The following is a 72,089-nucleotide window of genomic DNA, read 5'->3' on the forward strand; positions in this document are numbered from 1 at the left end:
CGTCGGCCTCCAGCCTTGCGACCCCTGAGCTGTTTAACATGCGTTCCGTCACTCGCCGCACCGCGAACAGTGTCAGAAGGGCACCCTTGAAAATCTGGACCAACAAAGTTCTCTAGTTATTCAAATGCATTACGCTACAAGATAGAGCTGGATGTGTGTGTGAGTGGAGTTTTAATACTCTGTTATTCTGTGAAGTCAACTTTTTCTAGAAATTAAACTAAACCATAAAAGTTCAAATAAATTTAGTGTTTGCCCATGCAGAATTTTGTGGTTGAAGTAAAAAACAATGTTAAAATTTTAAATATGCATTAAATTTTTTTAAATAAAATAAAATGGCCAAATCAAAATAAATAATTGGCCTGTAGAAATGACCAAGTTCAAATAAATAATTGAATAAACAAAATAAAAAATAGAATAAAATGTAAAAATGGCCTTTAGAAACTGCTCAGTAAAGATAAATAATTGAATAAATAAAATAAAAAAATGGAAAAGTGGCCTTTAGAAACTGCCAACTCAAAATAAATAATTGAGTAAATAAGATTTTAAAAAAATTAATCGAAAAATAGCCTGTAGAACCTTCCAAGTCAAAATAAATAATTGAGTAAATAACTAATAATAATTGATCAATAATTAAAATAGAAAAATAACCTGTAGAAACTGCCAAGTCAAAATAAATAATTGAATAAAGTCAAGATAAATAAATGAATAAATAATTAATAATAACTGATCAATAAATAAAATAGAAAGATAACCTGTAGAAACGGCCAAGTCAAAATAAATAATTGTGTAAATAAAATAAAATAAACATAAAATGTAAAAATGGCCTTTAAAAACTGCTCAGTAAAGATGAATAATTTAATAAATAAAATTAAATGGAAAATAAAATGGAAAAGTTGCCTTTATAAACTGCCAAGTCAAGATAAATAATTGAATAAATAAAATAAAACAAAATAGAAAAATAGCCTGTAGAAACACTGCCAAGTCAAAATAAATAATTGAGTAAATAAAATTACAAATAAAATAAAATGGAAAATGGCCTTTAGAAACTGCTTAGTAAAGATAAATAATTGAATAAAAAAATAAAAAATAAAATAAAATGGAAAAGTGGCCTCTAGAAACTGCTCATTTAATTAATAAATAATTAAATAAAAAAACTAAACAATAAAATAAAATGGAAAAAATGGTCCGCAGAAACGTCCAAGTCAAAATAAATAAGTCGAAATAAATAACTAAATAAAATCAAAATAAATATAAAAAAAATCTAAATAAAATGGAAAACGCCTGTAGAAACTGCCAAGTCACAATAATTAAATAAATAAAAGTTAAAATTAAAATGGAAAAATGGCCTGTAGAAATGGGCAAGTCGAAATAAATAATTAAATAAATAAAATTTAAAAATCAAATGGAAAAATGGCCTGTAGAATATATTTGTAAAAATAAATAATTGAATAAATAAAATTAAATTAAAAAAATCTAACGAAAAAAAATATATATAAATAAATAAATAAAATGGAAAATGGCCAAGTTAAAATAAATAATTGAATAAATAAAATTAAAATCTTTTGGGGAAAAAAATAAATGGAATAAAAATAAAATAAAATGGAAAATGGCCTGCAGAAATGGCCAAGTTAAAAAAAAATTTAATAAATAAAATTAAAAATAAAATCTTTTGGGAAAAAAATAAAATAAAATTGAAAAATGGCCTGTAGAAATGGCCAAGTTAAAATAAATAATTGAATAAATAAAATTTAAATCTTTTGGGGAAAAAAATAAATAAATAAAAATAAAATAAAATAAAATGTAAAATGGCCTGTAGAAATGGCCAAAAAAAAAAATTGAATAAATAAAATTAAAAATAAAATATTTTGGGAAAAAAAATAAAAGAAATAAAAGTAAAATAAAATTGAAAAATGGCCTGTAGAAAAGGGCAAGTCAAAATAAACAACTGAATAAATAAAATTGAAAAAATAATAACGATAATAATAAAAATAAAATAAAATGGAAAAATGGTCTGCAGAAATGGCCAAGTCAAAAAAAAAATTGAATAAATAAAATTTTTAATAAATGGAAAAATGTCCTGTAGAAAGTGCCAAGGCAAAATAAATAATTAAATAAATAAATTTAAAATAAAAAGGAAACATGGCCTGTAGAAACTGCCAAGTCAACATAAATAATTAAATAAATAAAATTTTAAATAAAATGGATAAATAGTGTGTAGAAACTGCTGTCAAAATAAATAATTAAATGATAATAATAAAACAATAAATAAAATGGAAAAATGGCCTGTAAAAATGGCCAAGTCAAAATTTATACAACTAAAAAATAAAATAAAATGGAAAAAATGGCCTACAAAAATAGTCAAAATAAATAATTAAATACAATAAAATAAAAGGCAAAAATCGGTTGTAGAAACTGCAAGTCTAAATAAATATGCAAATAAACGTAAAAACATGCATTAAATATAATAAAATAAAAATAGACAAAAATGTATATGTGTATCCACCTTATTTTTCAATGCAGAGGTAAGCCGTTTTCTGTGAATGTGTATTTATATGTGTTCATAATTAATATAATACATTAACAAACAAGTTTGCAATATCAAACAGCAAAACAAGCTGTTTTGTGCAGCTAAAAATAACTGGAAGCGGATGAGACCGGAAACCAGACACTTTAAATTTACAAACGTCTGCGCCCACTATGGGAAAAATAAAGTGGATACAGAACGCTAAATGAATCTTCACATATACAGGTTTGTCTACCAGAGTCATAAGATTACTGAGCAATAAAAAAACATGGACTTCAAGCGCAATACCAATATAAACAGCACATTCCTTTGCCCAGCTGCTGGCATTACAACACAATTGTGAGAATCGTGAAGCATTTACACTTGACAACACACACGGCTCGACTCCACTAAAGCGTATAAAGAACAGAAGTGCTTGAAAGACAATTTAAACCAATTTGCTTCCCCACAAGTTTTATGATCAGAGCGTTAAGAGGGCAAACAGGGTATCACAGCAGCTATTTCAGGACAGAGAGACGCCCAGGAAGTACGACCAACACCCATGTGTTTATCTGCCTTTGTACAGCACCCAAAACATTTCCCCTCTACCATTCATAACAATCACAGATGACATGACAGGAGTTGTGTCACTGCTCTGATCTAAGGCTTCCTATTGACTGCTTACAACCGAGTAACCAACACACTGAGCTAATGCTATAATTAATGGAGCATAAGTAGATGGCCAAGAGTGGAGGTCACAAAAGGTCACAGTTCATGAAACTTAAATTGAATGGAGGTATTGTGTTTTATGGCACTTAAAAGTAAACATGAATTTCCCAGACTAAAACAGGAGCTTTTGAAGTCTGGTTGTCATGGTTATTGGCTCGGTGACTGTGGTGTGTGCTGGCACTGTCAGATCTGGCCTTCACAAACTCCACACCAGCTGCACTTACACATAGCTTTCTCAGACTAATTAACCCGTTCGCTTTCTGACAAATATGGGACCTGTTGCCATCCGAGGCAATTTAATATAACTGATTATATTTAAAAACTAAAGAAAATGACATTACAAAGTTTGTAAGTGCAAGACGATAGAGTTAAATGATGCATATTGTGATTTTGTTATTGTGCCAGCAAATTATATTAAATTAAATTAAATGTAATCTTTTTATTTATTACAGTATTTGCTACATAAGAAACAACAATTTTGAACAAAACAATATTTGATCAAATTATGTAATTAACAGTAATGTTATATGCTAATAGTAATATAACTGGTAGAAATTATATATAATATTTATCATAGTATAATAATTATAATAAGGTATAATAAATTAAATAACAATAATAACACATTATTATTATTATTATTATTATTATTATTAAATTGATAATAAAATACATAAAATATAAAATGTTTATTATTTTATAATTAAATAAAGAAATTATTATTATTATTATTACTATGAGAGAGAAAATATTTATTATTAAATATGATATATTAGTAGTAGTAGTAGTAGTAATAATTATTATTACTTTAATAATAAAATTTTTTTTAATAATAAAATAAAGAAATTATTATTATTATTACTATGAGAGAGAAAATATTTATTATTAAATATGATATATTAGTAGTAGTAGTAGTAGTAATAATTATTATTACTTTAATAATAATTTTTTTTATAATAAAATACAGAAATTATTATTATTACTAGTATTACCATGAGAGAGAAAAAATATTCATTAAAAAAGATCATAGCAATAATAATAATATTAATAATAATGGTTATTATTATTACATTTATAAAATAAAAATTAAAATGTATTTATTATTTATTTTATAATAAAATACTGAAAATGTTTATTATTATTATTATTACAGAGGGAAATAATATTTATTATTAACCAATTATATATTATTAGTAATATTATATTCATAATATACAACTGGTAGAAATTGTATATTATATTTATCATAATATTATAGTTATTATAAGGTATAATACATTTAATAATAATTATTATTATTTATTATTATTATTGTTGTTATTAAAACATATTGATAAAATGTACAGTTTTTATTCTTTTATAATAAAAAATATTAAACTTCTTATTACTATGATTGAGAAAATTATTATTAAGAAAATATATATTATTAGTAATATTATATTAGTAATATGCAATATACAACTGGTAGAAATTATATATTATATTTATCAAAATATAATAAGGTATAAAAAATCTCATTAAAGTAGTAAAATATTATTATTATGAATTATAAAATATATTATTGAAATTTAAATGTTATGGCAATGGTATTATAATAAAATACTGAAATTATTATTATTACTATGAGGGAGAAAATATTTATTATTAACAAATAACATATTTGTAGTAATATAATATGCAATATACAATTTTTTTTATTAAAAAAAAATAAAAAATGTCATTATTGTGTTGGCAACACCATAAAATATTTAGAAACATACATAAGTCAAAAATTAGACAATATTATTCATGGGTCTAGCCCATGAACAAAAATGTTTTATTATATTATTAACTATTATAACATTATATTAAAGTTATACAATTAATAATATATTATTATTAATATAATATGCAATATAATTTATAGAAATATATATTAAACGTAACGTAATAATTATTAAAAAAGTAATTCTTATATTATATAATATTATTTATTATTATTATTAAATTGGCCACATCCTTTGATGTTTATTTAAAGATCAGGACTTGACATGCAATACAGTGGCATGCATGATGTTAGACATAACTCGAGAGTAGTATTCATGGGCCAGTCCTGTGCCTGCCCAGCCCTCTCTCTCTCTCTCTCTCTCTCTCTCTCTCTCTCTCTCTCTCTATTGGGTCCCCCCTGCGTGAGCTGAAACATCTCAGACCTGCTCAGAGTAGATCCGCCGTACAAGCGTGACAGCAGCAGCAGCAGCAGCACAGCACGTCACTCCAGACGATTCAATACAACACAATCCGCGCAGCCAAGGAAACACACCAAAACTTTGCCCCCCAAATCCCCAGCCCAGACCCTCAGGGTGGGGTAAGAGCCGCAGAGAAGAAGCAGCGCAAACAAAAGCACTCCTCTTGGCTTTAAGAGTAAAAAAAAATACCAGCTGCAATAAAAGTTCAGATACAAACTCGAGACGATAAGCGGAACCGATCGGGGTCTCCACGTTTTCAGGCAAAACTTTTGGAAAGACACTGAACGGAGCAGCGAGCATCAAACTGACGGACTGAAAATGGCAATCACACGGACAATCATTGTATTAGGTGAGTTTACGTTACGTTTGCTGCGTAAATGTTAATTCAATGTAGCCGTTAATAACTAAAAACGTGATATATAGGTTTATATAAATAGTTTATGTAAGTTTTGTTTGGTAATTCAAACAACTCATTTGAATATAAACGGTTCTTGATTTTAGATATTTGAAAATTCTAATTAATTTATCGTTTAAAACCGTAATGTGTGAGCTTCCTATTCAGTTTCCTTTACAGGAATAGAGATAAGACTTTCAGGTCTCACAGAAGTGGCGATTTTTTAGTCAAAAAGTAAACAATATTGTATTAGAAATTAAGTTTTATAAATGTTTGTAATGTTTATGAAGGCTTGGTGTTTTTCAAACTACATAAAAATCCAACAAGGAACGTTTTCTGAACTTTTTAATAAACATTCTGCCAGTACTAATGTTATTACAACATTGGTTCAGAGTTATCTGGTCGTTAATAAGTTATCAAAAGCCAAAAGCGTTCATTTACGTTGTTTATGGAACGTTTTATGAAAACGTTAACGTTTTTTAAAACATTCAGAGAACGTTCAAAAGTAACATTTTCATAATGTTTGCAACATTCTAAATTTAAACTTCACCTTCGAAAAAAGTGAACATTTTAGTGAAACGTTCTTAGAACATATTTTCGTTAGCTGCGTTTTTTTTTTTTTTTTGGGCATTTCAGACTCTTTCTGACAAAATGAACTAATGAAAAATTCATATCTGAATTCACACCAGCTACTAATCTCTTCAGCATTATGTTTATGACTCAAAAATGGTTATCATAAAACATTTTGCTGACAGCAATTGCTATTCATGTAACCGCACCTGTCCGCATGTGCAGCCAGTCAAAAGTTTTTGAACAGTAATATTTTTAATGTTTTAAAGTCTCTTCTGCGCATTTATTTGATCCAAAGCACAGCAAAAACAGTAAAAATTTGAAATATTTTTACTGTTTACAATAACAGTTTTCTGTTTGAATATATTTTAAAATGTAATTTATTCCTGTGAGTTCAAAGCTGAATTTTTTACATAATTACTCCAGTCGCACAATCCTTCAAAAATCATTCTATTAGTATAATGTTACAAAAGCAAATCAGCATATTAGAATGATTTCTGAAGACTGGAGGAATGATGCTGAAAATATAGCTTTGATCACAGGTATAAATTACATTTTGAAATATATTCACATAGAAAACAGTTATTATAAATATTAAAACAATATTTCAGAATTTTACTGCTTTTGCTCTACTTTGGATCAAATAAATGCAGGCTTGGTGAGCAGAAGAGACTTCTTTAAATAACATTAAAAATCTTACTGTTCAAAAACTTTTGACTGGTAGTGTACATGTAGATGTAACAGTGGCAATCCTCCAAAGAGCTCTGGGAAGTGCAGCATCTGTGCCACTCAAGATTTGTCAGCTGCTTTGCTGAAATTACAAACAGCGACACAATTACAGATGAAGTGCGTCTCAACTCAAGAGGGATGTGAGGGAGGACTGTTATTCTTTAATTATCAGTGCGATGCACCTGCTTGTCCAACATCAGCCTGACAGTCATTAGAAAAGGCTGTTTTGTTTAGCCAACCTTGTAAAAAAGAATCATAAGCATTTTTGACTCCATTTGGTCTCAGTCAGCCTTTTCTAAAGGGTCTGATTAATTGTTTGAAATTGCATTCGAGGCTTTCTTGTAGTGAGGATGCTGTAATCTCAGCTTTTCTGAACTTTAAAGGCGATATTTATAAAGGCTCCCTGTGTGAGTTTTGACGGCTTCATTGTGTTGCATAAGGTTTCCTTTATCCTTTACTGTCAAGAAAGCCTCAACACTTAAATCAGGCAAAATAAACCATTTAAAGTATGCTCTGGCAAGGCTCTGGTCTAGATGCAGCCTGACAGGGCCATCTTACACAAGGCTTGGGAAAGTGCAGAACAATGGGTAGGAAAGTGTTCTGTCAACATCCCTGTTCCCAGGGAAGGTGTGGCACTTATTTCCTCTCTCCTCTGCTTCATTCCTCTTGCGCTACATCTCTCTCAGCCAAATGATCCAACTTCTTCTGATAAAAAAGATTATTCACAGAATGAAGCACTGATTTATATTGTTTAACCATGCTTTTTAAAGACCCCAATAAAAAGCGATATGCGTGGGTTTTCTGTCCTGTGTTGAGGTGTTTCCTGCAAGGGAAGTTTGGGTGGGGTATAGCGGGCTCGTCCCTTTTTAAATAGCCAGTGTAGTTTGCATTAAAGCTATGAACTAGAAGCCAGTGATCCAAAAATGTATAAATCACGGTAATTTTATACCACAATAAAATGCAAGTTTGTATTTGCAATTCTGACTTTTTTTCTCAAAACTGCGAGTTTATGTCTCACAGTTCTGAGAAAAAAAAGTCAGAATTGCAAGATATAACCTCGCAATTGCTAGTAATAAAGTCCAGTTTTTAGGGGGGAACAAAGGAATGAAATGTTTTCAGAATTGTGAGTTTATATCTACTTAATAACTCATAATTGTGTGTTATATAATCAGAATTTCCAGATATTAGGTCACACTTCTGAGAAAAAAGTCATAATTTTGAGATATAAACTCACAATTCTGAGAAAAAGTCACAATTTCGAGATATAAACTCGCTATTCTGTGAAAGCCAGAATTGTGACTTTATATCTCACAGTTCTGACTTTATTTCTCAGAATTACAACTTTATTTTAGATTACAGCGTTTATATATTAATTCTGAGGAAAAAAGTCACTTTTGCAAACTCTAAACTTGCAAAAGTCACAATTTTGAGATATAAACACTCAATTCTGAGGAAAAAAAAATACAGAAAATATAAACTCACAATTCTGAGGAAAATTTGGGATATAAAAAGTCAGAATTGTGATTCTATCTTGCAGTTCTGACTTTATTTCTCAGAATTACGACTTTGCCTTGCAATTCTGACTTATAACTCAGAACTGCTTGTTATGAAGTCAGAACTGAGAGATATTAACTCGTATATTAGCAAATCTGAGAAAAAAAGTCATAATTGTAAGATATAAACTCGTAATTAAAAAAAAGTCACAATTTTGAGATACAAACTCACAATTCTGAGAAAAAGTCAGAATTGTGAGTTTATATCTCACAGTTTTGACTTCATTTCTCAGAATTACAACTTTATTTCTCAAAACTGTGACTTAATTTCTCAGATTAGTGAGTTTATATCTCAATTCTGAGGATAAAAGTGACTTTTGCGAGCTCTAAACTTGCAAAAGTCACAATTTTGAGATATAAACTCAATTCTAAGAAAAAATATATATATAAACTCTTAATTCTGAGAAAAAAAGTCAATTTGGGATATAAAAACTCAGAATTGTGAGTTTATCTTGCAGTTCTGACTATTTTTCAGAATTAAGATTTTATTTCTAAGAATTGCGACTTTATAACTCACATATGTGTGTTATGAAGTCGGAACTGAGAGATATAAACTCATTTTGATCATATTTCAACTATTTTGATCCAACTGTCGCAATGTCCTCAAACTATTAGAAACTATTCATGTACTTAAAACTCCAATTATGATTTCATGGGGCCTTAATATGGCACCAAGAAGTAATGTAATTCCTTGCTTAATGTGGGAGCGTCTTATATAGGAAAAGAGAGGGAGAGACTGGCCTCCGTATCTTGAGATTGCAAAGATGGCCCTTCTGTCTGCTTATTATGTATAACGTCTGCAACTGGCACTAACAAGATCTTCAACTCCCTTCTCTAATCCAACCTCTAACCCGGCCTCCCGTCTCTATCTCTACCTTCACTTTATCATGGATACTTTGGACCATTAACAGCCAATCTTTCTTACCAAGACAAAAAAAAAAACACATTCTCCAGCAGATGAGTTGAAATCAGCTCATCATTATTCAAAAAATGTGGCACTTCAGTCTTTGATACTTCACAATCTGAGTATTTAGTCCTCAAAAAGCCTGATACAGTTCTATTCGTATGCCATAATGACATCCGATAGTTTGTGTTATAAGGAATGCGTTTGAGTCAGGCACATAAATGCCTGCTGACCTTGTTCGGCCTCTGTCCAGCCTCTTTCTTCTGTCCGTCTTTCATTCACTGTGTGCATTTTTATATTCACAGTCTCCCTTCTCACCTCAATAGAGAGGGGTTAGTTGTGACTCAGCTCCATAAAGGAGCCCCCAATCCCCATCTTCCCCACCCCCCTTCCATTGGGCCGATAGGCCTGTTCAGTTACCCCTGAATAGGACACCATCATAGGGAGAGGGGGCAAGCTAGGGGCCCAAAGAGGTCCTGCACACAACTGGGGAGGGGGTGGTAGACGGAGAGTGTGCACGTCCTATTCAAAGTAATTAGTACAATACAATATAGTACAACTTTATTAATCCACAAGAGGCAATTAAGGAACAATTTACAACTCCCCCCTTCTAATTATAATAATTTCAAACTAGATTTCCAAGCAATGGAAATCTAGTCTATTTTTTCTAATCAGGATTGTTTTCTTACTACAATCCTGAGAGACACAATGAATGAGCTCAAAGGAGAAAAAGACTATTTTAGCCTATACCTAAATGCACCTTTGATCTGATACCAGTCTTTAGAGTTAAGCTAAGCTTTCGTTATCTGGGATTGCTGAAACGATACCTCTAGGATTTCAGTGAGAGTGTGGGAATCTGTAGGACAGATATAAGAGCGAATCATATGTCTCTGTGAGGGGTTACCCACAAGTATGATGTACACACAGGTGAAATGTCTGCATTTTCTCCAAACGTCTCTACATTGATAGTGTTATGACCAGAAGCCCTGTCAGTGGGTAATAAACAGACTGCAACTGACAGCAGGGTCAACGAGGGTTAATCCTAAACGATGGAACTAATGGAAACCACGGGGTGATAATGAAAGATGCTAAGAGTCAAAACACCAATCTTACACTTTCCATCACTCCAATAAATGTGCATTTTAAACTTAATTTCAATTCAATTCCAATTAATTGAGTTCTTAAAAACAATGGCCAATGGAGTGCAGTGAAAAGCCTTAGTTTGTGTCTTGAGCGTGCTGATTAGCTATATTTTTGGAGACGCAAGGCTAAGTGATAAGACAGTGATTAGACTGAGGGCTAAATGAAAGACAAGACTGAGTCACCAACCAAAATAAACAGCCTCTCATCACTGCCCCCCATCCCAACAGCAACAATGCCCTGTTTCTACAACAACCACTACTGATTATTCTGACATCCCAGTGGGTCAGGATTCACAAGATCTTCATCCTGGGTGGCCAGTTCTGATAAAAAGCATCCGGAACAACGCAAACAGTTGGAATTAATTGTGTAAATGTAGGAGTTAAAGTTATGTATTACATAAATGCTGCATCCCAGTTTGCCTACTTATACTACGTCCTTAAAGTATGTACACTTTTAGTGCAGAAAAAGTATACAGGTTTGGGACATTCTACCATGTCATAGAACTGCGTCTTTAAGGGACCACTCTGTAGAATAGTTAGACACACTGTCCCTACAAACTTGCCTGTCAATCATCCTGTCACAGTAAACATCATCCAAATTTCATTTCATTTAACTTTCTACTGTACTGGAGAGAAAAGAAACCCATGAAAGACTTACTTTATTTAAAAAAAATCCACTATGAGGGCTGCCATTATTTCAATGACGTAAAATGGCTGCACGCAGTGAGCTACTCTCACTACCTATTGCTATTTTTACCGCAACACAACTTAAAATAAAATACTGATACAATGCCACATTGTACGGCTTTTCGTTGTAATTTTCAGTCAAAGGGCAACAAGAAAAGTGAAGAAAAGTCTTTACTGCTTTTCCTAGCGATAAGAAGAGGAGAAAAGAATGGAAAGATGTCTATGGATGAAGAAAACTCCCTAAAGACTTACGTCTTTGTACTCTCTACTTTAGCCCTGATGCCTTTAAGGCTTTTAGTAGACCACAGCTACTGAAAGAGCTCACAAATGGCAGAGACAAGAAACGCTAGATGCCATCCTGGATGCCGCAGCCACTGAAGGAGTTTCTCAGCACGGATTTAATACTCCTTGTAGGAAAAATTGATGGTACTGCATTTGGTTTAAGCCTACACTTACATCCATTGCCACCTGTACACTCTTTCAGTAGCTGTGGTCTACGTATTAGTATTTTATTTACCGAGTTGTGTATTCTGAATTGTGTTGCAGTAAAAATAGCAACAGGTAGTGCCAGTAGCTTACCGAGTGCAACCATTTCACTTCATAATGGCAGCCCACATAGTCCAAAATATGTATAAAATGATGACTTTTTAAATAATGCAAATCTTTCATGGGTTTTCTACTACATACTTCAGTAAGAGACATCATACATGTCATAATACCCAGGGTTTCCTTTAAACCTCTATTTAACTGTAGGTCGCACAGATCTGCTATGTTTGTAGTTTTTAATGCTTTTTATTCATGTTTGAACTGAATCCTTCGCCAAAGCACACACTTTAAAATTCTACATGAAATACTATGATTTGGAATATACTTATTCTAATTTCACATACTATTTAGTATTGGGACGCAGGTAAAGTCTTGAACTGACTGAAAAAAGAAAAAAAAAAAAAAAACAGTTGCTGTGGTGTCTAGAATCAGCCAGCAATGTTTTAAAAGAGATATCTGCTTATATTTGTTTTGTCTTTCTTTTTCTGCACAGGATTTAATTTGTAAAATAATAGCCAAGCATCTTTAACTCTGATAAATGTTGGGTCAGTAGCTAGAAATCTGTCAATTACCAAATATATAATTATGAACTTAAGAGCCGCAAGATAAGGAAAGGCTATTGTTTTAAGCCTCAAGAGACTATGAAGCAGATTTGGACACCATTGTTTTGGCATCTGTGGTTCCGCCCATAACAGTAGGTGTGTTACTTCCTAAGTTATTGTATGGAGTGTCCTGTCCAGCTCACTAAAAACAGACATAAACTCCCACTATGATGTGACTTCAAGACATTATAATAGCAACATGAGGTGCATAAAAACAAAAAATAAAACATAAAATCAAAGATTGACCGAATTCATGAAGCTGGTTGGGAATAGTAACATACTTGGCAATAATAATTAACAACATGTTTGTTTTTCGAAGGTTGTCTGACACCTCAAGAGGAAAGGAAATAGCTCCATGCAGTTGAAGTCAAAAGTATACACCTTGCAGAATTTGCAAAATGTTAATTATTTGACCAAAATAAGAGGGTTCATACAGAATGCATGTTATTTTTATTTAGTATATTGACCTGAATAAGATATTTCTCAAAAAAGACATTTATATAGTCCACAAGAGAAAATAATAGTTGATCCTATTCAAAATACTGCGTTGCTACATGAATGATCCACAGCTGTTTTTTTTTTTGTTTGTTTAGTGATAGTTGTTCATAGATTCCTTGTTTGAAGAAGGAAAAATGTTGCATTAATATATTTGAAGATCAGGGTAAATTTAACTTATTTTGTCTTCTGGGGAACATGTAAGTATCTTCTGTAGCTTTTGATGGGCAGTACTTAATGAAAAAACATATGATATTTAGGGAAAATAAGAAAAATGTACACATCCTCATTCCGTTCAAAAGTTTACACCCCTGGCTCTTGATGCATCGTTTTTCCTTCTGAAGCATCAGTGTGCATTTGAACCTTCAGTAATAGTTGCACATGAGTCCCTCAGTTGTCCTCAGTGCGAAAAGATCTCAAAATCATAACATTGCTGGAAAGAGTTCAAATACACAAAAACGCTTTAATATTCTATAATATTCAAAAGGATTTTACAGCACTGCCACTGTGTATCTAAAATGCTGTGTTATAGCAATTGCACACTTCTGCAAAGCAGTATTTTCTTACATGCTTTCTTAACTGTCTGTTTTCCTTATTCTTCATAGGCGTCCTCCTGCATAGTATGCAGTGCAATGCTAATGATGCAACCTCACCGGGTTCCACTCAATCCCCCTCAGTGGTTCCCACTGCACTAGGTTCCACTAAACCCACCGATCCTCCCACCACAAAACATTCCCCTACAACTATCGTTCTTTCCACACTATTGGATACCACTAAAGCTGCCACTTCACCTGCCCAATTGGAGACCACTAAACCTGCCTTGCCACCGGATTCCATTACACCAGCTGCTCAAACCACCACACCAGCTCAGACTACCACATCTTTGACATCTTCTCAACAAGAAACAACCATGGCTAACCAAGGCCCTAACCCAACCTCACTGACTGTTCCCAGCACAATCCAGACCACAACAATTACACCAACCACTTCCAACGCAAGCCCTGCTACTACAGCCTCCAACAACAGTCCTCAAAATACACCTGACCCTGTCATCACATCCAATCCCAACCAAGGGACCACCAACTCAAATAGACCTACAACCACCATTTCTACAGAAGATAGCACCACCCAACTCAGGTCTACACAAACACCAGCTGTTACCAAAACCTGTGAGTATAGTACAATCATAACTTCAACAACAATTGAAAATTTATAAATAGAAATACAAGAAAATTCTGTTATTATTTACTCACTTTCATGTCATTCCAAACTCGTATGACTTACTTGCTTCCACTGAACACAAAAGCAGCACTTTTGAAGAACAAATAACGGTCACTATATGCATTGAGTCTTCAAAATATATCCTGCTGTGTTCAACGGAAGCAATAAAAAAGATTTCAGAATGGCAAAAGGGTGAGCAAAGGATGACAGAAAGTAATTTTAGTTTGAACTATTAAAAAGTTTCACCTTTTCATGTTATTTTTCAGCTCCAGACTCCAAATCTACAGATTCTCAAAGTGTTGGGACAACAGAAGCACAAACAACTACCACCTCAAACACAGCAAGCCCGATAAATAATAAAGATACTACAATTAGCACCTCTACTCGCCCCCCAAATTTTAATGTAAAATACTAACCTTCATGTTTTTATCTTATATATTGTTTACATTCTTGATGCTGATACTGTACATGATCTTGTTGATTTTCTCTTCTGCAGAATACCTTTGATCTAAGCAGCAGCACTAAGGTGAGTACATGAATGACAATAACAATCTCAAACCCTAAAAATGTCTTATTATTTCTATTGGTTGTTTAACAAAGATTTCCACTGAGATGACAAGAAATACTGTACCATCACTTTTACCCCTATCCCACTCCTACCTTTAAAACACTTCAGTCCTGGAAAGCTCATTTCTGTCCTAAAATTCACTAAAAAGTCAATATCAAGAACCTCTATAAACTCTGAATGTATAAAGACATTATTAACAATATATAAGACATTGTTATTAGGAAGTCTGTTTCTGCCAGTTTTTTTTTTTTTTATATGCTACCAGTCAAAATATTTTGTAAGATTTGTAATGTTTTTTAAAGAAGTGTCTTTTGCTCACCAAGCCTGCATTTATTTGATACAAAGTACAGTGAGAACAGTAAAATTGAAATATTTTTACTATTTAAAATAATTTATTTCTATTTGAATATCTTTGAAAATGTAATTTATTCCTGGGATTTTAAAACTGAATTTTTAGCATAATTACTCCAGACACATTATCCTACATAAATTATTGTAATATTCTGATTTGCTGCTTAAAAAAAACATTTATTATTATTATTATGTTGAAAACAGCTGAGTACAATTTTTTCAGGTTTCTTTGATGAATAGAAAGTTCAGAAGAACAGCGTTTATCTAAAATAGAAATCTTTTGTATCATTATAAATGACTTTATCATCACTTTTGATTAATTTAAAGCATGCTTGCTAAATAAAAGTATTAATTTCTATAATTACTTTATAATTAAAAAAAAAAGAAAAGAAAAAGCATACTGACTTCAAGCTTTCGAATAGTATAATGTATAATATTACAAAAGCTTAAATTTCAGATAAATTATGATTTTTGGATCTTTCTATTGATCAAAGAATCAATAAAAAAAAATTCTTGAACAGCGAAGTAGCATATTAGAATGATTTCTGAAGGATCATATGACACTGAAGACTGGACAAAGGATGCTGAAAATTTAGTTTGAACACAGGAATAAATTTCATTTTTAAATATATTCACATCAAAATCAAATAATAAATAATAAAATATATTCACATCAAATAAATGCAAGCTTGGTGAGCAGAAGAGACTTCTTTAACAACTTTAAAAATTTTACTTTTCAAAGGTAGTGTAAACTAGGAAAGGTTGAAAATGTGAGATATAAACTCGCAACTACGAGATGAAAAGTTACAATTACCTTTTCTATTTTGTATTCCATGAAGGAGAAAAAAAATTATACTGAGTGACAGAACTTTAAGATGTAAACTGAGGAAGACGTCCGAAATCTCATACTTTTTTATCTCACAGTTCAGACTTGCTGTTACCTTTTTATTCATTTTTTTATTTCTTAGCAGAAACAGGCTTCCGTACTAAACAAATTGAGCCAGAAAACAATTTCTTGGTCCTTAAAAATTCGTCAAAACATGCAGTCGAACATGGAGTGCAACCATTATAATTTTTTTTGTTGTTTGCACAGGTGAGCATCGCACAAGAAGCCTGGAAGATGCTGGGTCAGAAAATGAACGGAACTTGCAGGGTGATCTTGAAATTTCAAGACAAACAATTAATTGCAACATTTACAATTGATGGTGAGGGAAATGTCACGGCGTCCAAATAGATTAAAGCCTCATATGGAGGATCCACTGGATTCTTCAGTGCCTGCCATATTATGTTCAGTTATCTTTAATAAGAAAAAAAAATTACTTATTTCCAGAGTAATTCACTTCCTTTTCCATTTACAGCTGACCAAACGATAAATCCAGAAAGCTATAAAATTTCAGAACAGCCCAGTGGAAATACAGACAATAATACAAAGGATCCAAACAATAAAGCAAACACGGACACGATGCCAGACACGCTGATCGCCATCTTGGCTTCTTGTGGTGCTTTGGTGCTCATTCTGTGCTGCTTTGCTGCGTACTGCAGTTATCATCGCAGATCCTACAGGAAGAACCAGGTAATGCTCAATTCTAAACACAAAGATGAATCAGAAATGCTTGCTTTTCTTGATACGGGCCCTACTTTCAATAAATTCATCTAGGAATGATGAATGTTCTGAATGATTCAAGTTAGACTGTTTAACATCCCAACATGTACTTCTACCTTGACAGCAACACCTGACGGAAGAGCTGCAGACGGTGGAGAACGGTTATCATGACAATCCCACACTGGAGGTGATGGAGGTACAGCCGGAGATGCAAGAGAAGAAAACGACATTGAACGGGGAGTTCAACGACAGCTGGATCGTCCCCATAGACAACCTGCTGAAAGAGGACATACCTGATGAAGAAGACACACACTTGTAATGGCATGGAAGGTTGAATGGAAACCTTGCTGCTCTCATAACGGTAGATTGGGATCGGCTAGAAGGTAGATGGGAGAAAGCAGAGATTGACATAAAGACTATCAACACACTATCAAGACAATGGTTTCATTTGGTGCCTGGATGTATATATGCTGTAATTCGGTAGCTGAATGTCAAGTATGTTCTATGAGTATGTTATGAAGTAGCAGAAAAGGTTCAAGTTTTGTGTGTCACTGTGTGTGGGAACAGGGGGAATTGTGTAAATGGAATGTCAATGCACAATCTATGGCCTCCCTTTGTGCCTTAAACTTTTCTCCAGCACACTTAAGATTGCGTTTCAAAACCAATAGTTTGCTAATAAACAATTGAATGAACAAAATATTAAGGTAAATAAATATTAGGTAAAGTAGCACACTTCTAATTTAAAACAGATTCCAATTTTTAGTATTGAATGAAAAAAGAATTTAGATTTGGCTCACCATCTTGGAACTTTTTTCCTCATTGGACTGCATTTTCCAAATGTGAACCTGCCTTAGAATTTGGCCAAAATAAGGCATCGATTTCACTGCCTTTGCATCGAGAACATGCCTTATGATGCTGTATCCATAAGCAATATCAGGGTTAAGTTTCACATTTATCCACATTATACCAGTCAAAAGATTTGACAGATTTTAATGCTTTTAAAGAAGTCTCTTCTGCTCACCCGTCCTGCATTTATTAGATCCGAAGTACAGCCAAAACCATACAATTAAAAAAAAAAAAAAAATGTACAATTTAAAATAACTGCTTTCTATTTGAATGTATTTTAAAACAATTTATTCCTGCAATCAAATCCAAATTTTCAGCATCATTTGTCCAGACTTCAGTGTCACATGGTCTTTCAGAATTCATTGTAAAAGGCTGATTGGCTGTTCAAGAAACATTATTAGAAAGAAAGAAATTATAGAAATTCATACTTTTATTTTAAAGGATGCTTTAAATTGAACAAAAGTGATGATAAAAGTTTTTTTATTTCAGATAAATGCTGTTCTTCTGAGCGTTCTATTCATCAAAGAAACCTGAAAAAAATCTACTCAGCTGTTTTCAACATAATAATAATAGATGTTTTTTTGAGGAGCAAATCAGAATATTAGAATGATTTCTGCGGGATCATGTCACTGTTACATTTTAAAATTACATTTTAAAATATATTACAGTTTTAAATAGTACAAATATTTGAAAATGTTACTGCAGGATTGGTGAACAGAATACTTCTTTAACATGAAAAAACTTTTGACTAGTAGTGCATATTCAGTGATATGGTTTCTGACCAGTGAACTTCCGTTATATATAAAAATCATGTTATTGAAAGAACAGAATTGTTGGAGCATAAATTATATCACTACAGAAATATCCATTGCTTTTCCCATTACTTTTTGATACCCAGAAAGGACTGTGGGAACCTTGTATTATTTCTTAAGAATGTAATTGTTGCGCTTGTATATAATGCTTATTTTTATGCTTCTTATACAAGTTGTTTGTTTGTTTTCTGTTTTAGACAAGATTAACACTCATAGGCACTAAATTACACTTCGACCAATGGATAATTCATCCTGGTAAATTAGACTCTGGGTCAAAAGTATGTGACCCCCATGATTAGCAGAGCACCACTCATGTCTCTGTGTTGGTAATCATGCCAGTATGAAGGTTTTTGGTTTTGTCAACCTGAACCATTTGACACTAAATCCAACACAACTCACTTACATTCTTAAAGTGTAGTTACAGGTATTAAATCATAACGCGTCAATGTCTTTAATCAGAATGTTCAGTTTAGTATTGATCCCCTTTTTCTTTGGGGATGTTTTATTTAATTTCTTTTAATGTTGATTTCACCAAAACATTTTTTTTTTTCAATTATTGTATTTGCATGCACTACACCAATTTTCAATATAAGGGATTCACTGCTGTCTCCGTTTAGCTGTTGTACTTCCACCAAAGTATTAAGGTTGAATTTATAGTTGTATTCTGTATTTGAAGTCAGTTTGCTGCTGTGTGCAAACGACAGGGGTCTGATACACTGGAAGCTGCATCTCCGTCAGATCGGATGGGGATGGCCATGATTTCTAATATAAATAAAAAGTTGTTTTTTTTTAAAAAAAGTGTGTTTTCTTAGGTAGTTGACATAACATGCGGAGTCACTTCATCTTAAATGATAACAAAAGGTTTGGTGACTAAGATTTTCAAATGGTTTTGAAAGAAGTTTATAATATAATTTACAACTTAAAATAACATTTTATACAGTTGAAGTCACAAGTTTACATACACCTTTGATAGATCACAACACAAATGTATGGTTGCTCTCTTGAAGCAAAACACACACAGTTTGCATTTGAGGATCCTCAGATCCTTCACCTTGCAGAATCTGCTAAATGTGGGTGGAGTGCAAACTCTTTGAATTTGATGATTAGTGTAAACTTATTTTGTCTTCTAAGAAACATGCATCTTCTGTAGCTTCTGAAGGGCAGTACTAAATGAAAAATATATATTTATAAATAAGATCTTCATTCTGTTCAAAAGTTTTCACCTCCCACTCTTAATGTATGGTTTTACCTTCTGAAGCATCAGTGAGCGTTTGAACCTTATGTAATAGTTGAGTAGTCCCTAAATCCCTCAGTGTGAAAAGATGGATCTCAAAATCATACGGTCATTGTTGGAAAGGGTTAAAATACACAAAAATTCTGGGAAAAAAAAACATTATGTGGGACCTAAAGGATTTTTATGAAGAACAGCAGGCATTTTTACTGTTCAGGACAAACAAGGGACTCATGAACAACTATCACTAAACAACAACAACAACAAAAACAGCTGTGAATCATTTAGGTAACAACACAGTATTAACAATCAATGTAAACTTTTGAACAGGATCATTTTTATAAACTATAAACTATAATTTTCAGGTCAGAACTAGATTAAAAAAAATAACATGTATTTGGAATCCCTCTAATTTTGCTAAAATAACGCAAACTTCTGATTTAATTGTATATTTTACATGTATTCCTGTGATGGCAAAGATAAATTTTCAGCATCCCCTGCTGAAAAAAACCCAGCTAAAACCAGCCTAGGCTGGTTGGCTGGTCTAAGCTGGTTTAAACTGGTCTCCCAGCCTGGCCAGGCTGGTTTTAGCTGGTGGTTTCCCAGCCTGAACAGCTAAGACCAGCCTCACCAGGCTGGAAAAGTGGCCAGCGTCATTACTCCAGTCTTCAATGTCACATGATCCTTCAGAAATCATTATAATATGCTGATTTGCTGCTCAAGCAATATTACTTCCAAACATTTTTTGAGGAAAACCATTACACTATTTTCAGGATACTTAGATTAGAACATTTTTTTTCCCTTCACGACCCTGGTGAAAAAAACAGCTAAAACCAGCCCAGGCTGGTTGGCTGGTCCTTGCTGGTTTAAGCTGGAAGTAGCTGGTTTTAGGGGAGTCTCGAGTCAACGCTAAGTTTTATAGGTCTACGTTAAAGGAAGACCAAGACGATTTTTAAGAAAACTTGAACAAAATACAATCTTTATTCTTTATGTACATTACATACAATGCAGTTCTTTAATAGGTTCTACACATTCATGAGAGCCACAGTGTAGTGCTGACATCTCAATGCGCCTGGGGGGGCTCGACGAGATGAGGATTTCCAGGAGAGAGAAAAAAGAAAAAGTCACTTCATCTCTGACACTGCAGAAATGTACACCGAAAGCAAGAAAACGTATTTGGCATTAAGTGCGACAAAAAGTCTCCGGTTGTAAGTGTCGTCCATCTCGCGGATCCTCGCGTTTTCATTCCTATTTTTTTTGTTTGTTTGTTTGTTTTGTTTTTTTAACTTTCTTCCTGGCACAAAGACAACGCTAAAGCTACAACAGGCAAAAGTAAGCCCTGGATTCTGAATCATATACATCCTAATTGCTTCCACGCCAGGAAAGAAATAATCTGGGAAATCACAAAGTAGTCAAATTTCTGTTCCACGGTGCGCCGTCAGTGCATCTCCACAGAGCCTAATTACAGCTAATACTGAGTTCGGGGAATTGAGATATGACACTTGGGAGGACACAATCAGCAGGGTGAAGCTTAATGTACTGTCCCAGGTTCTTTGAGCCTTTGGTTTCTGCGTGGGCGAAGCCAAAAAGACAGCAAATTTAAGAGCGATCCAATTACCGGAACATTTTTGTGCAGGGCTAACACTTCCGAATCGTGCACAGAGCCACAAATAACTGCTGTTAAACTAACACTGCACAAATGGAGACCGAGTTAGATGTACAGATGAACTATATGGAAGACTATCCTCCAAAATATTTTCACCTATCCAAGATTGTAAACAACCTGGAAGCTCGTACGGAATGAAGGGCACATATTGACAGCATAGAGTGAGACAGAACGTAAGACATGACATTCAGGGCTCAAGTTCACCAAGAAATAATTAGAATAATATTAATAATATCATTAATAAATAGAAAGGGGTCTCTTCTGACTTCGGGTGGTCCCAATAAGGCTCCTTTGAGTTGGTACCAGCAGTATGAACTAGACTATAATGAGTTCAGACAAAAGCAGCCTCGACCTGAAGTAAACAGCAATCTACACTTCAAAAAATCTGAAATCATCCGCATCTTCAGTTTGTCTAATTGCAGCAAAGTGTTCGCTAAGTGTATAAAGTACAATGTGTTGCCATGAATGATCATGTGCTACTAACACACAGTGGAAAACAGCTCTTGTGTACCTAAATGTGTGCATTACACTTGAAACATGTCACTAGAGCAAATCTTACCTTTTAAGATTATGGATGAGAACTTAATTATGGGTGTTTCATCATTATTAAAAAGTCAAAGAAAGCACTAATATATCATGGCAGCATCCAATAGCAGCAGCAGCAGCAGCAGCAGCAGGTTTAGATGGAAGCCAGTGCTCATTGACAGTGAACAGAATTGATCTCAAGAGGGCGCTCTGATCTTTGCCTACGGCCTCCATCTGTGCTTGTCCATAAAAATGTGATTTAAAACAGCAAGGCATAAAGGAACCCATGCTGATCACAGTTTATAAATCAAAACCACCCCTGATGTAAACTGCTTGAACCTGTATGAAAGGAAATTTAAATGCTAAAACTGAAATTACGCAGACATTTGTTTAAAAAAAAAAAAAAAAAACGAAAATTTGGCAGATATGCAGATATTTAAACCTAATTCTGACACCTTTTTAAAATAAACCCAAAGATAAAAAAGCACAACCCTGGCGCTCCAGAGTAGAAAATTATATTTCAAACATTTTAAATAAGTCTCGGTGATGTTTAAGTGGCATTATTTCTGTGAGAGAAAACACAGTTGGTGGGCACGGCACACCTCGGGTGGAAAATGTAGAAAAATAACTTCTGTTTTGGGTGGGAGGAGTCTGAGAGGTCTAAAGAGGGGTGTGGTCTATTGTGAGAAGGGCGTGGCTACAGGGTGATGAGGTCGACAAGGTTACCCTTGGGCGGGGTCATATTGTCAGGGAAGAAATTGACGAGCGTGTCGAACAGCTGCGTGCGCTGGGCATACGTCTGATCCACATCTGAAAAGCCTGTGATGGAGAGAAGAAAATTATTAAGCATTAACGCACTAATTATTATATTAGAGTAGCTTATGCGTTGATTTTCACAGTTGTAGTAAAAGAACCTGAATGGAGGACAATCATCGCTCACCTAGAGGAATGAAGTCTGAGCTGGATTTGAACAGAGCGGAGGGCAAGAGCTGGAACTACAAGAAACAAACACAAAAGGCACATTTATTTATGGGGATTTGTACAATTTTAGTCTAGCATTCAGGACTCAATTACATGAGACTTTGCTTTAATTTAATTTAAAATTCAAGTAAATGCACAGACTAACTCAATCAACACAGAAGTTCAAAGGTTTGTTAACTAGTTCACTCCAGAATTGATGCTCATGTCTTTTGAAACTAAGGTTTTTGAGGAAAACATTGCAGGATTTTTCTCCATATAGTGGACTTCAATGGTGATCAATGGGTTGAAGGTAAAAATGCATGACTGATTTAGGTAAGCAACATTGCACGTTTCCCCGAATATCAATCCGGCTGCAGTGTGATGCTGATTTCATTCAACAGTAGATCAATAAACAAAAAAATTAAAATTAAGCAACTTACATTTTAAACACAATATTGACTGTTTTTGCTCAATTTCGTATGAAAATAGTTGCAATCAAAGCCACAGTAGAACTGTTTGTGTCTCAGAGCAACACAGCAGTGTTTTGTCACTGAATGAATCCACATTTTTGAACAAGTCAAATGAATCAATGACTACGTTTACATGGACACCAGTAATCTAATTAATGACCTTATTCTGAATAAGACAATAATATGATTAAGCTGTTTACATGAGTTGCTTTTAGAATATTCCTTTCATGTTCCCGTTTTACATGTTATAGTACATAGATCGATTAATGACACACATTACGTCCACACTTCCAAACTTGAAGTGGCTCTGGACATATGCAACAATTTTTTTAGAATGTGTGAGTTAAAATTTGCCGTGGTCGCATTTCTGCTCCAAAGCGTCTGCTCCATACAGCGAGCGTTTCAGAGCCAGTCAGTTTTTAGGGGAAAAAAAAAAAAACACGCAAGTCGAAAAGCCAGTTTAGTTTTACTTTTTTGTTTGTTTGTTTTCATTTTGAAAACCCTGTTATCTTTGCCGTTTACCTCACATTACGCTTTGGAGGCTTTCTTTTATTTATTTTTTATTAATTGATTTGGTTGCTCAGTGTTTGCACGCCCTGTAATAAATTGTTTAGTCGGCATATAACACAGCATGCGATGGAGTCCATGCCTCGTCTTATTAGTTTTTGTTAATAAATGATATAAGCTGGTTTTATTTTATTGTTGTTATGCTGTTTAATTAAAAATAACAAATCCATCTTTTAAAAATTTGTTTTAATCTTAAAATTGATAGGTGTAGCCTATATATGTTAGCAAAACCAAGATCATGAATTCGATAGTAAAATTAAAAAGCATCCTAAGACATTCAAATAGCGGAAATCCCGTTCACAAAATTAAAATCACAAATAATACTAATGAAAAAGAACGGGTTGAATGTTATCTACGTTTCCATAAAACTATAAATTATGATAACAGACAAATCATTTATCAGCAATGAGCATTGATTAATCCCATGTTGTAGCAAAAAATAAATAAATAAATAAAAATGAACCCAAAGTATAAGCACGTGCGACCAACTGAGAGCATTAGCCGCGTTCCAGGCAATCCGTAACCCGTGTTTTTCCAAACTTCTACCCGTGAAAGTGCACTGGAAAGGCAATCAAACCCGTGAATTCCCACCCCTGAACTCGTACTAGATCGACGTACTCCCAGTTCCTATAGTTACATCCCGCGAAACAACAATAAAGCCTCTGGGGTGCTGTGTTTATGCGAGTGGCACACGGTGGAAAATAGATTTTAGGACAATATAAAGTTGCAATGAAATTATTAATAATATAGCTAAAACTAATAAATGATTAGCGTGACTTGCCTGGAACGCTACAAAGACCTGAGTCGTAGTTTGAAGATATGATTTACGAGCTCAAAAACCTGCCTGGAACGCAGCATTAGTGTGTATCCTGTCACAAAATGTGGCGAAAAGTCCTACACAAGGGGAATAGTGTGATTAAGGTGTGTACATGTCTTCCACAATGCGACTAAAATAGGAATACTCCACCTGTCTTAATTCGATTTGTGTTTACTCCGATTATGACTTTAGTCGGATTAAATTAATAAAAAATCTCAGTTTACATGGATGCTTCTTAATCAGAGTATTATCTTAATCGCATTAAAATCGGAATATTGTTGTCCATGTAAACGTACTCAATGATTCTGTAACCCATTCAATAAAAACAGTTACCTCTTTTCTGAATGAATCAGCAGTTTGAACAAATCTGTTGAATGAAGGACTAAATGATTCACTCATTCAAACAGGCATTTGGTTGGTGGCTTGGTTTCATATTTAAAAGTATCACTGCATTTTCCCCAACATTTCTTATTTGCATGATCAAAAAATATTTCAAACATTAATCCTATAAAATATTTATGCATTTGCAATTTTGCAGTGTAAATGCATTTATGGCACCTCGACTTCATCAAACAGTCTGCGTAAATACATCTAATGCCACTTCAGATGCAGCTTCTGTTTCTTCTGCAGTTGATACTGATTTCATTTGAAAGGTAAGAATTAATTTTTTTTAACTTTTTTTAACAAAATTAATTAAAACAATGTAAGATTTTGATGTAAAAAAAAAAAGACACATTTAATAAGGTTAGGCGAAAAATTACCATTTATAAACCTAATGGGAAATGACATCTGTTTTGTTATATACAGCAACTCCTTATCACTTAATTGTTCCTTCTACCTTTTTCCAGTCACAGAGCACTTTATTATGAGAGTTGTTTAAGTGAGAGAACATCTGTAATTTAGTCCAGATTTTTTAGAGGTCACGCGTGACCAAAGTGACTACGCAATGTGTGAAGTCGAGCATTTGTGGTTTAAAAGTATATAAATTACACTATAATATAATATACAAATTATTTAAAAGTTAAGTTAAAAAGCAAAAACATTTTTACTGTTGTTAAGTTAAAAAGTCTGAACATTTTAGTTACAATTAATAATATAATATAATATAATATATAAAATACAAAAATTATTTAAAAGTTACGTTAAAAAGCATAAACATTTTTTACTGTAGAAACCTGGAGTTAAAATAAAAATAAAATAATATAATATAATATAATATAATAAGGTTTTAAAAGTTAGGTTAAAAAGCAAAACTTTTTTTTATTGTAGAAACCTGGAGTTAAAATAATATAATATAATATATAGAGAGCTGTTTAAGTGAGAGAACATCTGTAACTTAGTCTTAGATTGGGGGAACTGTAATGTTTAATAATTTTTTTAATTATGTAAATAAAAGTTTTTTGCATTGAAAAAATACGGATTAATTTGTATATAGAAAGAAAATCAGAGTTTGCAAAAATCGGTATCGGCAATTTGGACCTGCTGCATTGAAGTCCACTATATGAAAAAAATCCTGGAATGTTTTAATTAAAAACCTTAATTTTTTTTCGACCAAAGAAAGTAAGACAAAACATCCTGGATGACACGGGGGTCAAATTCTCAGGAAATTTTAATTTCTGGAGTGAACTAAACCTTTAATCATTAAATGTAACCTTTTTTTAATGAGAGTCCTGACCTCTTTTGTCTCATCGGGGTCGCTGTGGTCCACGGTAAGAGACAGATCATTCTGTAGATATTTCAGTGCATTCAAGGGCTCAGTCTGAGCCTTCTCCTCAAACCTGCAAACACACACAAGACAGTAATCAAAATGAGGAGAGATTTGTATTTCAAGGTACACTACTATTGCATTAAGTAAGCAAATATGGCCAACAGATGGCACTATGTGAGCAGAAATTGCTTGCACCAATGGAAAACTACTACTGTAATTTAATCACTAACTGCAGTGCTGCATGACACTGCAATTACATAACAATACATCTGGGCCCTAGTGGTTTACATTGAGATCACAGCAAGATCATGTTCTTCGTGTTAACATTCAACACAAACTATTTAACATGGAACAGATATCTAAACATTCTCCTAGCTCCTTTTGGAAACGGAAGGATCTGACGTTTTTCTTTGGCATTAGACAGACAGAGACCAGACTACCTAATTAAGTAAACATTATTCTTGAGCGCAATTTCCTAATCAACATCTGTGAAGTCAGAGTAATCAGTGTGCAGTCAGTAACCAGGTTTTTTGTATGCATTTGAAAGCATATTTGTACCTGTATTTGCGAATGAGGTATTTGCAGTGTCGAAGCAGATATTCTTTGGAAGGGCGGCACAGCTTTAGGGACCAGAAATCATCCAATCTCATTTTGGGAGAGCTGGACTTTCCTGGGTTTCCACCGAAAAGGTAATGCACCTGTGTAGTATATCATCACATCAATCCCCTGCTAATTGCTTTGATTAATCAGTACAGCAATTAAGGAAATTAGTGTTTTATCAGCTCAAGCTGTCAAAGTGCCTGAGGTAAATATAATTCATATTTAAATGTCTCTACAGGTCACAACCTTCTCATTTGAAAGCTGTTGCATCTGGTAATTTGCAATCATTTTGGGTTACAGAATCATTATCAGCCTTTAAAAAAAAAAAAAAAGTAAAGATACACAATAGACCAGATACCTCTGAATTTTGAATAATCTGGTAAACATTAAGACTTATTAAGACTTCAACAGCCTAATATTATATAAACACTACATTATTACTATTAATATAAAAATAGAAACATTGTAATAATTTTATATTAACAATTTTATAATATTACATTAATATTATATATTACAATACATATAAAAAATTACAAGATTATAAGAGTTAAAATGATCACAAATAATATAATATAATACAATACAATATGATATAATATAATATAGAAATTTAAAAGTCAAAAGTATTCATATTTTTTATGTAGAAATCTGGAGTTAAAATTAACACAATTAAAATTACAATATAATATAATATAATATAATACAATATAATATATTTTAAAAGTTACGTATAAATAATTTTTACTGTAGAAACCTAGAGTTAAAATTAACACAATTAATATAATATAATATAATATATTGTAATATAAAATTAGAAATTACTTAAAAGTTAAGTTAAAGTCTAAATTTTTTTACTGTTAATAAGTTAAAAAGTCTAATCATTTTAGTTAAAATTAATAATATAATAACATAAAAATGATTTAACATGTATAAACATTTAAAAAGGAATTTAAAAAGTATAAACATTTTTTACTGTAGAAACCTGGAGATAAAATTAATATAATATTAGAAATGATTTAAACGTTAAGTTAAAAAGTCTAAACATTTTAGTTAAAATTAATAATATAATATAATATAATATAATATAATATACAAATTATTTCAAAGTTACCTTAAAAGTAAAAACATTTTTACTGTAGAAATCCAGAGTTAACACAATGAATATAACATAATATAATAGAATATATTATTAGAAATTATTTAAAAGTTAAGTCTAAACATTTTTACTGTTTTTAGGTTAAAAAGTCTAACTAAAATGTTAATATAATATAATATAATATAATAATAGAAAATTTATTTAAAAAGTATAAACTTTTTTTACTGTAGAAACCTGGAGTTACAATTAATATAATATAATATAATATAAGAAATTATTTAAAAGTTAAGTTAAAAGTCTAAACATTTCAGTTAAAATTAATAATATAATATAATGTAAAAAAAATGTAAAGTTCTGTTAAAATTAATATAATATAATATAATATAATATAATATAATATAATATAATATAATATAATATAATATAATATAATATAATATAATATAATATAAAAAGGATTTAAAAAGTATAAACATTTTTTTACTGTAGAAACCTGGAGTTACAATTAATATAATATAATATAATATAATATAATATAATAAAAATTATGGATTATTGGGTTGAAACCTACAAACTTCAAGTGATCAGGTCAGATCATTAAACCAGCCATTCCTAAACCACACCACCACATAAACGCTCAATTCATATTTACCATGGGTGTGGAAGTAAAATCATCTACATTACCTTGTGCAACTCGTCATAGACCAGCTGATGAGCAAAACGAGGACAAGGTTCCTCTTCCTGCAGGGCCTTAGTGGGGTTCTCCTTCACCGCCTGGTCATTCTTATAAACACATGACCTGCACAAAAAACCCAGCATTAGTCTTTCATACTCAACTGTGCACACTGTCCCAGACAAGTGTACACACACCCACCCACCCAAATCAATTCAAATAAACAAAATGACACAAACCAGTGCGCCAGACCCAAATGAAACAACGATTTTTCAGACGCTGTAAGCCAACTGCTTCAATTAGCGTACAGAACAAAGGGTTCTTCTCCCCCAGTTTAAGTGCAAAGCACATTTAACACACACACACGCATGCAGACACATGCAGTCAGACCCACACGCAAGCAGAGAACGTTCTGTTCCTGTTTGATGGTCACCAACTCCCTTTCTGAAGGTCAGGCATGCTTTTGAAATACAACTTTCGCCCTGGTTTTATCGAATATATGTGAATGCACACGCAAGCAGAGAACAATTTATTCAAGGTGTTTTTGTAGGATGCATTTACTCTCATCAATGCACTGAAAAGAGAACACACAGTCCAGGAAAGGAAAGAACATCTTTTTTCATCATAATTGAAGATTGTCTTCCTTTCAAGAGGTGTATGACAATTTAAAATCTCAGGAATTAGGCTCCTGAGGCATTCTGTGGATTACTGATGCAGGCGGTCCTCTGGGCCACATGAACACTAGGTCTAGTGTAGTTATTAGCATTCAATGTGCATTGGTGTACAGCGTGTCCGAGAACTCACGCACCAGTTGTTGCGTGCAATGTCGTAGATCCAGAAGGAGTTGCGTACATTTTCCTCGCGCTTGTCTTTGTCTTTGCTGAGTCCTGATAGAACGTGGATCTCATTGAGCTCCGGGTCGATGGTGGCACGCTGAGTGAATCCCGTCATCGGTACTGCAACACAAACACAGACGGACTTAGATCCTTAAGAAAAATCAAAAAGATTGTCACTTGGTGTAATCGTGTGTAGATAACATGAAAATCACCTCTATTTTTCTTATGGTTTTAGCCAAACTTTTGTAGCAAGGGTACAAAACGAACTTTTTTGGGAGTAAATTTATCATATTTGCATTGTTTTGTATTTTTAAATCAATCAGCTATGAAGTTATGAAGTGCATTTATTAAACATTTGGGATCAGTGAGATTTTCCTGTTTTTTAATGAAGCTTTTCTGCTCATCAAGGCTGCATTTATTTGATTAAAAATACAGACAAAAGCTGTAATATTGTGAAATATTATTGCAATTTAAAATAGTGGTTTTCTATTTTCATATACTTTAAAACAGAATTTCTTCCTGTGATGCAAAGCTGAATTTTCAGCATCATTACTCCAGTTTTCAGTGCCACATGATGCTTCGGAAATCATTCTAATATTTTGATTTATTATCAATGTTGAAAACAGTTTTTAAATGTTTTTTTTAGGATTATTTGATGATTAAAACATTAAAAAGAACATTTATTTGTATATACATTTTTATTCCTTCTTTTTGTTTTGAAAGAAATTAATGCTTTTATTCCTCAAGGATGTGTTGAAGTGATACAAAGTGACAGTAAAGACTTTATTATATTGTTAGAAAAGATTTTTATTTTGAATAAATGCTGTTCTTTTTATTTTTTATTAATTCAAAGAATCCTGAAAAAAGTATCACAGGTTCCATAAATTATTAAGTGGCACAACTTTTTCCAACATTGATAATAAATCAGCATATTAGAATTAATTCTGAAGGAAAATTCAGCTTTGCATCACAGTAATAAACCAAATTTTAAAGTATATTAAAATATAAAACTGTTATTTTAAATTTCAATAATATTTCATAATATTACTATTATATTTTCAGTATTTTTGATCAGATAAATGGACCTTTGAGAAGCATAAGAGACTTATTTAAAAAAAAAAAAACATTAAAAATCGCATTAATCCCAAACATTCGATTGGCAGTGTGCATTAATACGTGTAATATTAAATATTTTTAAGCATTAATGTTTAATAATGTTTAAAATATTTAATTCAATACTACATTAATAACACACAAATATTAAATCATGAAACTACAATATTATTATTATTATTATTATTATTATTATTATTGAATTATACATTTTTAAATTATATTAAAATAACATCATAATATATATGTGCTAATCACATCTATTTTTCCTATATTCGCATTATTTTGTTCTGTTATGAAATTATTATGACTAAAGATATAATATTAAATATTATTAAACTAATGTTTTGAAACATTTGATTAATACTATATTAATATACTAACAAAAATATTACATTTTTAATTGCAATTAAATATTGCATTAGCAAGTAAATTTACAGAATTTACCTATTTAATTTGATTTTTTGTTAATTGTATATTTATTGTTGATTTTTACATTCAAGTTTTGCATTGTTCCTTTAATACCATATAACTGAACTGATACTGAATAAAAATATTAATACCATGTTTTAATCACTGCTCATGAAAAGGCACTGTTCACGTTTTAGTCATTTTATTGTGCTTGTCTTTTTTGTTTGTTTGTTGAATTTGCTTAATTATTTAAAAAAAATCATTTAACTTTAAATTTTATGTATTATTTAATTTTATTTTATTTCAGTTTTTGTAATTTTAGTACTTTCAATATAACTTATTTTATCAAGTTAAACATGTCTAATTTCATTTTGGTTTTTAAATTAATATTTATTATAATAGTTTACATTATAATATTATTATTATTATTATTATTATTATTATTATTATTGAAATAACATAATATAATAACATTATAAATAAAACAACTGTGTAATTCACAGATGATCCAGGTGTTTTTCAATTAAGTTGATATCAATTCTCTTCAAGTTTACCCCAAATATAAGGTCATTTTAATTAATTTACTTAGTATTTCATCTAAGTAAGTAGTTGTGAAATAGGCAGGATAATGTCCCAGGACAGCTTTAGATTATTTCAATCTCCTGATTGGTTTTAGGACAGTTACGGTATGAAACTACATAATAAATTCTATTTTTGGGTGAACTGTACCTTTAAGGTCTGGTTGTGACCATACTGTTCAGGCTCACGGTAAATTGTGTTTTGTTCAGTCTTATTTTTGTCCCTCTCTGCTGCCTTCTAGCTTGTTCTCTTTCTGTCACCCCCTGTCCTCGTCGCACACACATCTCGCTCTAACGCGATAACAGAGAACACAGAGGTCTTTTTATATTCTCTCATTGCGTCAAGTCGCCCATTGAGATTTTACACAATCTGTTTATGGGAACAGGAAGTGTGTCACAGGCCTGTGTCTGCACAGTCTCTCTCAGGCTTCACAGAGCTCTCACACTCGTTCACCTTCTGCGTCTCTCTTCTCTGTGAGCCGGCTGTTCGATTTAGTATCTTCCGCCGAGCTTGATACAATATCTTGCCATCATTACTGATTATAGAGAAAGTGAAGAAAAATTTTGGGGGGATATTATGTGGGTGTGCAGACATAATGACCTGTCTGCTCACCAAATTCTTCCCCATGCTGATCACAGACGTTTTTACAAAGTCTGCTTTGTTGTAAGTCTTGATTGTGCGTGCGAGTTTCATTTGTATGCATGTGTAGCTAACCAAACGAGTGTTTGTTAGGTGAGCTAAATGACCACAAGTGCGTGGGCATGAAGTATTTTCGAAGAACTCATTCAGTTCTTCAGAAGCCAATCGAACTACTGAGAACTTCAAATTGGTCATGTTTAATGTTGACTAGTGCGAGAGACACTGTGAAGACAGGTGTTTCAGGGTTATTTTAATATCATTTATATACTATTATAGCATTTACTAGTATTTTGATTGAGCTTCTATTTTTTTATACTTTTGATACTTCTTAATTTTTGTTCATGTTTTAGTTATTGTGTGCTTGTCATTTATTTTTTTATATTTTAAATTGGTATAAATATTGCATTTGCAACTGAATTTACAGAATACACATATTTAGTTTTATATTTTCATCAATTTTACATTTATTGTTGAGTAATCAAAACGAGTGTGTTAGGTGAGCTTGCTAATCATAATTTTTTTACTTTCGATACTTCGTTTTAATTTTTGTTCATGTTTTATTCACTTTGTTGTGCGCTTTTGTCATTTTTTACATTTTGTAAAAATATTTTATATTGCTATAAACTGCATTAGCAAGTGAATTTACAGAATATTATTTTATATTTTTATTACTTTTATATCAGCAGTTCTGTACATTAACGGCTAAAATATTTAATATATTAATACAAAACTAAGGAAAAAAAAAATAAAAAAAAAATAATTATATATAATTTTTCATTAATTAATATTATAATTAATAATTTTTCATTAATTAATATTATAATTAAAATTAATTCACAGATGATCCAAATGATTTTACTTCGAATTTAAATTTTTGTTTATGCTTTAATAATTTTGCTTTGTGCTTTTGTCATTTATTTTTTTTAATATTTTTGTATTAATATGAAACTAAAGAAATGATAATTATTATTATTATTTGTATAAATAATATTAGTAGTAGTAGTAGTAATAAATTAGATTTCTAAAAAATTATTAAAATAATATTATAAATGAAATAACAGCATAATTGATTTTATTTCACAGTTGATTTTATTTTTATACTTATACTTATTTTAATTTTTGTTCATGCTTTAGTAATTTTGCTCTGTGCATTTGTAATTTTTTATATATTTTATATTACTATAAATATTGAATTAGCAAGTGAATTTACTGAATATGCCTATTTAATGTAATATTTTTTATTAATTTTATATGTGTTAATTAATTTTATATTGATCCAGGTTATTTTTATGTGTTTTTGATACTTGTCATTTTGATTTTTGTTCTTGCATAATAAAAAAAAAAATGTATTTACATTTTATATTTTATTCATTTAAAAAAATTTATTTTAGTTGCCAACATCTCTAATTTAATTTAAGTTTTTCATCTAATATTTATATTTACTTTATTTCAGCTTTATTCTGAAAATAATTTATTATAGTTAATAGTTTTCGTTTCAGTTAATAACAACACTGTGTTTCAGCAAACTGTTACTTTAAGAAATCATGGGTAAAAAAAAAGCCTGTGCCATATGCAGTGACTAGAATATCATGAAGACTTGGGATAGTAAGCAACCACCTAGCAATACTCTTAGTAACCACCTTAAACACCCTAGCAAACTAAGAGACTAGCATTTTCTCAAGAGAAAAAAAAATACAGTTTTACGTAACCCGAGTCATCCAAGGCTACAAATGTTTAATCTTCCAGAGAAGACTTTAAATATTAAAACGTATACTTCACGCCGAGTCTTTAGAGGAGTATATCTTGATGAGAAGCAGAATATGTGTTCTTTGTAGAGCAGCGTGTTGTAACCGCAAAAACCTTGTCTCCCTGCTCAGGAAATTGCTGCAATATTCACCCATCATCAGGACAATCCTCACAAGAAGCATTCATCACTATCAGCCAGACCAGCAGATCTGTGTATATCAGTATCAGGAAGACAGATGATGTCAAGCTGACTTAGCTGTTGAACAGTAAGACTGCAATAGATCACATGTTTGCCTGTGCTGCACGTAACTGCCCGCAACAGTGACATAATCCCCACCTGATTCAACTCTATTTCTGAACATGATGTCACCTTCATGCTCAAGATTCCTGCGCTCTCCTTTTAAGGAGCGTCTTCTCAGGACATGGCTTTGTAGGAGTTTTTGTTACAATGCAACAAAAAAATAAAATCGCTGTTGACAACGTACCCATGCCTGAGTCCTTCTTGGTGCCGTCTGAGATGATCTCCACGTGGTCACCATCGACGTCGTAACTGAAGAAATCATTCAAGTAAGTTTTGGACCTCTGACCTCCGAAGACGTACAGGCAGCGATTTCTCTACAAAAAATAAATAAATAAATAATCTAATCAAATTTGTTGTTAAAACCACCAATAAATTCAGCAATTATCTCCCAAAAATGAAAGCCACCTCATGATTTACTCACTCTCAAGCTATCCTAGGTGTATATGACTTTCTTCTTTCAGACGAATACAATCAGAGTTCTATTTAAAAATGTCCTGGTTGTTCTATGCTTTAATAATGGCGGTGAATGGGTGTTGATATTTTGAAGTCCAATAAAGTGCATCCATCCATCATAAAAAGTTTATTTTCGTAATTTCTATCTTACGCTAACTTTCGTAGTGCATTCACAAGAGAGTGGCGTTCTAGCGAACGACGTAGATGCAGAGTAAGCTCCGGTGAGAATATGCTAGTCTTGCTAGAGCCAAGTTTTGTTTACAGCAAAGGAAAACCAGTCTCCTCTTGGCTTATATTGAAATCCACTGACAATTTTCTTTACAAATCCTCGTTTTGTACTTCTCATTTGTTACCAGCGTTTTGTTTTGCCCTCTCCACTGCGCTTCCGTGTTCGTCACTTCTCACCGGAGCTTACGCTATACCTACGTCATCCGTTGAAACTGCACTTTTTCTTGAATGCACGTACGACAGTTGGCATGAACTAAAGATTATGGTTTATAAACTTTTAAAAATAGATATTTTTCGTATACAAACGCATCGCTTCGCTTCAGGAGGCCTTTATTAATGGCTGGGAGCTGAGTGGAGCACTTTTTATGATGGATGGATGCACTTTTTTGGGCTTAAAAATCTCAACGCCCATTCACTGCCATTATAAAGCTTGGGAGAGCCAGGACATTTTAAAATATAACTCAAGATTGTATTCGTCTGAAAGAAGAAAGTCCTATACACCTAGGATGGCTTGAGGGCGAGTAAATCATGGGGTAACTTTCATTTTCAGGTGAACTACGCCTTTAAAACCATTTTTGTAATACATTTTTTTATATTCTATATATATATTAGAGGTGTAACGATTCACAAAATTCATGATACGGTTCGGTACGGTATGACAGTGATGTTACGGTTCAGTACGTTTTCGATACAGCAAAAACAATGGTATGCCAAAGAGATTTCCCAAATGTTTAGACTTTTTTTATCTATTAAAACTAACATCATATTCTTTTATTTTTCTACTTCGAACAATGCAGTGTGCATCTCAGATCAGCGGCAGAAGTCGTATTTCATTTATCATTTTTCATTTACGTGAGGAGAGTGAGTCGACCTGACAAGTGAGGTAAGGAAAGACAACAAGTTGGCGAAAGATTTAGTTTCAAAACGAAATACAAAAGCGCCTGCTTTAAAAATATTTTAGATTTGGAAGGCCTTTTGACTTGTGCCGTTTGTCTAAGATGATTTTGGAAGCTTTTTTCAACATTCGTTTCTTTAATTATTTGGTTGCACCATGTTTGCTGATTTTCAGTGTTTTATGTCTAAACTTTGTGTAATTTCTTATTTTATATTAGGCCTATATAATGGTGTATTCGTTTTGTTAATAAATTAAACATTCTATGTCTAATATAAGTGAGAAATTGACGCCGAATTCGAAAGTGAAAGTAAAATGCGCACAAGCATTTACAAGCTATTTAAAAATAAAAGTGAACTAGCCCACCATCATAATGTGTCTTGTTGAGCACAGTTGCATTGAGAACATTATACTTCACACACTTTAAGCTCTTTTTTTTCCAAATTTATAGGACTAGTCCAACGAGTCGAATCGCTTGGTATGTAATGCGTATGGAACCGAAAGCCTCGTACTGAACGGTTCAATACATATACACATATATATCATATATATAATTAATTATATTACACTTCAACTAAATAAATAATACGGAGTAATATAAAATTTGATATGCCCAGCCCTAATTCACCCCAATTAGGCCACAAATGGATCCATCAAAAATTTGAGGTCAACATACAAAACATCTGAGTTGAAGCTCAGAGCGTTTTATGGGGTCATTACTAAGGATACGGACCGTGTGAAAGAGCATGCAGTGTCCGATGCGGGACTGGATGTCCTCTGGCCCAGCGTTACACGAGTCTTCTCTGAGCAGACTCCAGCTGCCAGCTTGACAGTGATACGCATAAAGCCCGCTGAACTGAGGCTCTGACGTCCTGCCGTCGTCCACGCTGCCGTTACACGTCAGAATCCGACCACCAAAAGTGTAGATCATGTGCTTCTCAGAGTCCATGCACATCTGAGAGAGAAAAACACAGATGTTTTGTACAAATACCTGAGAGATACTGAACTGCTCATCAGAAAACCTGTACAAGGGAGACTCCTGGTGGTATGGTATGGTGGTTGTGTAATTTCAAATGCGTACCTGGTGGTCGAACACGAGTTTGGGGCCTCCATCAGCGGACGTGTCTTCGCTTAGGAGAGCCCACGTGTTGGCGTCAATGTCATAGCAGTAGAAGTCACTCTTCAGTGACTTGCTGTTTCTGACGGAGGAATCCAGGTAACGGCCAAGCGTGTAGATCTGCCTCCGCTGAGAGTCGATGCACATCTTGTGACACGACCGAGCACTGGGACCGTTCTAAAAAAATATATCACAACCTTTATAGTTTTTGCCTCAATTATCCACCTTATTCTTCAACGTGGAAGTAAGCCTATGGGCAAGACTTCCAATCCAGATCATTAGCCGCTATAGGGAAATAACGAGAAGAATAATAACATGCAGTAAACGGTAAAACTGTTTGCACTACAAACCATAATTAAAGTTGTTCATAATTAAGGTAATACATTAAAATAATATGGTAAGACACAACAATTTGCAAAATCAATCAGCAAAACAGGCCGTTTTGTACAACTAAATGAGACCAGAAGCCAGATCAAATTTACAAAGGGCCATGCCTGATCTTACGGGAAAACTAAGGTGTATAAATCAAGGTACAAGGTACCAGGACACAATAATGGGTGTTTTCGAGGAAGAACTAATCGATGGATTATGCAAAATTTTTTGAGATTAACGTTATCAAATCTTTGCGCATGTAAACTAGATAAATAAATGATATATTGTTAAAATAAAATAAAAATAATCTTTTTCTTTATTTCATAATATTTTTATTTTATTATTTTAAAATAATATGAAAAATAAAAAATTTAAAATGTAATTTATTTTTTATTTTTCATATTATTTTTATAACTTAATTATACATCGTTAAAAATAAAAAACTAACAAAAATATTTATTTTTCAGATTATTTATTTTTCAGATTATTTTTATTTTACTTATTTTATCATTTTAAAATAAAAATAAAATAAAATATTATTTAAAACAATAAATTAAAAATAAAATAATAGTATTATTTTTCATATTTTAAAATAAAAATAGTTATGAAAAATAAAGTTAAAATTTAAAATATTTTATTTGTAAAATTTTATGACAAATATACATTGTTGAAATAAAATAAAAACACTTTAATTTTTATTTTTCATATTTTTATTTTATTTCTTATTTTATTATTTTCAAATAATATAAAATAAAATAATATTAAAAACAAATTAAAAGAAACAAATTAAATAAAAATGTTATTTTAAAAAAATAATAATTATTAATAATAATAAATATTTTATTTTCCAGATTTTTATAACTTAATTATACATCGTTGAAATTAAAATAAAATAAAAATACTTCATTATTTCATTTTATTTTATTTATTATTTTATTATTTTTAAATAAAATAAAAAATTAAATAAAAATAATATTAAAATAAAAGAAAATGCATTGGATGGACATAAATTCTAATGAAAAACCTCCACACATTTACAAACATTTCTTTAGTATTCTATGTAGTCTGTAGCTGTTTGTGAGTGCTGTTCACTTTTGTGAGATCATTCATTCAGATGTGCCCACTCCTAAAACATGTGGTTAGCTACGTCACATATTTGTCAGGCAGGCCCTTCCTGCATTAATGGGCAGTTCTTAGTCTATATTGTAGAGCGTACCAGATTTAAGTGACCAAAGAGATCTCCATTATAACTTCCATCAGCACCACATATTTTCCATTACAATAATTTCATTCTCTTCCTCATTCACAAACTGGCACAACTATGAGTCAAAAATCCCCATCTAAATAACCTACATATAAAAGAGTCCACTCAGTGAAGTATGTGAAACTCAATGACATGATGGAAAGATCTAGGGAATTTTTTGTGCCATTTAGCTGAGTCATAATAAAAAAAAAATTCCTCTTTCAGTTTCTTTCTTACCTCTTTCTCCGTATCCCTGGAGATACAAGCCCATTGGTTCTCCTTCACACTGTACGCCCAGAAATCAGCCAAGTCCTGCGTTCCATCCCAGCCACCAAACAGATACACGGTTTCTGTCGAATAAAGACATGGATACAAAAGAGCGTGAGTGGGTGAGCCATTTTACACCTTTGTATGAATTCAATACAAAATCGAAGGATAAAAACTGTTATGGTGTTTTTAAAGCTGTTATAAATCATCATATTCTAGAAAGGCAGCTGTGTGCTGAGGTTGAAAGGCTGATGTCTCCATGGTGATAAGCAGAGACAGTTGTTCAAGCAATTGAGCGTCAGCCGAGCTGTAGAGCGGGTTACTCGAGGTCAGTCAGAACGCAGAGGGCCACATGAGGGCTGCAGGATCGATTGTTCCTCTAACAACAAGCTCACAAATTCACACGCACATTTAAAACAGCCCTTAACTCCCAACAGCGGGACTAAATGCAGTCTTCGCATGCATTCCACTACAAGCAAGACAGAACAAGCTAAATAGTAGCACGATAACCACCCGATCAAAAACTATGCAAATCAACCATGTGACACCAAACGTACCTGTCTGAACATCAATGACCATCTGATGACCTCCTCTCATGCCCGGCCTGTTATCATCACCATCACCTAATCAGAAAAAATGAGAGAGAACAGAAGTGAATCAGGAACAAGACACGCAGTGAATATCAATACAGCCCTTAAGTCACTTAATACAGCAGACACAGATTCCCTGGAGTCCAGCGTTCAGATTCTGGGCTGCTGTCGTACCTTTGTTACATTTGGGGATGATCTGACTCCAGCGTGGCTTATAATCCTGCTGGCTGATGTACTGATTAAACAAACCATCTGGAAGAGACCAGATAAAGAGTCAAGTGTGCACTTTAATTTGCTAATGCATGCTCCCTGAGCGGGAAACAATCCAAGTGTACATTAAGTTCTAATTACCGTAAACTTACACTGTGACCAATGAGGAGAACATGTAATAACATGAAACACGACTGCGAACAATGTGCAAAATACTTTCTCCAGAAAGTCCACAAAACCTAAAGTATTATGGGTATATTTGTAGCAATAGCCAACAATACACTGTATGGGTCAGAATTATGCCAAAAACATTAGGATATTAAGTAAAGATCATGTTCCATGAAAATATTTTGTAAACTTCCTACCACAATTATATACAACTTACTTTTTAATTAGTAATATGCATTGCTAACAACTTCATCTAAACAACTTTAAAGGCGATTTTCTCAATATTTAAATTTTTTTGCACCCTCAGATTATAGATTTTCAAATAGTTGCATCTTGGACAAATATTGTCCTATCCTAACAAACCATACATCAATCGAATTCTTCTGTTTTTCACCTGTTGAGTTGATTAAAACAACTGTTCCCAATGAATCAGGGTAATAAGGATGCTTTAGAACAGCTTGGACTAGTTGGAATGGTATAGAACTTTGGATTTTTCCATAGACTGTGACAGTTTGCAAAGGGTATGAATAATTTTGGACATGCCACCTTTTGTTCAAATGTAAATAAAAGCTGAGAAATATCGTCTTATTATCTTTTGGGAGAAGCCTGTGTCATTTCTGGTCAAAAAAAAACTTGCTGGTTGAATAAAAGTAACTTTAAGTCAGAATTTGCCAGGGGTATGAATAATTTCGGGCTTGACTGTATGTAGAAGCTGATTCCTTCTAAAAATCTTAAAACACAGTGTTGGTTCTTGACTAGACTGTCAGTGCAACATTGAATCAACCAATGGCTCAAGCCTCAGGTGTGACTATTTGCTTTGTCTGTACAGTCGATTTAAGTGTTTGCAATGATTTTTGCAGCAACGTGACTTCAAGAATAGTCAGTTAACAACAAGTCAATTCACTCTAAGATCTTACTCACAATGCCTCTGAGAAGTTATTTCAGTCATACGCGACTAACTCCTATATACTTGAATCGGGTAGACTTATATCTCTGAAATCGTTTGCACATTTTTGACCAATTAAACCTGACATCAGATGTATCATAAACTTTGTTTCTTAAGCTAAAATTGCACAAAAATTAAACAAAGATTTTGACGAAAAAAAAAAAACTATCTATAAGGATTAGCGACTGGTTCTTTTAACTTTTAATTTCACTAGAGAGACCATATCGAGTGTTACACTTTCATTTGTTGTAATACCTACGGGACTGTTTTTTTGTGTAATATTATCTCAAGTGATTAACTGTTAATAAGAGTTCTGGCGAAATGAGTAAAAGAGGCACTAGAAACGACTAAAAAAACCAACAGAGCACAGAGACTAAAAAACTCCAGTGATTAAAAAAAAGCTGTCAATGAGAACCACACTGCTACTGGTCACATTAAAGGTCTACTTCACCCCAAAATAAAATTTACTGCATGATTTGCTCAACCTCAAGCCATCCTAGGTGTATATGACTTTCTTCTTTCAGCGAATACAAACGGAGTTATATTCAAAAATGTCCTGGATCTTCCAAGCTTTACAATGAATAACTTTATTGAAGTCCAATGAAGTTATTCCATCCATCATAAAAAGCGCTCCACACGGCTCCAGGGGGATAATAAAGGCCTTTTGAAGTGATTAGATGCATTTGTGTAGAAAAAATATCTATATTTAAGACTTCATAAACCACAACCTCAAGCTTCTAATAAATATCGTTCACCTGTTCACGAGAGACCAGCGATCTAGAACCAACTTTTGTTTAAAGGAAAAGAAAACTAGTCTCCTCTTGGCTTATATTGAAATCATCCATCATTTTTCTTGATCGGTTTTTTGTTTCACTCTGTCCATTGTGTTTCCACATTTGTCACAGCATTTGCCTGCGTCCCACAACATCTGCTGAAATCTCGTATACAAATGTACGACAGTTAGAGATTCTAGTTTATGAAGTTTTAAATATCTATATTTTTGCTACACAAACACATTGCTTCACTTCAGAAGGCCAGGTGGAGTACTTTTTATGATGGATGAATGCACTTTATTCGACTCCAAAATATCAACAGCCATTCGCTGCCATTATAAAGCTTGGAAGAACCAGGACATTTTTTAATATAACTCTGTTTTTATCTGAAAGAAGAAAGTCATATACACCTAGGATAGCTTGAGGGTGAGTAAATCATGGAGTATTATTCATTTTTGAGTGAACTACACATTTAACAATTTTCAAACCAAAATACTCAAAGGTTTATTTTTTTTAATTCAAACAATATTTATAGCCATTTCTTGCTAAAAAAAAAGGTTTTGCGGGCGTGCATTCTACAGGTTGAATCACCAGGTGAACTTTTAAGTTGCACATTACTGTCATATTACCAACATTGTAATGGAAACTACAGCTCTCAACTGTGTTTGTGTGAAATCACCCACAAGTTTGTGTCAAAAAGCAGCATGCTGGTAATTTTTCTTTAACTTCTATCATTATGACTCACTGTGCTACTTAAAATGCTAAAACACCTGGGTCATTTAAAATAAAAATCCATAGTTCCTCATTTTTGCACCCCTCAGTTTGTACAGCAGGCAAATATTAGTTCAAATGGGATTACATAAAAAACAAGTTTTGCAAAGCAGTAAATAATCACTATTCAAATACTGAGAGTATTAGGAACTAAAGCTTTGAGTCATTTCTTTTTGAAGTACAATCTGCTGTATTGTGCTGTAAGGTTGCAAGTTCATCAAAACCTCTCTAACAGTGAGAGCAGTGTATTATAGAAACCTAACACTTCTTACACACTAAAAATCAGGTCTAGTCTGCGTCAAGTGAAACAGACTGTTTAAGTGGAGATCATCTTTATGTGACATAAAATGTCAACAAGGATGTAACACGATTTTAATCCAGAACCATTCTGTTGCCTACAGTGCACCAACATGCCCACATTCCCTATTTAATGAATGTGGCACAGATCCATATGATGAAACACAGGGTGAGGTACCTCTCACGGCTTTGTCTATAAGCTCCTCGCAGGCGTCAAAGTCTCCTCTGAGGACCAGCCGCTCATGGAGATGCGTGAGCATGGGGTGCTCGAGAGCGATCCGCGTTTTCTTCTGCAGGGACTCGAAGGCTTCTGTGTAGTTGTGCTGCCGGAAGTGTTTCAGGCACAAGCGGATGGCCTCCTGTTCACGGTACTGCCAGGAAAAAAAACAAACCACTTTAGCTGTAACGTGCCATCGATCCGTGTTTAATATTGCGTGAAACTGCCTGTGCAAATGAAGTGCGAGTGTTATAAAAACATGAATGTTTTTCTTACTGGAACATTCTGGCAATTCAAAAACTATTGATGGTTATGACGTACAATGACAATGACGCAGTTTACCAAAATAAAGCTTTAATTCACATGCGGTGTGATTTATGTGGGATTATCTTTAAAGGATTAGTTCACTCAAGAATTAAAACTTCCTGGTAATTTGCTCACCCCTATTGTCATCCAATATGTTCATATCTTTTTTTTGCTTCAGTCGAAAAGCAATAAAGGTTTTTGAGAAAAACATTCAAGAATGGAGACCAATGGGTTAAAGGTCCAAATTGCAGATTCAATCCAGCTTCAAAGGGCTCTACACGACCCCAGCCCAGAAATGTACATACTTTTTAACCACAAATGCTTGTCTTCTGCGCCTATGACTTCATGCATCAAGTAGACACACTGGAAGGGTTACGCATGACTTAGGCAGACGTACTGACTCAGTGTTTACAAAGCAAACATGCAAAGAAAGTCAAACACCCTTTACAAAAAAGGTAAAACAATGTCGGAGAATTTTGAAGATGGAGGAGAAAATTAAAAGTTTTTCACCGATTATGAACCGAAGTACACAGACAAGAACTAACCGTGCAAGACCTTTCCAATGTGATGACGTAATGCGTGAGGTTGTAGATGCACATCGCAGAGCATTTGTGGTTAAAAAAAATATATAATTTTTTTTATTTATTTTTATATGTTAAGTTTTTCTTGATAACACTCTTATTCCTCATGTAAAGCCCTTTGAACCTGCACTGAAACTGTAGTTTGGACCTTCAAATCGTTGGCCACCATTAAAGTCCACTATATGGAGAAAAATCCTGGAATGTTTTCCTCAAAAACCTTAATTTCTTTTCGACTTAAGAAAGACATGAAGATCTTGGATGACATTGGGGTGAGTAAATAATCAGGAATCTTAAAAAATCCTTTAAGCAGTGGGTGGTCCTAAAATAGTTCTTTGGATTTGGGGGTAAAATAAGAACCAGGGTTCATACAGATACTGTAAAACGAAACTTCAGGACTTTCAAGGACTTTTCAAGCACTACCTTTTGGATTTTTAAGGACTTCAATCACTTATCAAATAATGTATTATCTTTCAAGTTCTAAAAAAGATAAATTAAAATATACTTGTTTTTCTAAATATACTAACCTTTTTTTTATTTCGTTTTAATAACTGTACTGCCTTAATGGTTTGATGTTTTCTACTGTTTAAGAAAAAAAAAAAGAGATAATTTGAAACAATTAATTTGCCATAAATGCTCCGAAGTCCCACACCGAATTAAATGATTCGAACACCTGCACCAAAGTCCTGATCTGAATCAAATGATTCATGATCCACGCTTTGAAGTCCCGGTCTGAATAATGATTCGCGAACCACCATTTCAAATATGACTTTGTGTATCGCAAACCATTCATTCAGATAGGGACTTCAAATATTATCGAATCATTTAACTGAAATGAATGATCGAAGTCATAAGTTTGAATCAGTTGGAGCGGTTCCAGCATAAATGACTCACTCAATTGATTCGGTTCATCTATTCCCCTTTTTGCGTCTTCAGCCATCTTTACATGACTACTGGCTTAGCCTGCTAGTTTTGAAATTAACTGAAATAAGCGAAAAAGGTGCGATGTTTTTTGAATTAGGTGAATTTTGTCTGAAAAGATATGTGCTTATTGAAAATTGAACACTTATTTCAAAGACACATTGTCTTTCAATAATTCAAGCACTTTTCAAGTACCTCTTCAGGAATATTGCTATTTTCAAGGGCTTTTCCAGGCCTTAAATTTCAAAGAGTCCAATTCAAGTACTTCAAGCACTTTGTACGAACCCTGTATGAACTTAACATTTCATTATGAGATTCATTCTCAAAGATCACCTCTGGTGCAGGTGGATGTTTGGACACAACTCACCTTACTGTACCAGTTAAGGCAGGGCTGGACCACGTCTGGATCTTCTATGCCGTGTAACTCAATATACCAGATGCTGAAGTTAAAGCTGGGCCCCCATGACATCAGAGGCACTGTACATTACCAAACACAGACAGAGAGGACAAGAAAGGACATTTACACATATGCTGATCTCAAATTCTCGATTCTCAAAAGACAAGGTCAGCATGCAACATTACAAGAGAAAAATCTAGTCTAAAAGAGTTCAGCACTTGCACAAGCACTTGTTTGTTCCATCAAAGACTTGCAGAGTCATTCAATCACTCACTCAACTCATTGTCTTCCTCTAAAACCATGTGATGACTGATCTTTCCCCTAAATGTGTCACCACATGAGTTCACCAGGTCTTTAGTTCGCTCTTTCTGTAAACACTCACCTATTTTAATGAACCTGCAGGGAAACATCTGCTCATCAATCTTGTGCTTTAGTGTGAATGTCTCCTTGTTGAAGTCATTCTTAAGGCCACTAGGATTAGATAAGGAAGACAGTCAATGACCTCATCACATCACAAGAAGCCATTTCCCCAAACATTACTCACTTCTCAAGAACACTAATAGCGGTTTTATAAATGTTTCTGTTCAGGTGCTCTATTATTAAGTTAATATATTCAGTCACCTGCTCTTAAGTTGGTGTAAAAGCTATGGGTCTGTAAAGCTTATCTGACAAAGATTATCCTGTAAGTAGACTGCAATAACAAACTAACATTCCCCCTCAAGTCTCTCTCACCTAGACAAGAGTTCCGTCATGTTTTCTTCACTCATGCCTCCGAACACCTTAAACTTCTTCAGGTTGCACACGTGGGTTTTCTCATATTTGCCATAAGTGATGCTCAGAACTATAGCTGGTCTCTCCAGTTTTAAGATCAAGTACTGAGTGAAGAAAAGAAAAAAAAAAAAAGTGTTACACCAAAGCAAACATGAAATGTTTTAGCTATAGTGTTCCATCAGATCAAACTTTATGGTGATCAAAACACACACAACAGCAAATCTAAAGCCATTTCTAATATCATGTGTGACCCTGGACCACAAAACCATTCATAAGGGACAATTTTTGGAAAGATTTATCATCTGAAAGCTTTCCATAAGCTTCTTCTATTGACGCATGGTTTGTTACTATTTGAAAATCTAGAATCTGAGGGTGCAAAGAAATCTAAATATTAAGAAAATGGCCTTTAAAGTTGTCCAAATTAAGTTCTTAGCAATGCATATTACAAATCAAAAATTAAGTTTTTATGGAACATGATTTTTACTTAATATCCTAATGACTTTTGACATAAAAAAATCATTTTGACCCATACAATGTATATTTTGGATATTGCTACAAATATACCCATGCTACTTTTGTGGTCCAGGGTCACATTTGCACTTGTGCATGCTTAAACAGTCGCAACAGATTTGACAATGTTTAGTAATAAAAGCATCAATGTGATTTGAATACTACAACAGGGTGAAGACATTAAGTAAGTAATTGCTTAGATTTTGGTTAGTTCCACCTTAAAACTAGCATATACTCTCAAAAATAAAGGTGCATTATCACAGTGATGCCAGAGAAGAACCATTTTTGGTTCCACAAAGAACTATTCAGTCAAATGTTCTTTAAAGAACCATCTCTCTCTGACCTTTTTATAATCTGAAGAACCTTCTTTCGCCACAAAGAACCTTTTGTGAAACAGAAAGGTTCTTCAATGTTGAAAGGTTCTTTATGGAACCATTTAGACAAAAAAGGTTCTTCTATGGCATCGTGTGGCACCTTTTTTTAAGTGTACATTACAATTTTTTTATTTTAAATCAATTAATACTTTTATTCAGCAAGGACAAATCAAATTAATCCAAAGCACAAGTAAGCACATATACATTAAAACCAACATTTATTTAGACACCTTCAACATTTCTCACAGTTTAGAAAATGGTAATAAAATATGACAAAAACTCAAGAATTAAACTGTGTCAGAACAAATTAATCTTGACAATGTCCGATAACTTTGATAGAAAGGGAAATAATGAATTACAATTGTGACAATCCCTGCACTTTCGTTTTGGGAGCGTGGTAATTGGTTGCCCCGCCTACGACTTAACCTGATGAGCGATTCATTGGCTGCACCTGACACTGGTTGGGGCGCTTCTTCTAAAAGAGACTGATAGACTGTTAGTGTGGGGACTTGGGTTTAAGGCTTTGTTTGAGTTTTTCCCTCTGATTTGTTTGTTTGGCCTAGGTTTTGCTTTGTCTTTGGTTTTGATTTTATTCCTTGTTTTGCTTATGTTTTACTTTGTACATATTTTGACACATGTTCATTCAGACACCCTACATTACGCACAGACGAAACTGAGGCCTACAGAAACATTGTTTTATCTTAATATTTTTCTATGTCTGGCATTAACTTGTGATTTAATTAAATTTTTTTCCTTTGAGTTTAGTTATGGTCATGTGTGTCCCTTTTTGTTGCTTCCCTTTGAGCCAGGGGTTGTTACAAAATCAACCAAAAATTCAGACATCTGTTAGTATGACAATATTTACACAACTATAAATACTTTGTTGACCAATTACTAAGCGATGCTTATTTTTGTTCAGCCTGTCTTCACTCAAGCATGGTCAGGTCAAAGTGACCAAATTTTACTAGTAGCCTACTGTATGAAGAATTTTCGGGTATAATATGTCGCAGTTTACTTTATTTTGCTATCCTCACTAATTAAATGAACTATAGTGCACACACTAGTAAAAAAAAAAAAAAATCTAAAACTATATCTGGTGTTTGAATAATTTTTGGTTTGACTATATAATGTTACAGAATATTTCTATTTCAAATAAATTCTGTACTCAATGTACCATGGTTTCTGCTAAAATTAAACAGTCAAAGTCTGTCCTGATTACCAAATCAGTGTATTCAAATTAATTTTAGAGGATTACGTAACACTGGAGTAAATTACATTAAAATATACTTAACTAGACATTTTAAATTGCAATATTATTTAAATAAAAATACAATTTTAACTGTATGTGTGATCAAAAATGTAGCCTTGATGAGAATAAAAAAAAAACTTCTTTCAAGAAAGCGGTGAAACTTTACAATAAAGTTCATTAGTTAACATTAGTTAACATAAACTAAGAATGAACACCACGTCGACAGCATTTATTAATCTTCATGTTAATTTCAGCATTTACTAATGCCTTATTAAAATCACAAGTTGTGTTTGTTAACATTAGTTAATGTACTGTGAACTAACATGAACAATGAACAGCTGTATTTTATTAACTAACATTAACAAAGATTAATGAACAGTGTAATAAATGTATTGTTCATTGTTCGTCATGTTAGATAATACATTAACTAATGATAACAAATTACACCTTATTGTAAAAGTGTTATCGAGAAATCTTACCAACCCCAAACATTAGTCTGCACAAAATGTGGAAAATCAGGGCAACAAGTTGTATAAACCACTTTTCTGGTATTTTTCCTCTTTGACAGTATCTAAAATCCCTCATTGTTTTCTTATTAATGCATTAAGGTATCTCAAGTGAACATTACAGAACACATGGAAGTTCACTCTTGTGTTTTTGGTGCCTATAAGGAAACACATGATCAAAATGACCAAAGACTGCAAGTGACAACACCCACTTCAAATGCAGGTGGACAGGAGTGGCTCTATTACTCATGGTGCCCTCATGAAAACAATTCAATCAACTGTAGACATCTATGACAGGACATCCCGCAATCACAGCTTGTAAAGCATTGCTCGGAACAAACGCAACTTGCTTAGAGACCCTAAAAATGAATGGGCTACTGTCATCGGAGACGGGAAGGGTGAGGAAAATGTTTCACGCAGACTGACTGTGATATTCCATCCACCACCACTGATTGCCACTTGCACTAAGAGCTTGGTCAAAAAAATAGGGGTTTTACAACATTCAAAGGATTTAACCCACAGATGAAATAATATTGAACTTCCTGTGATGATTTACGGCATGTAGAGAGGTCATTTCTGCGAAAGAGATCGGATGATGACGGGAACTAATAGTTCTCATCTCTGCAGATTTTTGGAAGGACACGAGTGAGACAACACATGGCTTTCAGTTTGGGCTAAAGGTTGAAAGTTGAGGGCGCGTGCTACTGTACCGCCAACACGCACTTTCGATTTCCTTATTGCTTAACCACAAGTCTGTCTGCGCTGCAATGGTCCTTGCCACAAAGCTGGCACTGAAAAGAGGCTTCCTCTTTCCAAAAGAAGATGAAAGGAAGGGACAGTGTCAATGAATGAAAATTTCAACATAACCAGTCATACTAAAATCAACAGCTTTCAACACTGAAACACACACCTCTAAAGCCAAATACAGATACCAATACTTCCAAAGTCACAGAGACCTTTCAAATTTCCCTTTTTAAATGCTATTATTACATGTTTTACTTCTACATTGTATTGTAGCATGTACATTGTATTGTATGCACTTGAGTGTTAGAAATGCATTTAATATTGAAATTATTATTAAGAACTATCTTAATAATCTATCATGTAATTAGTGAGAATTAAGTCCGTCTGCAGAGTGTTTGCAAAACAAAGATAAAAGACTCATTTTAGAATTACTGCTAAACTATTATGGGTCTTATTATTCTCAACTAGTCTCTAATTTTTGTCTTCTGTTTTATTTATTTTTTTAACATTTTAGTCAGTTTGCTGTTTTTATTATTATTTTTTAAATATTTTTTACATAGTTCTTATAAAGTTGTATTTTATTTTAAGCTTCAGTTAGTGTTTATTTTAGTTTTTTATGGTTTTAGTGTTTATTTTTTAGTTTTGGTTAAAGGGACTGTTCACCCCAAAATTAAACTTCTGTTATTAATTACTTACATTCATGAGAGTACCACAATGCATGGACTATTTTAACAATGTCCTGTCTATTGAGGCTTAGAAAGCTCTCGGATTTAATAAAAAAATCTTAATTTGTGTCCCGAAGATGAACAAAAGTCTTACGACATGAGTGTGAGTAATTGATTTTTGTGCGAACTATCCCTTTAACAATAATAACCTTGATAGAAGAAATCATTTCCAGCTCAGGTCAACACTCAAAGGCATGAGCGGAATTTACCTGTGGAGGGTAGTTGCTCTCAGATGACCACCTGGAAGACTGATCGTTAGGTTTGTCCACTAAAATATTCCTGCAAACAAACAAAAAGAGAAACAGTTTACAAACCCCCCACTTTTTCTTGCATGCTTAATGGAAAATTGTGCTAATCTTCCATAATATTATGCTGTCACCATGAAAGCACAAGTATCCATTGCTTTTATGACATTTCAGTGGTGATTGATGTTTAAAAACGAATGCATTACTTGTTTATACAGTTCTGCTTGCTAGATATAGTTTATAAAGCATGTAAGCTTGATGAGCAAAAACTAAATTGCATGGATGTCACAACAATATATGCTTCACCACTGACTAATGCATGAATGTCTAAAGCACATTTACCTCTAGCTGTCACGTCTAAAACAAGGATTACAAGGAAAGGATGCAAATTAGTAATATATGAGCATTTTACATGACACTTGCATGGATATTATGGGTTAGACCGCAATATCCAACCAGCTCTTTGGCTATGTTTCAAAACTCAGTGAGAGACCGCGTTGCATAGTGCGACTAGATAGGAAGCTCACTTGTTTCAAAACTCTGCTACTTTATACAAATGCCACTGTGTTAAATACATTTTGCCATAATATTGTAGATTAACAGTGACAGAAAGGGATAAAAATAGTCTGCGACTCTCAGTGTCATATTCCAACAGTTAAGCATTAGCCACCATAGGATCTTTACGCATTTATGTATTTTAAAACAGTACATGTAGTCTACTTAATCTGCATTTTGATCAGATATTTTTCAATAAAGATGAACACATAGTGTTTCAGCGATCTGCGGTTTGTTTACTTTCATAAGAACAGTTCACTATAGTAAACTAGGCGTTTAGCTAACCGGCTAACTTGCATACTGCATTTCTGATTTATATTTTAAGACTAAATAAACACAACGCAGAAAGACACCTGTCGGGTTCTTAAAAGAGCGTCATGGACTGTATACAACATACAAAATTAAAAACATAAGGTGCATTTCAGCCGTGTTATGTCTATAAACTCATACGAGCTGCTTCATACTAGCGTATCCTAGCATGCTAACACGACTGTCCGGACATTTCCACACATTTATCGCAGTTTCCGCACTTTTGCACATCCAAATGTACATTAACATCTAAACCTAAACAATTCGCTTGCTGTGTTCTGTAGTTTATACATTTGGGCTGATTTATGTAACGTTATATGTAACGTTACTCGTCTGCTACAGCCCGGCCCGCTTGTTAGATTAAGCCACGGGTTTGATTAATATTATTGAGTTATAAACTGTGTATGCATATTTAAGAGCATATGTAGAGTCTTAACGTGAAGGTTTAATGTGCGTTACTCACTCAGGTAAATATGTAGAGGAGTACGAGCTCCATTTATAAACACTGTAGGAGAGCACTCTGCTGTCTGGAGCCACCGCCATCTTGATGCACGAACGACACACACACACACACACACACACGGTTATTAATGCATACATTTTCACACTCATTTACACACACACACACACACACACACACACACACACACAGGGCAGACACACAGTCTTAAAGTGGAACAGGACTACAGTGTGGTTCTTGGGAATAATAATACATAGGCTGCATGCATACGTACATACATTTCAGTATTAAAACTATTATAATTAGACAATGTTGTGAAACTATAATATCACATAGCATGCCTTTTGCAATGTGCATTGCAAATTTGATGACATCCACAGTAGCGGAGTTTATGTAAATATTTTAAAAGAAAATATAAATAAAAGTCTCTTTTGTTGGTAAATAAGAATTCTTTTCTGTTTATGTTTAACTTTAAATCACTTTAAAGGGTTTAAAGGGAACCCCAGGTGTTTAGACATTATTTCGATGACGTGAAATGGTCTCACTCTGTGAGCTACTGGTGCTTCACTCGATATCTTGGAAAATACATTAGCCTACTCATACGATGCCACATTGTGCGGCTTTTGGTTGTAACTTTCAGTCGAAGGGCAACAAGAGAAGCGATGTAAGTCTTCACTGCTTTTCCTAGCGATAAGAGGAGGAGCAAAAAATGGGAAGATGCTTGTGGACGAATAAAACTTCCTAAAGACTTGCGTCTTTGTTCTTTCCACTTTAGCCATGATGCCTTTGAGGCTTTTAGTAGACCACAGCGACTGAAAGAGCTTACAAACGGCAGAGACAAGAAACGCTAGATGCCATCCTGGTAGGATGTAAACATGCCACTAAAGGATTTCACTCAATATCTGGGGAATTTAGACTTCTTGTGGGGAAACAAGATTTGGTTTAAGTATATACTTATATCCATTGCTACCTGTAAGCTCTTTCAGCAGCTGTGGTCATCGTATCAGTATTTTATTTTCAGAGTTGTGTATTCTGAATTGTTATGGTAAAAATAGCCCCAATCTTTAATGAGTTTTATACGTTTCAGTAAGAGACATAATTTTTATTATATCAAGCCATATGTGTCATAATACCCAGGGTTCCCTTTAAAAAAACTTTATACACTCATTATGTGGGCTGCTGTAAACTATGAAAACTTTTTCCTGTTCCTCATCACCTAATATTTTCACAGGACCTAGATTACACTAATACTTTAAATGAATCATCCAGCAATGGCTGAACTATTATTAATCATTACAATGAGGCTCAGAGCAAATTCACTGCAGCTAAGCCTGGAAGTAGGCTATTCTTGACACAAGCAAATGAACCAGTGGCTACTCTCCAAGAGGCTAGCCGCCCAAGGGGCGATCCCATCCTCATAGCCAAGGAGCCAAGTGAAGGATGAGGGGGCGGAGGTGCTCTATTGTTTGCGTAAACTGTAATCCTCTCTAATTCCATGCATCAAGGGTCTTTTATTGGCCGATTAGCAGTGGACTTCAGATCTCACAGGCTCTTTTATATGATATGACAATACAATGGTAGAGAAGTAATCTTTGAAGAAGATGGAAAGTTTAGACAGATAGATAGATAGATTTATATTTTGGATGGCCTGAGGATAAGTACATTCTTAGCAAATTTTCATTTCTGGTTGAACTATTTCTATAAAAGCCCACAAATATAATTATATTGTATCACTGGACATGCCTGTCAAAATGGCTTATCAGTGAGGCTAATTATTCAAGACTACTGAAGAACACAATGACCTTCTAGAAATGCATTCCGCCTTTAGTTAATCATACAGCAAGCTGATGCTGTCTTTTACCGGAAACAAGCTGATGTAAAGGAATGAGAGATAATGTCATTTCAGCTAAGTGCACGGCCAGATCTTGGCAGGAACTCTTTTAATTTACTGCAAATGGATGGGGACCGATAGGCGTCGCAATTTTTTAAACCTGTGCGTAATTACTTTTTTTTTTTTTTTCTTTTTAAGTTGTTAGAAAAGACAGTTGCAAACATTAGAGGTCTAAAAACAACTTTGTATATTATTTACCTTTACTCTACCTTAAAGAAGTAATGTGTAACCTTAATGTACAACCATGAACTTTTTAAGGTAAATAATGTACAAAGTCAATGATAAGCTGTTGAATAAACGTGCTATTACACATTTTTGCAAGAATTAAGAGGTAAAATACAGCTATTTGAAGCTGTCTATAAAGAGAGCATTTTTAGCTTTTCACATTATTAATATTTCTGTCACAGAGCAACAAACCACTTTGCCTTGAGTAAAATCATTACAGAGTGAAATAATAATGAAGAAGACCTTGAAATGAAATCTTAATCAACTTGTGGACGACTATAGGGCGCAGAAATGTATGATCAATTATTTACTACACTACCAGTCAAAGGTTTTTGAACAGTCAGATTTTTAACGTTTTTTCTCTTCTGCTCACCAAGCCTGCGTTTATTTGATCCAAAGTACAGCATAAACAATAAAATAACAGTAAAATTCTAAAAATATATATTTTACTGTTTACAAATAACTGTTTTATATTTGAATATATCTTAAAATGTAATTTATTCCTGTGATTTCAAAGCTGATTTTTATCATCATTACGCCAGTCACATGATCATTCAGAAACCATTCTAATATTTTGATTTGCTGCTCAAAAAACATTTATTATTATTATTATTATGTTGAAAACACAGAATAATTTTTTCAGGTTTCTTTGATGTATAAAAAGTTCAGAAGAACAGCATTTATCTAAAATAGAAATCTTTTGTAACATTATGAATGTCTTTATCATCACTTTTGATCAATTTAAAGCATCCTTGCTAAATAAAAGTATTAATTTCTATAATAAAGAAAAAATTATATAACGTATAATGTTACAAAAGCTTTTTATTTCAGATAAATGCTTTTTTTTTCAAAGAATCCTGAAAAAAATTTACTCAGCTTTTTTAAATTTGATGATGATGATAATAATAAAAACCGTTCTTGAACAGCAAATTTGCATATTAGAATGATTTCTCATCTAATAGGATCATGTGACACTGAAGAGTAATGATGCTGAAAATTTAGTTTTGATCACAGGAATATATTAGATTTTAAAATATATTCAAATAGAAAAGTATTAAAATATTTCAAAATTGTACTGTTTTTGCAGTACTTATATTAATATTATATAAAGATATATATATTTTATTAGCCTATATTTAAATAAAACATTGTTGTAAATAAAATCTATTAGATTTTTTTTTAAAATATTTATAAATATACAAAAATGTAATCATAAGTAGAATTTAAATAAACTATTTGATACGTGCTTTAAATACTTTATAGCTTTTATTGCTGCTACTTTAGAGCATTGTTACCAAACAGCTTGGCCCAAACAAACTGAGTTCAAACACTAGAGAGAGCGTCCCAGGCGAGACAAGTTGCGAATGCGATCCAGCAGCAACTTCGGTAGGAGGTCCCTTTAAGTTTCCATTGAGGGAGGCCGCACTATGTCACATGATGGACATGATATAATGAAACAACGAACAGAAAAGCTAAGTGTGTGTGTGTCCATGACTACAAAATAAGACGGTAAAGCAACGCAGTCGGCAAGTGAACGCCCCATTTTCAGAGTTGGAGCTACTGGAGCTGCAGTATATTCCCAACATCACCCAGTGATGGTTTCCTATAGTGCGGACCGGACTGCACCTGCTGCCATGCACAATACGCACTTTACAGAAACGCAAAAGGACGCTTGAGAGAAGTTATTGTGTGGCTTCTTCATGATGAATGACACAGTTAGCGAAAACTCCGCGCACTGCCGAAATCTATGGATTGTTATGAACAAGAGCTCTGAAAGTAAGTGAACATAACAATGCCTTAGGATATTGAAAATGTATGTGCACGTTCAAGGGGAAAAAAGGAACGGGTCTCCTGTTGCTAAGAGGAGATATTTTGATGATGTGCCACATGCAGTGCTCTCTCACTCTACCAAGCCTTGCCAACGTCCGCATTCCGAGCTCTGTTGCGCAGATTAAAATCCAAAGTTGTAGGTGAACGTGGAGGAATAATAATTTTTAGTCCTGCGTTTATTGCTACGTGTGGATGATGTCTTATTCAAAACCCTCCACTTCTGTTAAAGAACAAAATCACGCCCCCCTGTAAGTGCGCAGTTGCCGAAGGATGTCACAGCAACCGAGTATAACCTATGTCTGCGCACATACAGTACAGCTGACTTCAACCTTTAATATTGATGACCAACTGAATATATTGACGTTTAACGCTTTTAGAAATGCGATAGGGATCATTTGAGAGCTAAAGCAGCAAAGCCTAGTGCACTTTTAGAAGTTGCGCTGTTATTTCAGTACCATCGTCATCATCATTGCACAAGATAAAGCGGAACAGGCGGAGATGCGGAGCAAAACTTCGTAGAAATGATAAGCCGGCTCGATGCCTCTCATAAACAAGTAAGCCTATTGTAATTTTTATTTCATTTGAATGTAATTTGATATGTTTACGTAGGCTATGTGTGTTATATAAGCCTACAGTATAGGAATTTATTGTTAATATGTTGTTTTGGTGCCAAGAGCATGGATTTGCCGAGTCATTGTAGGCTATGTAAATAATACAAAGTGATGTACTTGCGTTTAAGTGAGTGTGAAACTAGTTTAGGTGATGTTTGAATAACTATACGTATGACTAGAACCTATTCCGGGAGTGCGCAAGCGCTTATTTTCTAGATACGTAGAGCGATTTCCGAGCATGACACTGGAATACACTCTTGGGTATAAACAGACGACAGCTGTGTGGATCTATATTTTAAAGAATTAGATTTGGACTCCTGTCCGTCTGGCGGTGTTAAGCTATTTTGTCCGCAATAACGTGCGACGCCACTACCTTGTTGTTGTGTAGGAACGAAAAACAACCCGAGCACCTGACAACAACCTGAGCGTGCGCGCCGCCAAAGACGAGAACGTGCAACATGTAGGTTGAGCCCTTTGCGTGAGTCCGACCGAGACGCGCTGCAAACTGGAGGGAGCAAACAACATGCGTGAAATATGGTTTTGATTTATTGTTAGTGACGTAAAAAGGTTGTCATAAAGTAGGTCGCTAAGCAACCACGCAGGTAAAGGGCGTATTAAGAGGATTGACGTTGACATTGAAGGTTCCACCAATGATGATCAGTCAACTTCTAACTTCGTGTAGTGTAAATAATAGGCCACTTTAAAAATATTTTTTGAAAATAACTTGGCTGGATTGTGTAAGGCATATCACTTAGTAACTTTACAGATTTAAAAAGGAGGCTTGATTTGATAAAGACTCCAATTAGGACACATTAGAGAGAGAGAGAGGTCAGGGTGGATGTTTATTAACATCAGAAAGCATATCTAATATCTAGCTTTTTCTTTTTAAGAGTAAGCCTTCTGGTCTCATCCGTGTCCAGATATTTTTAGCTTTACAAAACAGCTTGTTTTGCGACTTGATATTGCAAATTGGTCTCTTTTCATATTAGTTTAATGTATTGTCATAATAATTAGCATATTGGTTTGTAGTGCAAACAGTTTTACCATTTACTCTATGTTTTTATTCTTCTCGTTATTTCCCTATAGTGGATAATGAACTAGGAGGCTTACTTCCGCGTTGAAGAAAAGGTGGATATGTTTTTAGGTTAAGGCTAGTGTGTACGTGTCAACCAAAGATCTTCATATAATAACTGGAGAGAGGAATGCATTAGCATTCCTGTTTATCTCAGTGGCACTTGCTCAGCTGTCGCAGTATGCTATTTGAAATCTGCCATCTTTGGTTATGAATGCTTATTCTGCTGCCAGGTTGTTTTTAACCAATCACCTGAGCTGTAAATGCCATGTGACTAATGATTCTGGAGAAAAGTAATGTCATGACAAAGCTGAGGAGGGAAAAAAAATCAGGATACACTAATATTTTTAAATGAATGTCTGTTGATGTTTCTTATTTTGTTTAGTTCTCAATTAATTGCAAATAATAATATTGTTTCAGTAGATTTTTGACATTTAATAATTTTGTATTGCATAGTAAACCAACATAGGCTCATTGGAAATACGTGCCTCTATATACATTTTTGCAAAACTGAAAAAACATACCTACATGTACGAATCCCTGCAGTTTCCAGTTGAAATGAACACTAGAGGCAGTACAACTCTGGCAACTTTGATTCCTTTTCACACAAAGTATGATTTACACACAGAGTTTTGATTAATAAAGCCTAATTTTTATATTTAACATTATGACTTCAAAACAATCTTGCATGATTTGAAAACTGATACTTCTAAAAGTTGTCATCACATAGAGCTGACAGTGTTGTTGTTGTTGTTTTCTAATTTAGAAGGTTTGGTCAGTAACTGATGCGGTATGGCGTTGCACTTGAGTGATAAAGATCTCTGGTACGAACCCTGTGAATCTACAGTTGGGCAAAATAGCTCAAATCTGCATAAGAAAGTTAAAATAGCACAGCTGTCTCAACAACAACATTGTCAGTTAGGTTCGAGGTTGTGTTTGGTGTAGGGGATAGTTCCAACATGATAGAGCATTATACGCACCTGTCCCAACGCAATAAAAATGTGCCTCGATCACGTATTGAATGTGTGTTTTATCACAACTCTGGACATTTCTCTTTGAAACTGTCACATGGAGAGATGAGGTCAGGGTCCAAATGCAGGTGAGGTATTTTTAATAAGAACTAAAGCCAACACGGCACGACCTCTGGTGGGGAAGGGAAAACACCGCAGCCCAGACTCGTGACAGGACCCCTCCTCTTCCAGACGTTCCATAAAGGCCGAAAAAAAATACAAAATAATAAAATAAAATAAAAAGTCTGAAGGGAAGTGGAACGGGGGAATGGTGAAATGGGTGGAGGGATGGCGGGCCAGGCCCGTGCAGCGGAAGCAGACCCGGAGACGGAGGTTCTGGGAGGCTGGGTGAGACCAGCGGAGGGCTTGGGTATTCGGGCAAGGCGTGTCTTGGCCTTGAAGGAACAACTGTGACTTGACTTGGCGTGGCAGGAACAGCTGTGACTTGACTTAACTCAGGAAGTGCTGCGGTGTCTTGACTTGACTCAGGAAGTGCTGCTTGACCGGACCCAGGAAGTGCAGCTTGACCGGACCCAGGAAGTGCAGCTTGACCGGACTCAGGAAGTGCAGCTTGACCGGACTCAGGAAGTGCTGTTTGACCAGACTCAGGAAGTGCTGTTTGACCGGACTCAGGAAGTGCTGCTTGACTGGACTCAGGAGGAAGTGCTGCTTCGCGAGGATCATAAGTGGCCACCGCCACTTCGGAAGCCTCATGAGCGTGCACCGTCTACCATCTCGCGAAGGAGCGCCGCTGCCGCCGCCATAAAACGAATGCGCTCCAGCGCATCCACCGCTCCGTGAGCGGGCACTGCCACCTCGGGAAGATCATGAGCGAGCACTGCCGCTTTGGAAGCCTTGTGAGTGTGCACCGCCACCTCGGAAGGAACGTGAGCGGGAACCGCCGCCTCGGGAGCCTTGTGAGCGTGCACCACAGCCTCGAGAGGATCATGAGCGGGCACCGCCGCTTCGGAAGCCTTGTGAGCGTCCACCGCCGCCTTGAGAGGATCATGAGCGGGCGCCGCCGCTTTGGAAGCCTTGTGAGCGTGCACCGTTGTTTAGGGAGGAACGTGCGCAGGTCCCGCAGCCAACTCCACCCTGAAGGCCGAGCCCCTCAAGTACAGAGCCTGATTGACATACTGCTCCAGTGACTCCTTGGGGAGCAAGTATGGCATAATGGACTTGAAGGGCTCAGCCAGACCTCCCCAGAAAAAAACCACGAGGCAGGTCTTCTCGGTGGTCGACTGCCCAGCCACTCCAATGAAGTCCCTGGCGTAATCCTCTATACTCCGGTCTCCCTGGCGGATGTTGAGCAACCTCCCTGCTGGACCCATTCTGGCTGGTTGCATTCTGTCACATGGAGAGATGAGGTCAGGGTCCAAATGCAGGTGAGGTATTTTTAATAAAAACAAAAGCCAACACGGCACAACAAGACAGCACACGAAAGACAGACAGAATACAATTAATGCAACCAGACAGAGTGTTGGGAGAGGGGAGACTATATAGTCCGTGGTAATGGGGAACAGCTGTGGCTTAAAAGTGTGTGACAGGTGTGTGCAACAAGACAGGTGTGATCAATTTAGAGGAGTGGGGTGCGGGAGGAAGGGAGACAGTGACCTCTGGTGGGGAAGGGAAAACACCGCAGCCCAGAATCGTGACAGAAACTGCTGCAAAACGTGTATCAAGGTACGTAATTACGGTGTTGCGGAAATGTATACAGAGGCACATATTTCCAATGAGCCTGGGTTGTAGAAAACAGCTAGTATCAACGCCCCCTCACTATTACTGAGTGTTTTGACAACATGATCAAAATAAGCGGTCATTTCCAGAGAAATTATGAAGTAATTTACTTACCGTTTGTGATGCAGCTGCAGTCAGATCTAGCACTGATTCATCTTTCAACATATGTTTCTTTGTGAACTCTCCATGTGAGAGTTCTCCTTGATTACAAAACAAAATGCTCTGAACAATCATCAGACACGATCCGGGATGCCATTAAAAATAAACTATCCACTTGTAAGGAAATGGAAATTATAATCACTGCGTGTTTGCTTTCTGATACAGTCCACTTGAGACTGTCGTCAATAGGACAAATGGAGTGAAAAAAATGTTCGCTTTGATGCGTTTGGTTTAAACCAAGATTTCAGAAGGATTCCAGAGTAAGGATTTCATTTGCTTGTGACATAATGCGACAATCAAGTGTCAGCCGTTAAGTGACTGAACGCCAGTGGGCGGGGCCTATGGCGAGAAGAAGACTATCCGTAAATGTCTTGCTGTGGAGGCAGTGTTTATGCAAACGACTGCGCCCGGGTGACATCACCTTGCACCTCGGATCCAAGCGAGCCATTTTCTGAAGGTTATTACATAAAAGCTTTTTTATTCATGATGAGGACATTTTAAGTTATGAAACTTGCAGGATATATTAAGGATACAAAGACCTGAATGTGACTTTTAATAATAATATAAAAATAAGAAATGTATGTATGAATGTAATATCTTAATCATTTGAAACAAAATAATCACCATCAAATCATCAAATGTGATTTAGCATGTAATAACTGCTAGGCCCATGTAAACAATGTTATCTGCAATATTAGAATTACCTCTGTGGGCTGCATAAAATGAACAAATCCATATGTGTTGTATGAACCATACGTATATTCGTTTGCCCAGTTTCTAACTTAAGAGGATGGCAGTGAGCAGGTGTGAGAAGTTATTGTTATGGCAACCATACATTGCGAGCTGATTCGCTGAAGGATGTTCTAGCATGAAAGCATTGGCAAATCATCTTGCAATGGCAATGAAACAGCTTTTTTTCTGCAGTGTCATTCAATTGAGGATACTTAAGCCGTGAGCAGAACATCTGAAACAGGAACATTTTAGCTTCTAACAGATCATTGTCTGGTTACCCTAGATTTAAATGATCTCAAACAACAAGCTTGTAAACATAAGGGCATAAGTTCACAATGTACTTACAAAAAAGATCATAACTACCGAAACCCCATCTGTGCCTTGTGTGTCCCTTGAATAACAGAGTAAGCCAAAAGCTGGTTTCCGTTCCAATTTATGTTGACTTGGAAACCTTTTGGCCATGTGTCAAGTCACTTGACTTGATGTCTTTTGAACTGTAAGTCACTTGAGCAAAGAGTGACAGAATTTTTAGGGCTTTTCTGGCTGTTCTGTACCTTGTAAACATTCCCCGAAAAGAACAGTATTTATGAGACTGGCTTGTGTTTGTGAATGGGAAAAACCGACTCTGGGTCAAGTTGTTCTGGGGAGTGTTAAGTAAATCAGTGTGGTGTAAGGAGTTATTTCCACTCTGGGCTGAATTAACATGGCACATTTACTCACCACTGCATGGAGGAAAACAATAAGATTAACATTGCATTGAAAATGAACCAGGAGCTGCTGACGCATGGGAGAGGCCTGCTGTGGATGTTTGTGCGTGCACGTTAATGTGTGTTCCCACTCGCCGAAAACAAACAGACATCACAAAGTGCGTCATCAGCCACGACGTACTAGGCTTACTGATATAAATGCAGACCACAAGAGCTCCAGAAGAGAAACAAGCAATTCCGGACTTTCTCTAGAAAGTCATAAATTGGTCCATCAACTAACATCCCTCATCCAATCTGTGTTGGGAAATCTCGGGTCAACAACATCATGCAGTTTCAACTCAGATAAAATCACTTTGAAGCCCGGACTTTCTGACGTTTAACAGCTTCCTCTTTTGATGAGTCACCTATGGCACGCCAGCTAATGCAAACAATTTACTGGAAGCCTAGGACTAAATGTACACTTCTAGAGAAACAACAACATGTGTGTTTCATTTCCTGATGAAAATTGCACCATTTACATGCACGCTCAGTTAAAGTGCATTTTGTCTGCGTACGGCAGGTTGTTAAGGTTTAAATTAGCAAGTCATGATGATGTTGAAAAGGTGCGTGCGTTCATGATTAAGGGTCCATTTGCTGCGTATGAACGTGTGATTCACGCTCAGCTGTGAAACCTGCATTTCCGCTGTGGTGTGTGTGTGGGTGTGTGTGTGTGTGTGTGTGTCTATGGTCATGATGTACTGCTCCCATGTGACTGCGTGTGTTTACATCCGACGGTGGACGGGAGGGGAAGTGAGCGATGACGCAGGAGCAGCAGTACAGAAGCAGAGGCTGCCGCCATTAGCCTGAACCGAAAAAGGGAAAGAGGGAGTGAAGAAAAATAGACTAAGAAGGCTTCAAAAAAGATATATGGTAGCAGAGCCGTATAGGGAGCATGAGATGTGAAAAATATGGGACATATAAAACAAGAGGGAGAGGTAAAGCAAAGGTGACGTCATATTGCAGTGTGGATCATCTTGCAGCTATTTTAAGTCATCATGTTCAAAACATGTTCAAAGTAGTTGAATTATATATGCCCTAGATTTGAATCCTGCTCCTGGAGGTCCATTGTCCTGGAGAGCTTAGCTCCAACCTGTCCCAACTAGGGTTGCAAAAATGTGGAAAACTTCCATTAGATTTAGGAAATTTTAGAAACTTTCCAGGATTGGAATCCTTCTTGGGATTTTTGGAAATTTTCCGGAAATTTTCCACCCTAGTTCCAACACACTTGCCTGGAAGTTTCTAGTAATCTTCAAAACATGATCTGCAATTGACAGGGTCTCTATGCAGTGTTCACTGTTCACTATTTTCTGAGCACAGTACTGTTGAACTTCTTGTCACCTGTCATATGTGACCCTGGACCACAAAACCAGTCTTAAGTCGCTGGGGTATATTTGTAGCAATAGCCAAAAATACATAGTATGGGTCAAAATTATAGATTTTTCTTTTATGCCAAAAATCATTGGGAAATTAAGTAAAGCTCATGTTCCATTAAGATTTTTTGTAAAATTCCTACTATAAATGTATCAAAATGTAATTTTTGATTAGTAATATGCATTGTTAAGAACTTAATTTGGACAACTTTAAAGGTGATTTTCTCAGTATTTTGATTTTTTTGCACCCTCAGATTCCAGATTTTCAAATAGATGTATCTCGGCCAAATATTGTCCTATCCTAACAAACCATATATCAATAGAAAGCTTATTTATTGATCTTCCATATGCTGTATACATCTCAGTTTTGTAAAATTTTACCTTATGACTGGTTTTGTGGTCCAGGGTCACATATTGTGTTCATTCTGAAATGAGGAGGCAGTCCTCAACATTTTTATCAATCAATTTTTTATAAATTAATTTTTTAAATATCAAATAATGTCCTAGTCATGTTTTCCTTGTTAAATAAACATTACTTACACTTTCAGAGAAAAAAAAAATCTATTTTATATTTTTACATTTACAATATAACCTATATTCTATTTATTAAAGCCAAGTATGCATCTCATCAAGTTAGTGTTTTTAAGCATTTTACATTCATTCCAAAATGTTCAACAATTTAAACAATATCTTTTATTTGTGAACTTATGTTCAGCTAGTCTTTTTAATAGTTAACTCTTTTGGAATTTTTTGGATCATCAGTCATCAAAGCTTGGTAAATAATGATTACGTACATGGAGATTTACTTTAAACCAAGCTGATTACTCACTAAAAACTCCCACAGATCATGTTTTCAGGCCAATTTAAGTCTTATTTTTATGTAACAATCTAAATGTGAGTTGTTTACTTACTTTTTCAAATGAGTCTTCCCGTTAACACCATTATATTGTTCATTCAGAACTAGTCATATCCAATCATATTGCAATGGAGGCGTTGCCTCCTCTCACGTGACTTTCCCCTATTCATTCTCAATTACCCCCCCACTAAACTCACTGCAGGCTTTAAGGGGTCTGTTAAAACTCAATGGGCTCAGGGGAGGCGAGAGAGATGCGGACTCCCGCTGTAACGTAACCTGATGGTGTCGATGTTGAAGTTTTTTTTTAAAAATAAAAACTAGTGATTTATACACTTTTTAATGCTATTTTTTTCTACTACGATTTGTTTTCTCATCCAATATTTTGAGGCGGCACTGCCTCAACTCATTTTAGTCAAGCGTCTTAAAGTACTGTGTTGATGAGCAAAGACAGGTGAGTAAATTTCCCTCTCCACTTGCTGTGAAGTGATGTAACATTGTACCCTCATTTACTATGCCATTTGCAGTGCCCTTCAAACTGAATATGTTTGTTCCCTTCGGATTGAAGTCTTACTTAAGATGGCGGAATACCCTGTGAAGTCCACCTCTTGATTAGCTTGTTTAGGTTTGCTTGATTGGAATTGCTCTCTGGAGCTTGATCTTCAGCCTCCTCGCAAGTGGTTCTTTTCACAATCCAATCAATTTCCAATGGAAAAACAAAACATTTTTCCTCACCGGTTTCACTTGAAAATACATTAAGCTGTGAAAATAAAACGTGGTTTGAATGCCGTTTCATGTTGACTTTGAAGTTCATCCCTGGCTCTCAAACTTGATCACCCAGTAGCCAGCAAATCATTCTCTTTCATCTTTCCTCTCTGGCTTCAAACATGCTAAGCCTTCCTTGTAACCCACAGCCATTTATGATATCCAAAGCACTAAATACCCCTTTGTGTTCAAGAAAAACTCTGGTACTTATGGTTTAAAAGCCTTTATTCAAACCTTGGCTTTGTGAGAGATCCTTCCTCTCTTCCCAGGGCTTCTCAGGTTGGCAGGGAGAGCATGCCGATGGCCGATATTTGTGTCCCGAGTTCCCGGTTCCCAAAGTGCTGAATGGGAGAGGAATGCGCCCGGGCAAGCAAAGCTGGCAAGGCCCCTACCCGAGACCTCCGCTGCCTAATGTGAACTCATATCTCACTCGGGATGCCATTGACAAAGAGCAACTCTCCACGGGCACTGTGTTTCGCCCTACTCAAAACCTCATCTATCAAGAGTGAGGTCTGAGTGTGTTTGTGTGTGAGAGACTTGGAGAGCTACTGTGGCTTGGCTTTCAAAGTGACCAGCATAAAGAGGATACATTTTCACAGAGTAATGACACAAGCTCGACTTGGCAGCGACCGGCGAAAACGCTTTGATTCTGCCGCGCCGGGGAGCACAACGTGTTCCTTATGCAGATCCCTTAGCAGAGGAAGCGGTTCGGTCAACGTAACGCAGTAAACTTTTACAGGAAATGTAAAATGCTGTAGGTAAGGAAGTCATGCTGCCACATTAATGCAATTTTAAGTACAGTTGCATCAGTTTACCAAGGACAGCTTATTTTTTGTATATTTTAACGATTTTGTCAAAGAAGGAAACAAGAAATTCCAAGTCAAATTACTTCCTTGAACCATTTAGCCAACACTTTTATTGAGTCTTGTAATACATAACAATGAGTCATTTCTGCTGGACTGTTTCTGTTGGACAAAACGGAAACGATTCCGGTAAATTGTGAAAATAATTGTTCTGCTACAGACAGTCCCTTCACAGACCTTTTTTTGTTTTGTTTTGCTGGTGAGTGGAGATTATTGTTGTAGAAACTTCCTTGGCGGTACAGTATCGACTTGTTTTCCCACTAATGAAAGGACCCAGGCAGGGTGTTTGTCTAGTTGGAATCCAAGGCCTTTTGGGGCGACTGAAAATCAGGTCAATTCCACTGGGTCATTTCAGCCAGAGGTACGCCACCCCTCATCCCATATTTAAAACCATCCCTTCTCTCTCTAACCTCCTTCCTCTCTTTGTCATCTTAATGCCTCTGATGCAAAGTAAACAAACCAAAAGGAGCAAAACCATAAAACCAACAAATCAATGAAGTCTATTGTCCATGGCCAATCCTCATTTTAAAAAACCTACTATTTCCGTCTCATTACCTTTAGCTATTGCATTTCTAACCATATCATTCGGACGACTTTCCGTAACCAGTAAAAATGCTTTCTGTCAGGCTAAATAGCATAAACTGCTGACTCATGCCACAAGCTAACAACAGAAGATGCAGGCAGTTGCATTACTGAGCAGGTTTGCTAAACGCCGCTTGAGCCTGTTAGGAAAGGAAATGTACTAATTTATTTTCTTAATAAGCCAATTTATTTTGAGGCTTTCTAAGCTATATATATCAGATATGACTGGATGGCCTAGAATAGGCCTAGAATATTCTGTATAATCTTTGTGCTTTCTATGTATGGGGATGGTAGTTTGATAATAACTGCATTTATCACAATATGTGACCATGGACCACAAAACCTTCTTAAGTCTGAAGTAGCACAGGTATATTTGTAGCAATAGCCAAAAATACATTGTATGGGTCAAAATGATCAACTTTTCTGTCAAAAATCATTAGGATATGAAGTAAAGATCATGTTCCATGAAGATGTTTTGTAAATTTTCTACTGTAAATATATTAAAACCTAACTTTTGATTGGTAATATGCATTGCTAAGAACTTAATTTGCACAACTTTCTCAGTATTTAGATATTTTTTAGATTTCAGATTTTCAAACAGTTGTATCTCAACCAAGTATTGTCCTATCCTAACAAACCATACATCAATAGAATGTTATTTATCAGATGATGTGGACTCAAGTTCAAAAAAGTCAACCCTTATGACTGGTTTTGTGGTCTAGGGTCACATATGTGTCTTTAATACTAAATCTACATGAGTACAAAAAATGACAGCGACTTAGCTTTGTCAGTACATCTGTTGGTGACTGCTTATGCAACAATTGGTTAAAGTGTGATTTTTTTTATGATGATGTGTTAAGTGCTTGCATAATTAAATATTACACATGAGGATGATGGAATTATTTCCCTAAAGGCAGTTCTGTTGAGGGCTTGATTTTAAAAGGAGTGGTTGAAAGGAAAGGAAACTTTTAAATCTTTTGCATTTGTTTGTTATTTTTCATTCAGAATCATCCATTCCATCTTAATGCTGACCTCTGGGTCCTTGCGTTCGATTCCGTTCCTCTTTCTTTCTTCTCCTGTGTGCTTGAATGGCCTATATGCGATAAAAATGGACTTCGCAGAGCTGCCATATTTAGCCAGATCACTGATTTCCCCTTATGAATTGCTGAAGAAAAACAGAATGGAGAACTGAGGTCGGCCAAATGCAACTCTTCTGCCACACAGAAATTAAGACTGAAGTTTGGGGAAAAACAGTAAAGTCCCTGCTGCTAATTTGTGGTTGGAAGAAATGGTAAAATTATGACATCTGGAAAAAATTTCTTTCGTTTTGTTAAATAAACTGGATCGGTTTGATAAGATTTGGTTTCCTGTTCTCCATTATCTTGATAGTGCGGTTTAAATGTGTAAAATTGATTATCCCTGTAATAGAAGGGTGGTAGGGGAATTGTTTGTTTTTCTGGTTTTTGCATGTTCTGTTCTGTTTCATTTTATCATTGTTAATATCTTGTTTTGTTTTGTGTTTCCTCTTTGCTTATAATGAAAAATCACAAAAGCTATGTAATGAGTGTTGTATTCGCCAAATAAAAAAAGACTTTAAACAAATGCAACTCTTCTGCTAATAGCCAGAAGGAAAATAACAGCTTGTAATCTTGTGAGGTCAGTAAAGTGATGCACTATAAACTCTGCTCTTAAAGCGATGTTATCGCTAATTTGATATTTTTTTTTACAATATAAATTTCCTCTATTCCATTAGCACTGCATTCGGCTTGCTTTTGTCAAACACAACCTGATGCTGCATCTCTGATAGTTATCAGTTGTACAAGAGTTTGATTTGAAATTGTAAACCACAGATCATCTTGTATCCACTCATATGGTGCTGTAACATCAGCTAAAAAAAAAAAAAAATTCAGGGCATCATCGGCCAAAGATTAGTTCATCATGACCAAGCAATATCAGAACTAGCTCTATTGCTCCATCACAGATGTCTCCACCTAGTGGCTACTTGCATGCATTCTAAAACACACAATTGTGACAGCTGACCCTAGATCAGTCTGGTCATGCTCAGGTATGGATAATCAGAAAGAATTCTAGTCTGGGATCAGTTCTCATCAGCATGAAGGACGCTGAATCAGGGCCAAAGAAAAGGCCGTCAAGCTGTTTCGGCTTCCAGATCTTTCTTTAGCGTGGGCAGGAGGCCTTTGACACTTCACCAGACACGTAGGCAGATGCTTGGCACGCATGCCAGGAAGTTCTCACTATGCCAGTGCCACGTCACTACACATGCACGCGTACATATATGCAAATACATACATGCAACAGTGTGTCAAACAGACTCCCACGCCAAACCCATAACAAATGCAAACATATCCCCTCCACAAACAGTGAGAGTATACACACAAGCGCCCACGCGCCGACCAAATCAAAAGAGCACAAACGCCCACACGCAGACGCTCACAAATACGACTACACAGAGAAGCCACTATTCTGTGCTCAAACTTTTCCTGATAACTGCTTCTTTATTTTCTATTTAATTATCAGAGGTTCTAAGGCAAAATCACTGTTGTTATTGCTTGAATTTAGTTATGTAACTATAATGTTGTCATCTGCTGTTGTCATCCACACTAATGGATTTATTATAAGCATGTGCTTTAGTGTCATCTGCAGCTTTAAATGCTTGAGCTCTTTAAAGTTGAGTGGATTTTTATTGGCTGTTAATGCTTTTATCGTTCATCAGTTTTGATTCCAAGAGTATTGTTCCTTTATTTCGTTAACATTATAGTTGTGGTTCTTATCCACCTTTTTTTTCCAAGCGGAAGAAAATCTATCTGCTATAGGGAAATAATGAGAAGAATAACAACATGCAGTAAATGGTAAAACTGATTGCACTACAAATCAATGTGCTCATAATTAAGATAATACATTAAAATAATATGGCAAAAATAATAAGACACACTAATTTGCAATATCAAGCAGCAAAACAAATAGTTTTGCACGTCTAAAAAGCTGGACGCAGATGAGTCGGACCCATAAAATATCACAAATGGCTGCGTCCACTCTTACAGGAAGAAAAATGTGGATAGAATTAGAAAATTTAGTAAAACGTAGTTCTTGTTATAGTGTGCTAATACTTTTGCAAAGTACTTAGGCTAATGATTTTGAGTATCATATGCTAAATGGCTGAAAAAACTTCACCAAACTAGTATACCATAGAGCTTTTTTTTAATGTATAACACCCTTGCAATGACATAACTACTTGTTAAAAAAACAGTCAGGGGTACGTTTCCAAAAAGCATCGTAAGTCTAGATTGTAGAAACAGTTGGCACCAATGGCCATTACAATCTACTTTGGCTTACTATGCTTTTGGGAATTACTGCTTACAATATATTAGCAACAACATAGCAACTTGCTAACAACCAATCAGATGATGTTAGACTAGATATTTGCATAACGGAAGATAAAATGGGTGAAAAAGTCTCACCTGAGTAATATTTAAAGTGATAGATCACCCAGAAATGACAATTTTGTCATTAATTACTCACCTTCATGTCGTTCCAAACCTGTAAGACCTTCGTTCATCTTCGGTACATAAATTGAGATATTTTGGATGAAATCCAACAGCTTTCTGGTCCTGCATAGACAGCAATGCAACTGACACGTTCAAGCCCCAGATAGAAATCAAGGACATCTTTCAAATAGTCCATGTGACATCAGTGGTTCAACCATAACATTATGAAGCTTTTATCATTCATCTGTTGGATTCCAACAGTATCATTCCTCCGTATCATTAACATTATAGCTGTGGTATGGGCTTCTCAATTCTCAAAGAATTTAAACAATTAGTAAAATGCAGTTATCATTATAGTGTGCTAATACTTTTGCAAAGTAGTTAGGCTAATGATTTTGTGTATCAAATGCTAAATGGGTCAATCAGAACACGTTAGACTAGATATTTGCCTAGCGGTAGATAAAATGGGTGAAAATGTCTAACCTGAGTAACATTTAAAGGGATAGATCACCCAGAAATTAAAATTTTGTCATTAATTACTCACCTTCATGTCGTTCCAAACCTGTAAGACCTTCGTTCATCTTCGGAACATAAGTTAAGATATTTTTGATGAAATCCAACAGCTTTCTGACCAGCAACTGACATATTTAAGCCCCAGATAGAAAGCAAGGACATCATTAGAATAGTCCATGTGACATCAGTGGTTCAACCATAACATTATGAAGCTTTTATCATTCATCTGTTGGATTCCAACAGTATCATTCCTCCGTATCATTAACATTATAGCTGTGGTATGGGCTTCTCAATTCTCAAAGAATTTAAACAATTAGTAAAATGCAGTTGTCGTTATAGTGTGCTAATACTTTTGCAAAGTATTTAGGCTAATGATTTTGTGTATCAAATGCTAAATGGGTCAGTCAGAACACGTTAGACAAAATGGGTGAAAATGTCTCACCTGAGTAACATTTATAGGAATAGTTCACTCAAAAATGAAATTTTGTCAATAAATAGGCTACTCACCCTCATGTCGTTCCAAAGACTTTCATTCATCTTCGGAACATAAATTAAGATATTTTTGATGAAATCCGAAAGCTTTCTGACCCTGCATAGACAGCAATGCAACTGACATGTTTAAGACCCAGAAAGGTGGTAAGGACATTGTTAAAACACGATTTGACGGAAAAACCTTTTGTGTGCAAAAAAAAGAAAAAAACTTATTTCAACATTTTATTCTCTTCTGTATCATTCACATTACGACTGAACCGAAGCACTGATGTCACATGGACTATTTTAATGATGTCCTTACTACCTTTCTGGGTCTTGAACATGTCAGTTGCGTTGCTGTCCATTCAGGGTCAGAAAGCTTTCGCATTTCATCAAAAACATCTTTATGTGTTGCGAAACTGAACAAAGGTCTTACAGGTTTGGAAGGACATGAGGGTTCTTTAAGGTCTAACTAGAATAATATCAGAGCTTTACAGACCAGTAAGCAACACCACAGCAACCACCCATAACATCTTAACAATGACATAGCAACTTGAAAACAACCAATCAGGGCTGCATTTTTGAGAAGTATTGTAAGCCTCAGTAGATCATAGAAATAACTTGCGAACAGCCAATCAGAACAAGAGCGGCTGCAAAACAAACCACTGTGGTGACGTGTTTCTTCAGAGCAATCTAATTTCTTCTTCTTTTGTTCCCCTCATGTATTGCTATTAAAGCCTCATGTTGTGGTTTATGAGTGTGCGTCCGCTGATTAGATGAAGGAAGTTATTTGTGAGTGCGTTTCTGGTGTTGTCACGGTCCGGTGGCTCTTTCGCACTATTTGCAGCTGACGCCTCAGGCAAGCACACCAACTGAGAGAAATAGAGAGGAATGAACAGTTGAAACCTGGCTTTGATAAAAAATGACTGATTAGTAAGAAAAGAGGTCATGTGACTGATAATGAGCAAACATCTCAAGCCTATAGGCTTCTCTCTCTCTCCGTTCTGCCGGACATGAGGGTGTATATGTGCGTTACGTAACCATCTGTCTCGTAGCTTTAGCATCACACACTAAGGAGGTTGTTTTTCTGAAGGCAGCGCAGTTCAGAGACGCAGATGTCTCCAGTTAAACTGAGTTTTAAGGGCTATGAATGTAAATCTGATCTTGTGCATAATCATGCATCAACGTTTGGTTTTACAAGGTAGTGTACTTTGCTTCCACTAGAGGGCGTTAGTGCACTGATGCATAATATAGCAATGGCTGTTAGAGAGGAGGCGTGTATGTGTGTGTGTATATATGTGTGTGTGGGTCACAATCGCTGGAGAATGTGTAGAATGTTGTTTATCTGTGTCAGCTGTTTATTGGCTGCTGGGATTGTGGTCTGACCATGTGACCTCACATTGTTATATCACTTACTAAAATTAGCACAAACACACTTCCAAACCACTAACATGTACACAAACATGTAAAATACGATTAGTGTTTTGAAATACACTCGAAGCCAAACCCACAGCCTGCATTGTGATGGGTATATTGAT

General features: G+C 34.8%; 2 protein-coding genes across 2 annotated transcripts; one reads left to right on the top strand and one right to left on the bottom strand.

Moving 5' to 3' along the window:
* Nucleotides 1-5,435: 5,435 nt before the first annotated feature.
* podxl (podocalyxin-like) lies at nucleotides 5,436-19,250 on the top strand. The gene is made up of 7 exons (XM_073838144.1): nucleotides 5,436-5,806; nucleotides 13,685-14,248; nucleotides 14,567-14,703; nucleotides 14,797-14,826; nucleotides 16,313-16,424; nucleotides 16,578-16,792; nucleotides 16,947-19,250. Exons 1-7 carry the CDS (start codon nucleotides 5,776-5,778, stop codon nucleotides 17,139-17,141), a joined length of 1,284 nt encoding a protein of 427 aa, XP_073694245.1. The 5' UTR covers nucleotides 5,436-5,775; the 3' UTR covers nucleotides 17,142-19,250.
* A 1,418-nt stretch (nucleotides 19,251-20,668) lies between these two features.
* Nucleotides 20,669-51,711, bottom strand: mkln1 (muskelin 1, intracellular mediator containing kelch motifs). The gene is made up of 18 exons (XM_073838081.1): nucleotides 51,619-51,711; nucleotides 50,256-50,325; nucleotides 45,900-46,042; nucleotides 45,550-45,638; nucleotides 45,138-45,247; nucleotides 42,927-43,119; nucleotides 39,758-39,835; nucleotides 39,551-39,616; nucleotides 38,964-39,076; nucleotides 37,076-37,288; nucleotides 36,728-36,949; nucleotides 34,606-34,735; nucleotides 29,605-29,752; nucleotides 28,808-28,922; nucleotides 26,983-27,122; nucleotides 26,392-26,494; nucleotides 22,843-22,897; nucleotides 20,669-22,721 (listed from the first exon to the last, which is right to left on the bottom strand). Exons 1-18 carry the CDS (start codon nucleotides 51,696-51,698, stop codon nucleotides 22,600-22,602), a joined length of 2,190 nt encoding a protein of 729 aa, XP_073694182.1. The 5' UTR covers nucleotides 51,699-51,711; the 3' UTR covers nucleotides 20,669-22,599.
* Between the last annotated feature and the right edge of the window lie 20,378 nt (nucleotides 51,712-72,089).

This window comes from Garra rufa, chromosome 4 (assembly GCF_049309525.1).
Source record: "Garra rufa chromosome 4, GarRuf1.0, whole genome shotgun sequence".
Taxonomy (NCBI): domain Eukaryota; kingdom Metazoa; phylum Chordata; class Actinopteri; order Cypriniformes; family Cyprinidae; genus Garra; species Garra rufa.

Coding starts and splice junctions, on each gene's coding strand:
- podxl (XM_073838144.1), top strand. CDS start 5,776: ATGGCAATCACACGGACAATCATTGTATTAG. Junction 14,704..14,796: donor CTCGCCCCCCAAATTTTAAT/GTAAAATACTAA, acceptor TCTCTTCTGCAG/AATACCTTTGATCTAAGCAG. Junction 16,793..16,946: donor GATCCTACAGGAAGAACCAG/GTAATGCTCAAT, acceptor CTACCTTGACAG/CAACACCTGACGGAAGAGCT.
- mkln1 (XM_073838081.1), bottom strand. CDS start 51,698: ATGGCGGTGGCTCCAGACAGCAGAGTGCTCTCCTACAGTGTTTATAAA. Junction 46,043..50,255: donor AGAGCAACTACCCTCCACAG/GTAAATTCCGCT, acceptor TTCTTCACTCAG/TACTTGATCTTAAAACTGGA. Junction 28,923..29,604: donor GACATTGCACGCAACAACTG/GTGCGTGAGTTC, acceptor TTTTTTGTGCAG/GTCATGTGTTTATAAGAATG.